At 41.2% G+C, this 72,089-nt stretch overlaps 2 protein-coding genes and 1 pseudogene across 3 annotated transcripts in view; 2 read left to right on the forward strand and 1 right to left on the reverse strand.

Annotated features, from left to right (window-relative positions):
- LOC118838154 (zinc finger protein 665-like) overlaps positions 1–2,873 on the forward strand; it is a 15,277-nt gene extending 12,404 nt beyond the window's left edge. For both annotated transcript variants that reach the window (XM_036745379.1, XM_036745380.1), the window contains exon 5: positions 164–2,873. In XM_036745379.1, the coding sequence (XP_036601274.1) occupies positions 164–2,682 (2,519 nt within the window). In that variant the 3' untranslated portion in view covers positions 2,683–2,873. The remainder of the gene's footprint in view (positions 1–163) is intronic.
- A 21,528-nt stretch (positions 2,874–24,401) lies between these two features.
- Positions 24,402–59,552, forward strand: LOC118836183 (zinc finger protein 2 homolog). The gene is made up of 5 exons (XM_036743544.1): positions 24,402–24,414; positions 29,801–30,015; positions 46,379–46,468; positions 53,067–53,193; positions 56,604–59,552. The coding sequence occupies exons 1-5, from the start codon at positions 24,402–24,404 to the stop codon at positions 58,361–58,363; spliced, it is 2,205 nt and encodes a 734-aa protein (XP_036599439.1). The 3' UTR covers positions 58,364–59,552.
- Positions 59,553–67,487: 7,935 nt separating this feature from the next.
- On the reverse strand, positions 67,488–68,032 carry LOC118836185 (annotated as a pseudogene).
- Positions 68,033–72,089: the final 4,057 nt, after the last annotated feature.

The raw sequence follows: 72,089 nt of genomic DNA on the forward strand, positions 1-72,089 counted from the left end.
TGAAGGCCAGTGTTTGCTTTGAGAGTATACAAAGGTTTATTGCATTTAGGTTGATGATGAAAAGGCCATGAGCCACATAAGTCTCAAGTAACTATTGCTATTGTATATACTTATGTGTGCATATCTTTTTGTGTATATATGTTTGATTGTTTGTTTTCTACAGATTTAGTTACCAGGATTGAAGTCAATGAGGTGACTAGGAATTATGGAATTTTTCTGGAAAAACATGACCTGCAAAGATTCATGAGTGATGGTCCCTGGAACTTCAAGTTGACAGAAATCCATGACTCTAATATCAAGGTTGATAAAAGTACAAAGAGTGACCTTGAACTTGATGAAACTGGAAAGAGATTCAGTAAGCCTTCTATCCTAAATCACTGTAAGAAAATGATCTCAGGGAATGACTCTGTTCAGGATAGTGAATATAGCAAATGCTTTCTTGAACATGTAGAGTTTTTTCCATCCCATGAGAAGCCTCCTGAAATGCCAGTGTATCCAGGTAATCAATGGGAAATGCCCTGGTCCTGGAGTTCAGACCGCATTAGATATCAGAAGAGTGACACTGGAGAAAGGCTTTGTGTAAGTAATGAAGGTGGGAAGGCCTTGAGTCATAACTCTAAGCTCATTACTCATCAGGAAATTCCCATTAGTAAGGAACCTGAGGAACATGATGAATGTGAAGCAGTCTCATCCCATCACTCATCTCTTCCTTGCCAGCCTAGAATTTACCCTGGAATGAAAAGTCATGCATGTCGTCAGTGTGGGAAGGCCTTTGGTTGGAACGCAGATCTTGAGAGATCTGATAAGATTCACACTGGACAGAAGTTCTGTGAATGTCATGAATGTAAAAAGACTGTCTGCTACAGATCTCTCTTTATTGGTGATCAGAGAATCCACACTGGAGAGAAATTATTTGAATGTAATCAGTGTGGAAAGGCTTTCACAAGGAGGCAGAGACTTGTTGCTCATCAGAGAATCCACACTGGAGAGAAACCTTTTGAATGTAATCTGTGTGGAAAGACTTTCAGACAGAAGGGCAATCTTGTTGCACATCAGAAAATCCATACTGGAGAGAAACCTTTTCAATGTAATCAATGTGGAAAGGCTTTCACAGAGAGTGGCAACCTTGTTGCACATCAGAGAATTCACACTGGAGAGAAGCCTTATGAATGTAATCAATGTGGAAAAGCTTTCACAGACAGTGGAAGTCTTTCTGTACATCAGAGAATCCACACTGGAGAAAAGCCTTATGAATGTAAGCAGTGTGGAAAGGCTTTCACAAGGAGGCAAAGACTTGTTGCCCATCAGAGAATCCACACTGGAGAAAAACCTTATGAATGTAATCTGTGTGGAAAGACTTTCAGACAGAAGGGCAATCTTGCTGCACATCAGAAAATCCATACTGGAGAGAAACCTTTTGAATGTAATCAGTGTGGAAAGACTTTCAGAAAGAGCTCCCATCTTGCTGTACATCAGAGAATCCACACTGGAGAGAAGCCTTATGAATGTAATCAGTGTGGAAAGGCTTTCACAAGGAGGCAGAGACTTGTTGACCATCAGAGAATCCACACTGGAGAAAAACATTTTGAATGTAATCAGTGTGGAAAGACTTTCAGAATGAGCTCACATCTTACTGCACATCAGAGAAGCCACACTGGAGAGAAACCTTGTGAATGTAATCTGTGTGGAAAGGCTTTTAGAGACAGGAGCAGTCTTGCTGTACATCAGAGAAGCCACACTGGAGAGAAACCTTTTGAATGTAATCAATGTGGAAAGGCTTACACAGACAGTGGCAGTCTTTCTGTACATCAGAGGATCCACACTGGAGAGAAGCTTTATGAATGTAATCAGTGTGGAAAGGCTTTCACAAGGAGGCAGAGACTTGTTGCCCATCAGAGAATCCACACTGGAGAGAAACCTTATGAATGTAATCAATGTGGAAAGGCTTTCACAGAGAGTGTCAGTCTTTCTGTACATCAGAGAATCCACACTGGAGAGAAGCCTTATGAATGTAATCATTGTGGGAAGGCATTTACACAGAGGAGCCATCTTGTTGCACATCAGAGAAGCCACACTGGAGAGAAGCCTTATGAATGTAATCAATGTGGAAAGGCTTTCACAGAGAGTGGCAGTCTTTCTGTACATCAGAGAATCCACACTGGAGAGAAGCCTTATGAATGTAATCAATGTGGAAAAGCTTTCACAATGATGCAGAGACTTGCTATCCATCAGAGAATCCACTCTGGAGAGAAACCTTTTGAATGTAATCAGTGTGGAAGGGGTTTCACAATGATGCAGAGACTTGCTGTCCATCAGAGAATCCACACTGGAGAGAAACCTTTTGAATGCAATCTGTGTGGAAAGGCTTTCAGACAGAAGAGCCATCTTGCTGCACATCAGAAAATTCATGCTGGAGAGAAACCTTATGAATGTAATCAGTGTGGAAATGCTTTTACAAGGCGGCAGAGACTTGTTGCCCATCAGAGAATCCACACTGGAGAAAAACATTTTGAATGTAATCAGTGTGGAAAGACTTTCAGTAAGAGCTTCCATCTTGTTGCCCATCAGAGAAGCCACACTGGAGAGAAACCTTATGAATGTAATCAATGTGGAAAGGCTTTCAGAGACAGGAACAGTCTTTCTGCTCATCAGAGAAGCCACAGTGGAAAGAAACCTTATTAATGTAATAAATGTGGACTTTCAGAAAGAGCTTCCATCTTGCTGCCCATCAGAGAATCCACACTGGATGGAAACTATATGAATGTAATCTGTGTGGAAAGGTTTTCCGAACCAGCTCCAAGTTCCAAAGGACTCATTATGGAAAATGCCATCCACATCCAGAGAAGAATTATGGAGTCTGAATGCAGAGTGAAGCAGACTATTTTGTTTTTGTTTTTTGTTTTGTTATATTTTTTTCTTTCTCATGGATTCTCCCATTTGTTATAATTCTTCTGTACAACATGACTAATGTAAAAATGTATTTAAGAGGAATCTATATGTAGTGCCTCTATCAGACTGCAGGATATCTTGGGGGGCGGGCAGAGAGGGTTGCAAATTTAAAACTTATAGAAGTGAATATTGAAAACTAAAAATAAATTTAGCTAATAAAAAAATACTTCTGGGTCTTACTGAGAAGGCCCTGCAATTTCAGATTTTCAGTGGTTGGAAGGGGAGCAGAGAGGGATATACAGTATCACTCACAGATGGGAGTGCTCAGAGGACAGTAGCCTCAAGTCAAGTCATACCAACAGACATTTCTTGAGCATTTCCAATATGCCAGGCGCTGTGCCCAAGTGCTGGGGAAATAGAGAAAGCAAGGAGCTCACATTCTGGTGGCATTCCTTCTCTATATGGAAATCTTAACATCTGTAGGAAATCCCTCCTCTATCTATACCTAGTGGAAGTCATCCATCATGACAGTGGGAAACATAGATTTTGTCAAATGTCCATCCACTTGTTTATGCCTTATAACATGAATGACTGGAGGACTGTTAGAAAGTCGTCTTTCTGATTGCATTTATTAGAGAATCTTGTATGATCCTAACATATGCATGAGGGTCTCCTTTTATTGGTGGTGGTAGGAGAAGAGTCTTTGAGACTGCATTTTCCCCTGTCCAGTTAAGTGTTTGTTTTTTTCTCTTTGAAATCTTGATATGATTTACTTTTAGGACAGACTCAATCCAATGAAATCTGGATTTATAATCCCCATCTTTTTGAGCCCATGAGATTCTCCTAAAATGTGAAAATTGTTAACATAATGATATCATGAATAAATATCCATCCCCCACATGATGATTGCAACACACCCTTCTACTGCATCTTCAGTGACAGCACTTTACTCTGTTATACTCAAATAATTCCATCCCAATAATTTATTACTGTAGTTTCCATTTGGTAAGTGGTGGAATTTGATACAATATTGTCCAACCAGTCATTTCTTCACCTGGAGCCCACAATTTTACATGCTTATCTCAAAAAGATCAAAACCCTCTTCAAACCTGGTTTTCCCACGCTCCAAACCCTTTACTTTCAAATTTTCCATTCACAGGGCAATTCTTTTCACTTTCTGTCCAGCCTCTTCTTCTCCCAACTTGCTTAAGTCTTCTCACTCTTTTTATCCTCAGGCGAACCTTGATTAAATCCCTGTAAGCTTCAGAATGGCCCCTTTCTTGTTCTGCTCTCATAGGCTTTACCTGTACTTTACTTCCATCTCATCCTTAGTTACAAATAGATCCTCATATAATACTCCACTGAAACTTTCCTGTATGAATTTTCTTATGTATTATTTTGAGTTACATAGTCATTTTTCAGTTTCTTTTAGCTGACTTTGTCTCTGCTTTACCTAGACAATTAAGATCAGTGGAATCATGCACTGAAGAAAATGCAATGATATGGCCAATCATAAGACCTAGAGGAGGCAAACTGAAATTTTTATTTATTTATTCATGTATAGCATTGTAGAAGTATTGAAATTACCTTCTACGAAAGCAAGGAATCTGTCATCTTTCAAGGGAAGGAAACTTCCCCTCCAAAAACTATCCAGGAAAATATTTCAGTATTTGCAAAAACATTCAAACCATAATTTAGAAATTTATAAGATAAGACATTATACCTAATTTATTCTCCATTCAATTTCCACTGCCCCAAATTCTTCCTTCTTGGCTGTTTGCCCACATTTCTGCACCTCTTCCTGTCCAGAGTTAAGACCTAGAAGAGATTATCTGGTTGTTTTTCTTTATATCCCACTGAAAGTCTGATCAAAGTGTCAGTGGAAGGAAGTCCCTGTATTTTGGGAAAGAGAACTGCATGCAGTGTGTCACAGAGATTTTAGAGAGCTATTCCAGTTGTGAACTTTTATTAACTTAAACACATGCAAGACTTTAAAAGTTATCATCTCCTATGATGCAAGCAACTTAGAGGAGGCTAATGTGAAATAAGTGGCATCACTGTGTTGTTCTGTCCTGTTAGACTCTTCATGACCCCATTTGGTGTTTTCTTAGCAGAGATGCTGGAGTGGCTTGGGATTTCCTTCTCCAGGTCATTTTACAGAGGAGGAAACCGGAGCTAATATGGGTAAGTGACTTGTCCAGGGTCACACAGCTAGGAAGTATCTGAGGCCATATTTGACCTCAAGGAGTGGAGTCTTCCTGGGGCTTTATCCACTCTGCCACCTACCTTCCCCAATGTCACCTTCTCTAGTATTCTAAGCTCTCTAAATGTGCTCCAATTTATGATTTCCCCCTGCCTTTCTTGAGAAGAACTAGGGGTCTGCATAGGACTGGGAACTGGGGCCAGGAGTTGCAGGGAGGGGTGGGGTCACTGCTGCCAAATAACAGAAAGCAACACAGAAATTTAAAAGGTAAAAACCTCAGTCTTATGAATATGCCCAAGCACAGGTTCAGGCCTCAGAGAAAACAGGAACCATCCAGAGGATTCCCGACAAGGCTTTTTAGAGGCAAAATTTCATCAGAGAGACAGAGAAATCCTTCATTTTAATAACCCAATCTCATGCATAATCTTATGCTTAGGTCATAACGTTTCAAGAGAAGATAGCGCTATAATTGCAAACTTCTTTCAGTGTTGTAAAGGTTGAACCCAGTTACACAGAGTCATAATCTCATACATTTCCTAAAGAAACAAACTACAGGTAAACTAAGTCAGGTTACAGATTATACTAAATTTAGTGGGTTCCCAAATAAGCTGAATGAGGAAGAGCATTTACATTGTAGGCAAGGTGTCAGGGATAGGTGAGATTGTTCTCTGATTTCTTTTTTTTTTTTGGAGGGGGTAAGGCCGGGCAATTTGGGTTAACTGACTTGCCCAAGGTCACACAGCTAGTAAGTGTATCAAGTGTCTGATTTGAACTCAGGTCCTCCTGATTCCAGGGCAAGTGCTCTACTAGCTGCTCCCTCTGATTTCTTTTCTAAGGGATGTTTAAGGTTCTCAGCAAATGTTCGCCTTCCTTGGGACAGGTTTTGGTCAGGTGAGGTTAACGTTAACCAAAAGTGGCCAGAGCAATAAAAGGATAGAAGCAATTCCCCTAACCATAATAACTAACATTTAAACAGCACCTACTGTGTTGTATGCACAGTGCTAATGATGGGGTTTAGACTGGGGGAGCCCCCTTGAACTCTCCTTGAATCTTCCCACTAGGTGAGGTTTTTGCCTGAGGCCATAAACCTTTCATTATGGCTAGGCCCAAATCTCTAGGCTAGGTTACTCTTAACCTAGCCTAGCCCTTCAGTGTCTGCCTAGTTTCCACCCTCCATCCTATCAAAGTGACTATGCCCAAATCTGTTACCCTTATACTAGCCTAGCCCTACAATGTCTGTTATCTCCAGGTAGCCTTCAACTCCTTCCCACCCTTAATCCCATTCTCTGGTTTCCTGGAGTCTGACCTCAGTCCAATCCCATCAAGCTCCTCCTTAGACTCCTCTTCATGACCCTCCCTAAACCTCTCCAGTCACCACAGGACCACCCTAGATCCCTCCCACAATCTTTCTGTATATGAGTTTCATCTTGCCTCCATGAAGGTTCTCTACCTCAGACTGAATCTGGTCCAATTGTGAAAATGAGCTTCACAAATTGTGAGAGTTCTTAAGACAACCCATTATAGTGAATCTGTAATAAACTTTGTCTTTCTTTGGCTGTGAAAATGCTTGAGTCAAATTCACTGGAGCAGGACCTGGCATGTTGGTATTTTGGGGTCTCAAGCTGTTTAAACAATCCGGCCAGCAGCTGTTGTGCAGGGGTGTAAAATCAACAACAACCAGCACACAGAACACTGCAAAAGCCCAGACTCTTTTGATCTGCTTTACTAAGGAAAGCAACGTTAAGGGGTTAACAAGCTTACTTTAATTCAGCATACAAATACCATTCACTTAGTTCGGGGAAAAAGCCAGCATCCTAAACTTCAGAGCAAATACAAACAAATTACAAACATCAACAGACAGGCCACATATAATTCATAGTTACCAACATCTAAGTTCAGCCTGGGAGCTCATAACAAGGGCTGGCCCAGAGTCACACTCGCCACCACTGCTGTGGGTCAGAGCTCCGGAAAAAGAGAAAGCCAACCCCTGGTTTTATATCTTTTTCAGGGTCAAGGGTGAGTCACACATGCGATTCACCCACATGACCTCAAATCGTCACAAAGATATGACTTTAAACCCATGTGGTCTAAAAGCGTCTGATGTCACAAATGTCACTCAAACCCATGTAAACTAGGCTTTCCCCGAGGCAAGGAGGTCATCAAGGACTCCTAATTTGATCAAGGAAATAAAGGCCAAACTCTTCAAGCGCGCTTGGTTGAACTAAATGCTAAGAGGCCATTTTGATTGCCAATACACAAGCACCCCTAAAAACATATGCTTCCCTGACCTCATCACTAAGAGCTTTACCATTATTATGTCCTTTGATGCTCACAACAAGCTCAAGAGGTGAGTGTCATTATCTGCATTTTACAAGCGAGGAAACTGAGGCAAGCATTTGCTCCCATTGCCAGAATTGACAGGATCCTTGCTCAGGACAGCCAGAGTAAAGCAGCCAGACAGGTGCATGGCAGTGCTTTTATCCACTGTCGGGTGTGACCCACATCCTCAGGAGGTGATGGACACTTGGGTCCTTCAGTTTCAGGGGTCACCTATATATGTATTTGTGTGTGTGAGATTCTTTCCTTCTGTGCTCCTGGACCTAGAAAGAGGACAGGACTTTTGGGTAATTGCCAGGTAGGGCCTTTAGGCAAGAAGAGGGAGAGAAAGGATGCATTTTTCTTTTAAAGAAGAAAAAAAAAGATGCTTCCACTGTTCCCAGGCCTTTCTCCCTGGGGTTTGCACCAGTGCCAAGATTTGGTCATTAGCCTTGGTCAAGCTGCTGCTCCTTGCCTGATTTGGTAGGGTGAAGGGAAGGGGATGAGGTCCTGAAACCCTTCCAAGCCCTCCTTTGTAAAATGGGAGTGGAGGAGGTTCCAAAGGAGACATTCAGGGCCCCTCCAAGAGGCACCTGGTTAGGAGTTCAAGAGTTTCCATGAGACAAAATGGTGTCAGGTTGGTTTTCCCCACAGTCCACTATGATGAACAGTCTTCACAAGCAAGGAGGGAGATGCGCTTATCTTTATTTTATAGTTGAGGAAACTCAGGCCAACAGAGGTGAAGTGACTTGCTCAGGGTCACCCATGTACTGAATATCTGAGGCCAGATTTGAACTCAGATCTTCCCTGTTCAGGCCCCTATTCTGTCCCTGAGCCACCAGACTCCTCTAACTAGGGAGAGGTTTTCCCTCCTTGGGGGGGTCCCCCTGCTCCCCGAAAAGAGAAGAGTCATTGGATGTGGGAAGGGCTTCCCCTAGAGTTCTTACTTGACTTTACTTTGGAGAAATCAAGCTGGAGATAAAAGTTATGGATCTAGTTTCCAAGGGAAGGTCTCCTGCTGCAGCACAGACTTCATAAGACCTCCCACTAAGAGACCTCATTAAACACTCCAAATTCCATCCTGTGCATAAAACCCTATACATACAATAATTTTTGTCTGAAATCCTAATGTTTATTGTCCCTCCTCAATATTTCATGGCATTCATATACTATCATTTCTTCTGCTATTTACCCATTAATTTCAACTCACTTTGCTTCCCGTTTGCTGGCAGAAAAAGGCCTTTTTAAGTGTTGTGGTAACTGTTGGACATTAATTTCTCTAATGCTTTTTTTGATCTTCTAGGTGTTGAAGTGGGTGGGCTTTGAACCACAAGGCCTGAATTCCAGTTTACTCTCTGGCACTTCCTAGCTGTATGTCCTTAGGCAAGTCTTGTTGATGACTTCATGGTGTACCCCAAGAATGTTGGGGTGCCACCTGAAGTGATGAGGAACAGATGTGCGGGTCCTATTGTCTTGAAAGAATTCACCCAGAAACATTCTCCAAGTTAAAGAAAGGCATTGCTCCCTCAGGTTGTTGTGTTGTTGTGTTTGTCCTTCCTTCTCCAAGAGGACCGTGGCATCAGGGAGATGATGACATAACTTGCAGTTGACTTTGATTTGAGTGAGGGAGGGCTGTGCAAGGTTGCCAGCCTCACTTTCTCCTCCAGAACCATTTGGGTCCAGTGGCCAGGTTGGGGAGAAAAGTGTAAGAAGACTGGAAAGATAGCAGAGGGCTAAATTGTTGTATCAACAATCCAGCTAGCAGCTTCTGTTGGGGTGTAAGATCCACCAACAACCAGCACCAAGAAAGCTGCCAACCCAGGTCCTTTTGATCAGTTTTACTTAAGGAAAACAACTTTAAGGAGTTAATCTTATTTTAATCCAGCATACAAATAACATCCACCTAGTTCAGGGAGAAAAGCCAGCACCCTGAATTACAGACCAAATACAATTTGTGGTTATCAACATCTGGGTGTACAGCTGGGGAGCTCATAGAACGGCTGGCCCAGAGTCACATGCCAGTTCTGCTGTGGCTCAGAGCGGAGGCTAACCTCTGCCCTTATATATTCTATTCAGGGCTGCGACCTCACCCAGGCTGGGTGTGGAGAAGTTCCCCACCCCCAATATCACATCAGATACAAATGGATGGCTCCCAGTTGTCTCAGTGCTGAGAAATACAAAAACATCCCACTTTATCTGCCCCATTCAAACAAAGGCCAGAATCATTAAAGGTCAACAGCAAAAAGTCCCACCCTAATTACTATTGCAATTGTACAGGGCTTTGGATGTCAAGCAGAGCATTTTGTATTTGCTCCTGGAAAGAATAGGGAGCCACTGGAGTTTACTGAGTGGGAGAGGGGGGTGACATTGATAGACCTGCACTTTAGGAAAATGACTTTGGGGCTAGACAGGCATGGTTTATGATCTCTATATCATAAGAAAGGAAGTTCTCAGTTGAGCAAGAGGATTGACAAGGTAGTGTTACTTGGAGATTACGATCACAAGATGCAAATGTCCCAAGTGTCAAACCTGAAAGTTTGGTTGAAGGAAACAACAGGCTAGGTGATAGAAAAATTAATGTTGCTTATTTATTTATTCATTCATTCCCTTTAAACTTAGTGGATACATGCATGCATGGGGGCCAGACTAAGTCTGACTCCCTGAACAAAGAAATGAGTAAGCTTAAATACATTTTTTTAGTCCCAACATAGCAGCCTTCATTACATCACTTTTACGACTCCCATGTATGTTAATTATGATACAAGACAAGGATTTTCCTTAATGGAATAGGTTGAAAATATAACAAATCAGATAGTTGACAAGGTGTCAATTGAAATTACAACCCAGGATCTCTGTGTTTAATTCGCTATTAACATTCCATAACATAGTATATGCCCATAAAATATTAAGATAAGGAAAAGTCACATAATTCAAGATAGTGTCTGGGGTCAAGGTTTTCACCCTGAATGGCCATGGACAGAGGAAAGGAGTGCTCTGAGTTTGGTTGACATATGATAGAGACATCTCTGAGCTTACTCAGAGAACAAAGAGACTGTTAGGATCAGGCTTTTCTTCTGGTTAATTAGTTCAGGCCCTGAGTCTTATTGAAATTACAAAAATGATGTAAAATGGTATAAAATGTTCCACATTTTCTCCTTTTGGTCAAAGGCAAACTGAAAGTTTCACCTGAAGACCAATTAAGGTATGGAAACACCTCTGTCTTCCTCAGGGGTGAAGTTCTAAAAATCCTTATCTAGGTGGTTTCAGGTTTTTTTTTTCTTTCTTGTGGTTGTTCATCCCCAGAGATAGGTAGTAATTGTAAACTAATTACAATTACTATTTGTAAATTACAATTACTAATTGTAAACTAATTGTAAATAAGCAGAGGGAGCAAGTTGCAAGGGGGATCAGGGAAGGGAGCATAATGGGAAAAATAGAGCAGCTAAGTAAAATAAGCTAAAGACACCAAAGTTACAGGCACTCAGAAAGGGAGCTGTCCTTCATTCATATTCTGGTCTGGACTCTTGGGAGGGCTGCCTGCGTCTGATGCCATCAATTCAGGACCAGGGGCAGTCTTCAGATGTGACAGAAGGATCAAGGAGTCCATATCCGCAAGTTGGCAGCTATAGGAGTAGTCAGACCTAACAGGAGCTCCCAGAACACATATGATTTGATAATTGAGAGAAAAACAGCACAACATAGGTCCCAGCCATGCAGGGCTAAGTTCAACCAGTGCAATAAATGGTTTGGTATCCCAGCCACACAGGACTGAGTTTAAACAAATACAATAAAGTTTTTCTCACAATTCACAAAATTGTACAATTACAGTAAGTCAGGTACAAACCAAACCACTTAGATGGCTCACAATACACTGGTATCGAGCAGGGGAAATTTGCATGTCACATGTTTTACATTTACACGTTAGATAACCAAGAAAACTTAAACATGAACCATACAAAGTAATGCAATCATTATTAACAATGTTGACTAACATTAAATTCCTTGTATCCCAGTAATACGGTATATATAACATCATAAACTTTTGGTCATGCCATGTCTCTTTGATGACATTTACAAAATAAACCACAAGCCATTCTTAACAAAGCTTTAGACAGGCATGGTATTAACAAAATAATATTCTCACAAGCCCTTGACCTAATTGTTTTCATACCATTACCAAGAATTAAAGACCCTAACTTATTCAGGAACTAGTGTTCCAGTCCTGTAGTAGTCTAAGATGTTCCATAATCAATTATTTTAATAGATTTGTTACTGTACTTACAAAACCTTCTGATTATAGAAATTTGCCACTAAGAGATTAGGGACTTAGAGTGAAGGGACAATATTTTCCCCAGTTTCCTGTCGACTCCATGCAGAAGTCATGTCAAATTGCAAGCTGCAGTGAGCCAGGCTGCCCGGTTTAAATCATACCTGCAGTTCATGCCTGCCTTCTCTGCAAAGGGTTGCTGGCATCTTGGGTCAGCCATCCTTGATATTCACACCTGGAGTTAGACTCAGAAAAAAAAATAGTTAACAGTTCCATTAAGTCTTTGAATGTGACTATAATCTCACATTGCTTAAGGAACATCCTTAAGACTAGTTTTAAATAGCTTGCATGATGTTTTAAAAATTGGACCATATAAATATGATAGGTAAAATATTTCTGATTTAATTCCAGCAATTAATTGCACAATTTTTATACAAAGTAACTTTAAATCCCAGTTACATATTCCCAATGTCCATTTAAAGCAGCACCTTTTTTTTTTTAAATCCCAGATGCCTGATTGTAGTTATCTGGTCCCTAGATAGTAAAAGAGAGTTCTGCTTCTCTGGCTCAGATCTAGAAATTCTCAGATAATTCTTACTTAATACAACTTAGTACAATCACTTAAATTCGGTCTTCCATTTTTTGAAACTTCAGAGTATTTCAGTTTATATATCTGCTACTTCTATCCTTACCTAAATCTTGTACCTGGTATAAGAAACCTTTAAAATATGAAGGTCCAACCATAAATTGAACTCATCTTCCTTTTTAAAATTATCAGACAGATACTTTAATAAAGGAAATATAATTTCACTTGTAACAGTATCTTACACAGTTTTCTTGTGCAAAAATCCAAATTTAAGATCTTATTACCAAAATACACTTATTAGCTCGAATTTCCATGATTGATAAATTTTGGAGCCAATCATATACATCTATATATAATTCTTAGAGGAATCGATCTGATCCTATTGCCTTTCTCAAAATTTGCTATCCCCCTGCTTTTTTTAATTAGACATCTATCACATTACACCTTTGTCTTATTACTTTGTCTAATCATTTCCTCCTTTTGGAGGATTTCATCTGTGTATTATTTTAATCCTTATTTGACCATGAACATAGACCAAAATTGTAATCTATTCATTCCTGCATCCTATTATAATTACTCAGAGATACTCCAATATCCATCTATCGCCTAATAGATTTAGCATTGTGCTTACAAAACTTATTGATAATGTAAATTTGCTATAAAAGAAAAGAGGGACAATGTCATATATCTTAACAGAAGGAAATAACTTCCTTAACTCTGTTTGATTCCAGGCATGAGTCATATCTGATAGCCAATCATATAGTCACTAGGTGCTGAAAGCAGGGCTAAGGAGTAATCAGGTGGGGGATTTTCCCTTTTCAGAAAGGAAATAGCAGAATTGGGAAATAGAGTCAGGAAGATCCTACGTAGGCCATGTCCAAGGTTGTCTTCAAAACCTTTTCCCAGGCACAGACATCCCTTTAGAAGTTCTCAGCCTGTAATGCCTGCCATTCTACTACTGCCTTCATGTGACCTAATCCCTGTAATCAGAGCTTAAAACAATATTAAATTTTAGTCCCATAAAATCTTAAATAGCAAATAAATATCCTTCAGATAGGACAGTCCCAAATTTCATTGAGCTAATACATAACTTTTCTGCCTTCTAAAATACTTTCTTACACTCTCAACTTACTTAAGCCATCTGAAACTAATATTCTTTTGGGACAGGAGAGGCTTAGCTAACTCCCATTTGTCCCCAAACTTTCTTATCTGCCTTTCATATTTCCAATCAAACCTTTATTTATCTTTCCAAATATTTCAAACCCATTATTCAGATTTCCTTTCCTTTTCAACCATAAGACAGGACAGCTCATAAGTTAATACTTTTTACTGACATAACTGTCTGTGCCAGAATCCATTCCAGCTTCAACAAAGCAAGACGTTAATGACCAACCTCACAGGTTGATGGATTTATGTCCCCTGTTTACTCATTCTGGAGGAAAGGGACACTTTCGGAATTAAATATTATACACATTGATAAGCTCTAACTCTTGCTTAAAATCACAAAAATATTTTGAAAACATTTCTAGAATTATTTCCCTTCTTTAAAAACAGTTTAAAATTTATCCTGATGTTAAAAGGAATACTCACTAAACTTTTCTGAAGAAAATTATTTGGAAGGTTTTAAAATGATAGACATCTCTTTCTTTCTCCTTAAAGCAAATTAACCCTTAAACACTGGAATTCATTAACTAAATTGTTGGAAAATGTCCTCATTCTCAAAAATTATACAGAATTACTAGATATTACTAAGTTCCTTAGTCAAAAAGGTGTTGTAATGTGGAGGACACTTAGTTTCTTATAAGTTTACCCAATTAATTAGCCTTATCACAATAACAAATTTTACCAGGGCTTTAAAAACTTTCTCCATAGGAATTCCTCTACACAGAAAACTTTACACAAGATGGGTAAGAATTCATGGCTAGATGGTTTCAAAAGTCCTTGTTTCAGTTAACAACCTCAATTTCTTAATTCAGTACAATTCTTAATCTAACAACATCTAGATTATAAGAGGAATTGTTTATATAACAGCATAGGTAATGCAATGTTAACCAATTTGCATAATATAACAAATTTAGAAATACAGGTACAGCACAAGCAATTATCATGTATTTAAAACGAAACAGAATCTATTAATTAACAATCAGGTGACTATAACTTAGTTGGATGAGCAAATCAAATCTGAATTCATAGTCACTAGTGGTAACATTTTAATTTCTAAGGCCCAATACTCTTAGCACTGTAAAAGATTATTATTTATAAAATCACATTTTTTCTTTCAATATTGCTGATACATCTGTTTGCCAAATTACACAATTTAGAAATGTAACAATGCCCTAAACATAATTAAGCATTTTAAAACTTGAAACAACTCATTTATCAATTTAGATGAATGCATTTCTAAATCTCCTTGCACAGAGAATCTTTCATCTCATCATTTGAAACTATAACTTTAAACCACCACATATATTCTCATAATAGAAAAGTTTTTCACATAGAAAATCTGTTCTCATAAGTAAATATCAGTATTATTTACTTGTTATAAGTTCCAAATCATCAATTTTTATCACATTCCTTTAAAAACCTGATTCACATATATCAAAATCAAATCTTCTCAAATTTCACAGTCCAAGAGAATGTTAGAAATACAATGCAATTTTAGAAATACAGAAACAATAAATTTCAGGTGACATCAATTGCATTTCCAGATTATCACATATAGAAAAAATTTCAACTTATTACTTTTGGTATTCAAAAGTAACTTCAAAAGTTAATAATTACATTAAATCAGAGAGAGAGATAATAATAATGTTGTGTCTAACATATACCAGATGTTATGTTAAACATTTTACAATCATTACCATTTTGATCCCATAACAACCACCATTATTTTTTTCCCTTTGCAAATCAGGAAACAGGTCAAACAGAGATAAAAATACAGTTTTGCAATTGAAACAGAGAAGTATGAAGTTACCTAGAGCAGAAGCTGGTATCCCAGTGGTGACAGTTCTGGGAGGCAGAGTTTAGGAAATGCTAACCACGGTCCAAATTCATCTACCTTTCCCTTCCCCCACAACTGCAGAAGTTACTGAGCCTAGGGCAGTTTTGCAGCTGCTGGGGACAGAGTGGGCAAAATGCACAGGACCTGGATGACATTTCCAAACTTTACCAAAAAGAATGGGCTACAAAGGTACCCAGGGGCACAGGACTGTCAGAATACTGTCAGTCTGTGAATTTCTGTCCTTCTCCTTTTGCCAGGTGGGGAAGGGTGATTTAAGTTTTCCCTACAGTTCTCCTGCATCCTCTTCTTGGAATCTGATATGGGATGAGAGGAATTTAACTGGTCTGACTTTTACTGTAGCCCTGGCTCAGTCAGAGACAGAACAACAGGGTGAAAGATCTCAATGACTGTAACTCAAGTAAACTTCACCTTTTGCTTACTCCTTAAAAACCTTTTGCACTTAAACCTAACGGAAAAGGTTCCCTCTTAACTCTGGGGAGGGAGTGGGGAATGATAAGTGATCAGCATTGGGAGGAGGTTTCAGCAAGAGTGAGCTCCTGGAGTCATTTTACAGTCTCAGGAGTTCTCTCTCAAAAATCCAACTAATCAATTTCCAAACTTTTAATGTTTACTCCCAGAATTTGCTAAAATGTTTCAGCTCTGTTTTTTTTTTTGCATCCAGTTGGCCAGACCACACATTAGGAGAAGGGGAAGGGGAAGGGGAAGAGGAAGGAGAAGGGGAACGGTCTTTGTTTCCCTACTTGCAGCCTTAGAGATCTCTGGCTGCCTGAGTATCAGATTTTACAGAGTATAGACATTTCACAGCACAGGCACTCACACACATAACAGACAATCAACAAAACAAATACAGACTGAGCTCAGAGTTGAAACAACAGAGAGAGGGCATTAGAAGCTTTCATCAATTGGCTATTAGCACCCCTATGGTCTTTGGGGAAGCCTTGGCATCCCTGATGTTTCTGACTCTCCGTAATCTACATCCAGAGTGTAGCTGTCCTAAAAAAAAAAAGCCCTTGGGAAGGGGGAGGGGAAGGAGGGAAAGAAAGGAGGCAACAGCAGCAGTGGCGGTACAAAGTTATCGTCCTTAGGTAGGTAAGGGAAAAGGCAAGAAGTGAGGACGTTTATCCTCCCCTCAATCAGAGCCTTTAAGGGAACGAGAGGCAGGAATAGGACAGAAGGAAAAAACAGAGGCCTTAAGGGAAGGAGGAAAGGGGAGGAGTAGGGAGAGAGAGAAGGCAACAGTAGCAGAACAAAGTTACCTCCCTCTGGGTTAGAGGAGGTAATAGGGCGGAGAGAGTAGAACAGCTAGAACTGGAGCTGTTGGAAAAGGAGGAGAGCGAAGTTGAGGGAATCACAGCTTTGCGAGCCTTAAGGGAAAAGGCTTTTACCTTTTGTTCTGGCTCAGCCATCTCAGCAAGCCCAAGGTGAAAAACATTCGCAACTCCTTTTCAAAGGTCAGTCTACAGAGGGAACGGAATTAATCCAAAGCGATTTAATGCAAATTGGTCCCTGACCCCAGAGCTAGCTTAAAGGGAATTTTGGACTTCAGCCAAATTTGTGGGAGTCCTTTTTGGAAGCTGGGGATAGGGACAACTTAATCTCACCTTGTCAAGGCCAAAATTCCAGTGTTGGCAAGGTTGGGCTGCAGTTCTTTGTCCTGGTCTACCATTTCCATCCGAAGTTCACGGCACCATAACTGTTATACCTGAAAATTGGTTGAAGGAAACAACAGGCTAGGTGATAGAAAAATTCATATTGCTTATTTATTTATTCATTCATTCCCTTTAAACTTAGCAGATACATGCATGCATGGGGGCCAGACTAAGTCTGACTCCCTGAACAAAGAAATGAGTAAGCTTAAATACATTTTTTTAGTCCCAACACAGCAACCTGCATTACCTCACTTTTATGACCCCCATGTGTTGGGGGTCCTTGACCAGCAAGGACCCCAATCTCAGGATGCAATGGATGAGGTGGGAGTCAAGGTGGAAGCAACTCCGATTTATTGGGAGAAATCATCCATTTTTATAGGGTTTGCACTACATGAGCAGAAGCAAGTGGCCAATGGGTAAGAGGATGACAGCATGGGAAGGAACAGAAGTGTTGCAGAGGGACAGGATAGAGATGTTGCAGTACGGGTATATTGTTGCACTTTGATCAGGTGTGGGTATCGGTATAGGTATGGGAAGGATCTGGATTGTTGCAATGTATGGTATCTGCAAGGAAAGATTAGGACTGTTGCAAGATGGTCTCTGTAGGGGTATGGGAACGAGGGGGGATGTTGCCCTACAGTATCTACGAGGGTATGGGAATGCTCAGGCATGTTGCAAGATGGTATCAGAGCTGTATGAGCTACATGAGACACGAGGCAGGATGTCCCCGTAAAGTATCAAAAATGTTCCAGTAAGTAAAGTAACAAAGCATTGTGTCAGGCATTGTGTTAGGCACTGGTTCAAGAGCATTAGGCAATGGCCAGCTGGATCCCTCCTTCTGGGCTTGTGAGTCCCTTGTGGACAGACTCTGCCTGCATGTGTAGGACGACTGCAGGGGCTGCTAAGGGCAGAGGCCCTCCCTCTGGGCGCCTGCCGTTCCAACTCCTACTAAGCCTGTCTGGTTCTACCCAGGAAACAGGCCAAGTGCTAGGGTCCTAACAGCCCCAGAGTTGGCACCAACCCCCTACACCCATGTATGTTAATTATGATACAAGACAAGGATTTTCCTTAATGGAATAGATTGTAAATACAACAAATCAGATAGTTGACAAGGTGTCAATTGAAATTATAACCCAAGATCTCTGTGTTTAATTTGCCATTAACATTCCATAACATAGTATATTCCCATAAAATATTAAGATAAGGAAAAGTCACATAATTCAAGATAGTGTCTGGGGTCAGGGTTTTCACCCTGAATGGCCATGGACAGAGAAAAGGAATGCTCTATCTGAGGTTGTTGACATAAGATAGAGACATCTCTGAGCTTACTCAGAGAACAAAGAGACTGTTAGGATCAGGCTTTTCTTCTGGTTAATTAGTTCAGGCCCTGAGTCTTATTGAAATTTCAAAAATGATATAAAATGGTATAAAATGTTCCACACAAGACTATCAAGATAAAAGAAATCTCACTGTTCTGGCTGCAGACATCCTGTCACCACAGACAAGGTATCATTTGTTGAGCTTATCTAGCTTTTGAAGTTGCTAAGGCAGGAAAGGGCATATTTAGACCAAAGCAACTGGGATGCTTTGAATATTATTGGGGTTCGAATAATCTGAAATGATTGTCATTACGTAGAAGATGCTGGGGTTTTTTTGTTTGTTTGTTTTGTTTTTAAAAGGTTTCAGTTGTGTCTGATTCTTTTGGACTCATTTTGAGGTTTTCTTGGAAAAAAATGCTAGATTAATTTACCATCTCCTCCAGCCCATTTTACAAACAAGAAAAATGAGGCAAATAGGGTTAAGTGACTTACCCAAGATCACACAACTAGTGTCTGAGGTTGGATTTGAACTTAGGCCTTCCAGACTCCAGACCAGTCACTCTGTCCAGTGCACTACCTGGTAGGTGCTTAATTAATTGATTAGCCTGTTCAGCCTTATTGGCTGAGGGGGGCATGGAAGTGAAGGATCTCAGAGGTTCCTCCTTAATCTTAATCTAATTTAAATGCATCCTGGGCCATCTGCAATAGTCCTGATGAATATCTGGCCACTGGAGCCAGATGGCTCTGGAGGAGAAAATGAGGCTGTGACCTTGCACAGCTCTCCCTCCCTCAAATCAAAGTCAACTTCAAGTCATGTCATCATCTCCCTAATGTCACAGTCCTCTTGGAGAATGAAGGACAAACACAACAACCTTAATCTAAGAACAGAGGATCCTTGGTGCTGTGACCCCTTTCTGCCCCAGCTCGGCTTTACTTCTAAGTGCCCAGTGGGCAGGGACTGGGGTCCTCAGAGCCAGGGAATCTACCAAATGACTGGGGACCTGGAACTGGGTTCTCAATTCCTCTTACATCTCCCAGTGAATTAATGAATGAACATCATTTATTCAGCTCTTCATTACTTCATGCCAGGATTTGCAGTAAGTGCTATAGACTCTAGAACCAGAGGGCAGATCTGCCCCCATTAGCCCACATGATTACGGATGCTGGCCTTCAGAAACCCTTTCTGGAAATCTAAGTCCTTTTGATTGCTAATCTCCAGACTGCAGATGGAATTGGGAGTGTGGAGGTTGGGCAATCGCCACTTCTCCCATCTCTGACCCTTTCTCCACTCCATTGGATTAGCGTTTGTTTTTGCTTCATTTCCTTCCTCACACCTCCCCCTCCCCCCATCCTGGATTCTGGAATTCTGTTTTCCCCTCCCTCATTTTTCTGTGCTCTCCTTCCTCCATCCTCTCACCCATTCCCTTCCCTCTTCCCCCTTCTCTTAATCTAGGAAGGACCAGGAGGGGATGGGGCTACTCCTGGCCACTGAGACTCCCCCCAGGTCCTTGGGCTGCCCCCCAGCCTTCGCCCAAATTCTTCCCAGTCCAGTATGCTCACATCCCCTCTGGTATTTTTGTTTTCTTTGGTAAGAAGCAAATGATCCCACCCTTTTGCCTTCTAGCTTTGTTGAGGGATCTGTTGGGATAATGACTTTCAAAAACTTAAGAAATCCTAATGGTTCCCCCCAGAATTTATCCCATCCCAGTCCTACATCCTCCCTCCTCCCACTCCCAGCTCTGAGTTTCCTTTGGTGTGGGGTTAATAGCCCAGGGGATCCATTTCTGAGTGCATAGTACCAGTCTCTGCCTGTTGCTGAACATAACAAAAATACCCCTTGCCCCCTGGGAGTTTACTCTCTAATGGACTAATGGGGGGTTGCCACATAATTTATGAATGTGGGGAGATCTCTGGGAGTGGAGTGCCCTGTCTGCTGGGAGATGGTCCCAGATCGCTGAATGTCTGAGCTAGCCTGGATCTTGGAAAAGTTCCAGGCCATTAATCTCTTCTCAGTGACTTGCTGAAAGTGTCTCTGCCAGCCTGGTCTGAGGCAGGCCTTGGACCCTGGTCTTCTTGACTTTGATTATGATGGTCCATTCATAACAAGTAAAGAATTCCTTAGATGAAGCCTGTAGAGGAGGAGATATGTGAAGGTAATCTCTGAGAGGAAGGCACTAGTTACTGAAGATGGAGGGAGAAAACCAGGGCAGGCCTGCAGAAGGGAGGATTTTGTTGAGGGTGAAAAAGCCCAGGGATTCAGGAATCCCAAACTAAAGTTCCCAGGGCAAGGTCGTCTGGAATGAATTCACAGACCCAAGCAATGTTTAAGTCAAGTTGGCAAAAGTTTATTGTTATGCTTTACAGTGGGCAAGAGTTCTTAGGGAACCTGCTATCTAAAGGGGACATAATTATATCTTATATAGGGCATTTTGGGAGGAAACATGTCACTTGATTAGTTGTTTTGGGGTGGGATTAGAGAATGGTTAAGGTGTGGTTAAGGAGTGGCTAGTTCTTAAAGGAACATGCACATGTATCTACTATGCAGGGGTATTACCCAGAGTTCACTGGGAAATAGACCAAGGTGGGGGGAGCTAGGAGGAGGTGTGGTTTTGACCATGAAATGTCACTAAGTCAATTAACAGGGGTGACTGGAGATATCCAGGTTGCTTCTATCAAATGTCTTGTTAGTCAAGATTAATGTAAAGGAGTATACATTTGACTATGTCTAGGATACATATCAGTAAATTTAGTAGGCAGTAAATTTTGTTATGTCCCAGTGCACAGCCAATTATCAATACATAGGGAGTCGGACCAATAAATTCAATAGGTAGGCACAGCTGTCTACTGTGAAAGGAGTAGAGATAAGTATTCTGCTAGGTCATGCTGCCCTTGAATTAGAGAGACTGTCAGAGACAGTATTCTGAAGCTAGGGCGAGATGTGATTTTAGAGCTGGATGTGGTTTTGGAATTGGGGTTCAGGCACAGGCACCCAAGCACCCCGTCATTCCCCCTTTAAAGAGATGGGACCCAAAATAATTTGGGGTAAGTGATGAAGATCTCTGCTTCTGAAGCTGCTTCATGCTGAGGGTGGATGTAGAGCTGTCCCTGCCTCATAGGGTCCCCCTATTCAAGGGGATGGGCCAGTGTCTGGAACTTGGCCCATGCCAGGTCCAGGGTATGATGGGTTATGGTCTCACACAGGGGTTGGTATCCTGGTTGAGCTGTCATCTGCAGGTACAGTGCATTGAGCCCAGAAGAGACAAATCTGGCAAGAAGGTTAAGTATACAAGGGCCAAAAAGAAGCAAAATAATTATGATCAGGAGGGGGACAAGAAAAGGAGTTAACACAGAACGAACACAGGATCCCCAAGTGGAGGAGGGTCCTGGTACACTAAGGTTTTCGTGAATTCCTTGCATCCGATCAGCTTTTTCCAGTAAACTTTCAGTGTGAAGTTCTACCTGTCTGGAGTTATTAATGTACATGCAACAGGAGGTGTTAGCCAGGGCACAGACACCTCCACTGGAGGCAAGCAGGTAATCTAAGGCTATGGGATTGTCTAGAACCACATTTGCTAGGGAATCCAGGGACTCCTGGATTTCCCAGATACTATAAGCTGTCTCAGTTGCCAAGTGGTGAATGGTTCTCTCTCAGGTTTGAGAGAATGCCTTCATGTTGTAAATGTCCATACCAAGGCTCGAGGTACTCTGTTCCCTTCTGAAGGTACCAGAGAATATTGTTCCAGAAACCATGCTTCATTCGTGTCAAGGAAGGAGTACTTTGTTTAGTAGTATTGAAAATGGTCATGAGCAGGGGGAGGGGGAGGGGGGGTGACTGCTAAAAATCCAAAGGAGCACACACCAAAATCCTTACAAGGTGTTAGGTATTGGGTGGTCAGAACAACAGGCCTTGGGTCCTGTCAAGAGGCATTTGGCTTTACCTCTCCCCCAATATTCTTACCACCTGGCTCACCCATCCCACAAAGGAAGGAATATCCCTGGTGGGCATAGATGGGGCCTGTTCGCAAAAGGTTCTGAGCCTGAATGCCCCATGGATCAGCAAGGTTACAGGTCAGTACTCCAGGTAAAAGAGATACTTGCAGAAGGTCAAAAAGAGTGTTATAGCTAGAGGAGGACTTGGCATTTTGTACTGGCTGAGGAATGAAAGCCAGATAAGGAGAACTTACAAGGAGAGTGGTAGGAGGAAAACAGTCTTAGGTGCAAGTAGAGAATGTTCCCTCAGTACAACAGGTACAGCTGGCAGGAGGGAAGGTACAAGAGCATTCATCACTATAAACATCTTCACAGGTGGAGCAAGTTAAAAGACCAGGAAAGACATTTACAAGTCCTCCCTTAACGGGGGTCTTTACAGGTCTGGTGGCTCTAGAGCTTATCTTCCGAGTCTGAGAGTAATTCTCCGTTGGAAAACAGGGTGTGGAGGTGGATAAATTTGCCTATAGTGAAGTAGCTAGTACTACAGGGGTGGCAATAACCTCTGAGGAGGTCACATTGTGGAGAGGGGCTTTTGCAAAAATTGCCTCTGGGTGAAGGTGAGTTTTGCCCTGTGGATGGGGGTGACATACCCAAGCAGTCTTGGCTGCCCCATCTGTCTACAGAATTTCCCAGTTTATCTAAGTAGTTGTCTTCCCGCTTGCAAATGTCTGGGGCAGACTGACCAATAAAATGTATGGTTGCTCCCTCAGGGGAATTGGGATCCAGTGAATCCTTTTAAGGTTTCGACTAACCTGCCCAGGAAAAGGGCTGGGTTTTCAACAGCTCCTTGAGTGATTTCCGTGAGGCGATCATAATTCACAGCCTGTTTAACTCCTCTCTATTAGGCATCACAACATATGATCTCTCTTCTCCCTGTCTGCATCCCTTTGATAATTCCACCCAGGATCAGCACTTGGGACAGTGACAGCTCCCTAGGGGTACCTGGTGGGCGACGACACAGCCACATCATCCCCAAACTTTTGGGCTAAATCCCAGATCCTCTTTTTTCACTCAATGGTGTAGCAGGAGGACAGGATGATATTAATGTCTGCCCAGGACAGTTCAAACTGGAGGGGGATCACTTTAAAACCCTCTACAAACTGGGTGGAATTTTCTGAATAAAATGGCCAAGTTTTTCCTTAACCTGACCAAGATCAGAGATTGAAAAAGGGACATAGGGGCAGACAGGTGGCGCAGTGAGTAGAGCACCGGCCGTGGAGTCAGGAGGACCTGGGTTCAAATCTGACTTCAGACACTTGACACACTTCCTAGCTGTGTGACCTTGGGCAAGTCACTTAACCCCAACTGCCCTGCCTTCCCCCCTCCAAAAAAAAAATCCATTCATTCCTCCCTCCCTTAAAAAAAAAAAAGGGACATGTACCCCAATTATTCCTCCTTTGCAATCTGCTACTTCCTGCAAAGGGAGTAGATTAGAGGGAACGGACGAATCAGGAGCTTGGGATGGAGGGAGACAGGGAGTTCTGCCTCTTTTAAGGGAAGGACTAGGGAGCAGGGGATTCTAGGGAGCAGGGGATTCTGGGAAACCGAGTCCGGCTGCGGAGGTCTAGGAAGACCAATGAGCAGGCGGAGCAGGTAGGTTCAATGGCTGCTGGGAAATGGAGTCCGGAAGTGGGTTTAGGGGTCCAATGGGCGGGCAGTGCCAGCGGGTAAGGAGGTGGGACATCGTTTAGAAGCCTTTTAGCTTCCTGCAAATGTCCATGCCTTGCCGAAGGGGCTGATAGAGGAGCGGTTGAGACCGGTGCCTGCGTAGGGGCTCCCGGAGCCGAAGGTCGTGGGTCTGAAAGAAGGGGGTCATCAGGTAGGTCAGGTTCGTTCTGTTTCCCCTTTGCTGGAGTCAGTTTAAGTAGGGGCTCCCTACACTGCTCCCGCAGTTCTGGGTCCTGGGAAAGGCACCTGAAAGCCTGGACGTAGGGAACTTGTGTAAACTTCCCTTCCCAGCGGCAGAAGAGATCCGGCTGTAGGATGGTGGTGCAGTGCAGAGCTCCGCGCAGGCCTCTTAAATGGCCGGCTCCTCCAGAGGTGCGGGGGCCGGGCAGTGTTGCAAAAGAGCACAAGACGCTTCTTTTTGAGGTCCTGAAGACCGAATTTTTTAAGAGACATTCTAGGGGCGAATCTCGGGGGATGAAAGGAGGTTGACCCATGCCTATTGCCCGTAAGCCTTAAAAACAAAAAGGGTCCCTTTAGCCCCCGTAGCCGTAGCTCACCACGATCAGCTTCCAGAAAGGGAAGCGAGATACAGTGTGTTCCCCAAAACACGGCGTCCCTCCTCAGATGGGCAGGACGAAGGCCGACCCCAAGCCTGTTGAAGGCTCAAACCAACCGTCCCTTCAAGCAGTGCCTAGGGTGCTTGAGGGGAGAAAACCCATCTACAGGGCGAGGAAAGGGGAGGCTTACCTTGAGTCAGAGAAGGCTGAGACCTCAGACTGTTCCAGCCACGTTGGGCACCAGAAATGTTGAGGGTGAAAAAACTCAGTGATTCAGGAATCCCAAACTAAAGTCCGCAGGGCAAGGTCGTCTGGAATGGATTCACCGACGCAAGCAATCTTTAAGTCAAGTTGGCAAAAGTTTATTGTTATGCTTTACAGCGGGCAAGAGCTCTTGGGGAACCTGCAACCTTACAGGGATGCAGGTAAAGGTTTTATAATAGATTTGGGGGGTGAAACATATCAATTAGGTGTTTTGGGGTGGGATTAGGGAGAGAAACTGCCAAAGAGAGTATTTTGAAGCTAGGGAGAGATGTGATTTTAGAGCTGGATGTGGTTTTGGAGTTGGGATTCAGGCACAGGCACCCAAGCAGAAGCTATTAGAATTAGGGTCCAACCACAAGCAGCTAAGCACCCCATCAGATGTGAGTGCCATCTCGAAGGACACTAAGTCCCACTGGAGAAGGGAAGAGCCCTCCAGGCTGGAGGGAGCAGAGCTTGGGCATTGTTATCTGTTTGTCGTAGGGTGAAGATGGGGCAGAAAGACCAGTGAGTGGAGCCTGTGCCTGAAAGGGGGCATAATCTAAGAAGAATTGTGAGGTCTACAGCACCCTTGTATTTGATCTTATCACCTCACTTTCCAATTTGTAGCATTAGGGGGTCAGATTAGGTGCCATAATATCCCATTTATATTGGTCATATGGTTTTTAAAAGGTTTGGCTTCTGTGAAAAAGGCCAAATTATTACACAGGAGTGTCTAGGAACTTTTCCGAAATGGATGTAACAATGTCTTGGTAGAACTTGAACTCAGGTCTTTTATTCAGGAGGGCAGCTAGGAGATGTGAAAAATTATGATTAATAACCAATATCTTGTTGCTTCAGAGTCCTCCACTACCCTCCCCCCAGTTTTTCCAAAGTCCTGACTGTAAGTTCAGTTTTTCTTTGGAAGTATGTTACTGATAAAGAGATTGTTATTCTAGGCAGCTGGGGGGGGGTTCTTTCCCACCCACCCCCCACCTACTCCCCCCACCAGGCTTGTAAATAATTTAATCTAATGTAGGGAAGCCCCTTGTGTTCTACCCAGGCTTTGGTGGAGACAGATTCTTCTGGAAAGCCAAAGGCTGAGAGTGGTTGTGTTGGCAATCAAAATGGGCTCTTAGCACTTAGTTCAACCAAGTGCCCTTGAAGAGTTTGGCCTTTATTTCCTCCTTGCCTCAAGGGAAAGCCTAGTTTACATGGGTTTGAGTGACATGTTTGTGACATCAGAGGCATTTAGACCACGTGGGTTTAAGTCACCTCTTTGTGACGATTTTAGGTCACGTGGGTGAGTCGCATGTGTGACTCACCCTTAACCCTGAAAAAGATATAAAACCAGGGGTTGGCTTTCTCTTTTTCCAGGGCTCTGACCCACAGCAGTGGTGGGCCTGCCCTTGTTATGAGCTCCCCCACTGAACTTAGATGTTGGTAACTATGGTAACTATGAATTGTATTTGGTCTGTCTGTGGATGTTTGTAATTTGTTTGTATTTACTCTGAGGTTCAGGGTGCTGGCTTTTCCCCCTGAACTAAGTGAATGGTATTTGTATGCTGGATTAAAGTGAGATTGTCAACCCCTTAACGTTGCTTTCCTTAGTAAAGCAGATCAAAAGAATCTAGGCTTTTGCAGCATTCTTGTGAGCTGGTTGTTGTTGATTTCACACCCCCCACAGCAGCTGCTGGCCAGATTGTTGAAACAGTGGTCTGGTGTAGACATTTTTTTTTTCCTGTCCTGTTGTGAAATGATGATGGAGTGGCATGAGCTCCTGTTAAAAGGCTACATAAACTGTGCACCCAGACCCCAGAGGGAGCTCAGTTCCACTCAGGCTCCTGTGTGAACATGACTTAGAAAGGCTAACCACAAAGAAGTTAGAGGAACTTTGAGGAAAACACATTCATGGGCATTGGAAGAGCTGATGTCCACACTCAGGATGCAAAGGATCACAAAGAATTTAGGTGAGCAATTTTTGTCCCATCAAAAAACCACAATGCATAATGTGTTTCCCTTACAAAGTCCTCATGTCCAACATCTATGAAGGACAGATACTGGGTTTATACAAGCATATAAAGAATGACTACAATAGATGTGGTCCAAAACTCTGAATAACCAATTTTCAAAGGAAGAAATGCTAATGATCAATGATTATAAGAAAAAACTCCTCATCTATAATCACTGATCCAATTTACTAATAATTAGAAAGCTTTTCTGATGGGTAAAGATGGTAAGAAAACAAGCAAAAGAAATATTGGAATTGGAATTGTTTTCCTTAATTATGTACTTGTTACAAGAGTTTTGTATTTTTTTTTCTTTTTTTCCTGTCAAGAGGTGAGATCATTAGAGGAGGAAATAAATGCAATTAAAAAAAAAGCCAAAGCCAAAATGGTCCAAATTAATAATTAGCTAATGCAAATTAAATTAACTCTCAGGTTCCACTTAACCCCCATCCAAATGAAAATGTGAAAAGCAAAGATACTAAAAACGGAAGAGAAAACAGATAACATCAATTTCCTGTTGAAGCTGTGAAGTTCTCCCCCAAATCACAAAATCTTTGACTCAGTGATACCACTAGAGGGCATATACCTTTCAAGACAGGAAAGGATCCGAAGTGTACAAACATATTGATATCGGCTCCTTTTGGTATGTCCAAGCTCTAGAAAGCAAGATGTGATGTCAAACAATTAATGAGGCAAAGACTGAACAAATTCTGGTATATGAATGTTATGGAACAATAACGTGGCATGAAACCCAGGCAATTTCACTGAAACCTGGAACAGCTGGGTGGGCTAACTGAGACTACAGGGAGTATTTGCTGACATAATACATATGAAGGCCAACAACTTGGCAAGAAGTCCCACCTCTTACCATTGTAATGGTTGACCAGCATGTCAGAGATATATCAAGATCTGTGCAACCTGTCTCCTTACCAAGAGGTGATAGATAGAAGATATGGAATAAAAAGCAAATTAGAAATGGACAGTGTGGCAGTTTGCATTCCTTGACTATGTGCTTCCATTATATATTTTTTGGATTGGTTTTTTTTTTCAATTTTGGGTAGAAAGGATGGCAGTGGGAGGAATACTAGCAATAGGATTGTCCTTCTCCTGATCCTCCACACCCCAAAATACTAAGGAAAGAAATTGATGTAATAACACATGCAAAAGAACAGAAGGAATGCTCTGAAAGTATTATTTTGAATTCTTTATTACTAAAAAAAGAAATCCAAGCTAACCACATTTGTCTCATTCATCCTCTTTTTCTAGTTTATGGTGTATATAAAAATGTTCATTTTATTTCGTGTTTGTGATTTTCAAAATTAGAAAAAATCGAGTAGTGATGGTTTCCTGTTTGTCATTTTCTCCAGTTTTGGAGGAATGACAAGAAATGATAAAATTATTTTCCTATGACTTTCACTTTTAATCAGTGCTTTGGAGCATGTTTTCGTGTGTCATTTCTGGCTGTCAGGACTTTGGAAAACTTCTTGTTCCTTTCAGCATTCATATATTGCCATTGGCTCCTTGGTACGCATGGATGTCAGTTCTCTCCCTATCATGGATAGAAATGATTTTTGGTGTCACTTATAATGTAATATTTCATATATCCCGCATACTACATTTTCTCTTTTAATTTGGTCTGCGTTTATTTTATTAAAACATTTAAGTTTTATGTGGTTAGAATTTTATATACTTTTTTTACATAGATGTTACATCAAGAATTCTGCTAGCCAGAGTTGTGAAATTACCTGAGTGCTTACTTCTATTTTTAAATAATATTTTTTTTCATCAGGGAAAATTTCATATGCCTCACCTACCCACCTCACATTGAGAAAGAAAACAAAACTCCCATTGCAAATATGTATAAGGAAGGGCAACATTCCTCTATTCTCTGTCCCCAAAATATATTTGTAGAAGTTCTACATGGTGTTGAGAAAGATGTATATTGAGCAGTTCCCATTCAGAAGACACCTTAACTCTTTCTGCTTTGGTCTCTCTGGCATCCTGCTCAGGGCTTCTTTGTTTTTCTTATCGTTAGGTGAGACTAAATCCAGGATCGATAGGACTATTAAAGTATTGTCACTTTTATGGTACCGGGTCCTCTTATTCCTTCAGTTCCTGCTTTCTTCATAAATGGAAATGTTAAGGCATTTGGAGCCTAGCATTTTAGTGTTGCTATTGCTTGGCTATCTGTGGGTCCTTCAGAATGACGTCCTTCCCTTGCTTATCTCTTTCCACGTTTTTAGTGACTGTTTTTGCTGAGTCTGATAGCCAGATTGGAATCCTGCTTTTGTGGTGTCACCTAAGAAGCAGTACACTTTTGATCAGACCGTTATTTTTATTCTGTGTCTTTTTAAATTATTTTAAACGTGTTTCATGTAAACAAGAGACATAGGGTTTGGTTTTCTTATATGTCACACATTGGTGGGTTTTTTTTAACTTTCACTTAACGTTATGAGTTAGGTTTATATCTCCCATCCTCTCACGTTAAACAGTTTTTGCTTATTCATCCCTTCTAATGTTTCACTCTTATCTACGTCTTTAACTCTTCCTCTTCCTCTTGCCCTCAGTTATCGTTTTCCCCTTCAAATTTTCTTCGAATTTCCTTTCCTGCGCCTTTCCCTTGAAAATACTTTCCCTGTTTCTCCCCTTTCTTTTGTCTTTCTGACGATTCAGCCCTTTTCTTTTTGCATTCATGACCGGTACATTGAGCTAGTCCTTCCTCATTTTCTGTATTTCTTAAGGCATGAATACTTTTCGGGGGTCTACTTTGGCTTCTCTCTTCTAAAGAGATTCTGCCGTGGCGTGGGAGGTCATTTTCCGCAGAGGATTCTGGGAAGATGGCGGAGTAGCTCTGAAAATTTCTAGCTCTGAAGACTTTCTTCCACCAAAGGGATAAAATAGCACCTTAGGGCGAACATTAGAAGCCCAGGGTGCCCTTGGGACAATCGGAGCAGACCTGCGGAAGAATCCCAGGTGAGGTTTCCTCCCGGTGAAGAGTAAACACCTCCGGGCTTGGGTCCCCCCTGAGTACTAGCGGCAAGGCCTGGGCCCCAGCCACGGGAACTTTTACCCCGGGGAGAGTGAGGGGAGTCGGTGTGCGAGCCGGGGAAGATCGAGGGAACCTCTGCTGACGAGGAACGCCAGAGCCGGCGGTGCTGCGGGGGCGGCGGGCGCGGCGGGGGACCCGGCGGTGCTGCTGCGGCGGCGGGGGGGAGCGGCGGGGCCGGACCAGACCAGACCCGACCCGGCGGGAGCGGCGGGGCCACACCTAGCTGCGCTGCGGCCACCAGCACGTACCGGGTGAGTGCAGAAGTCACTTTGGGGAACAGCTTGTACAGGGGACCTTTAGTCACCCAAGGAATAAAAGAAAAGCGCAAAATGGATTCCTGCTTCTAGAGCCCAAGCTGCCCAGAGAGAGAAAACCTTGTTGCGAAAGTATGAAGCAACTAAAAACTGAGTCACATTTAATGTGTGTGCGTGTGTGTGTGTGTGCGCGCGTGTGTGTGTGCGTGTAAAATAAAGCGTAAGCACATTGATAATATTGGGTCCTGAAATTTGAAATATTAGCAGCTAACGGCCCTGGTGCGAGTTGAGATTTTTAAATCATCACCATTAGTAACTACACATCTGTATTTCATTGAGGGGAATTCACAGTTCAGTGAGTGTAAATGGGGAATCTGTTCATTTAAATTCAGTTTTGATCCCACTTAAAACAGTTGGGAATTTTTTGAGAAATGCCTGAAGGCACGCTGATAAGGTTAAATCTGAAAAATAAATAGATTTGATTTGAGTCTTTGGGTGACCCAAAGTAGTAAGGACATAGTGTGGATGCTGGGAGCATCAGCAAGAATTTTTTTGAAAATGGGCCCCCTGACAGCATGAGACGCACGTGAAAAAAGTTTAGGTATTGCCACCTGTTGTTAAAAATCAAACGTTGATTTGATAGAAAGTTGTGTTTAGAAGCTACATTGTAATGCTAGAATATTAGAGAATTTGACCAGCCTTGGAATGTACAGGGGGATAGCAATGATGGTGATGATAGCACCTATATCCCAGGGTTGTTGGAGGAATTAAATAAGTCTAAAGTGCTTAACATAGTGAGCACAGTACAAACGTTGACTGTTGTTACTGGACTTTGGAGTAAATGCTGTATCTAAGGTCATGTGAATGATTTTCTAAGGATGACAAGATTTTATCTAATAGATGAAATTTGACTTGAGAAGTTTCCGAATCGTGTTTAAAAACAAACAGACACTATATTCTTTAGACGAGTGGTTTTCTGGTGGAATTTGGGAAGAACATTAGACATATGCTTAGAAACATGACGCCTTTTCATTGGAAGAAGATGCTTTTAAAAACATAGTGTTATGTGAAATTTTTTTAGATGCTGCAAAATGGTACAGGGGCCAATTCCCTATTGAGTTTTTTAAATGAATGTGATAAAATCTTTAAAAAACTGTAATAATGAAGTGTCTTTTGCCTTAAATTCTTCTATGTTAATAAAAGGAGTTGTGATTTATATTTTATAACCCTGCTTGGGTAAAATTACTTTGGAATGGACTAAATTGTCATTTGGCAAAAGTAAGGTTAATATCTTATGGAATGGACTGCTAAAGATAGCATGATTGCTCTTTTATGTTTCTTTTTATTAATTCGTTAATTTTTTTTACTTTAGAACATTCAGTTCCATAAGTTTTTGAGTTCCAAATTTTCTCCCACTCCTTCTCCTCCCCCCTCACTGCCCAAGACAGCCATGTGATCTGGTATAGGTTCTACATATACCTTGACATTAAAATTCTTTTCCCAATAATCAAATTGTAGAGAGGAATTATAACCAATGACATGAACCATGAGAAAGATGTAACAAAACCAAAAATAAAATAAAATTTAAAAAAAGAGAGCAAATAGTTTGCTTCAATCTGCATTCAAATTCTGTAATTCTTTCTCTGGATGTGGATAGCCTTTTCCATCATGAGTCTTTTGGAGTTGTCTTAGAACATTGTTGAGAAGAGCCAAGGCTATCAGAGTTAGTCCTCATAGAAGCAATGTGTCTTTGGTTGTATGCAGTGTTCTGGTTCTGCCCCCTTCACTTGTCATCAGATCATATAAGACTCTCCAGGTTCTTATGAAGTCCATCTGCTCCTCATTTCTTATAGCGCAATAGTATTCCATTACCTTCATATATCACAATTTGTTTAGCCATTCTCCAATTGAGGGGCATCTCCTTGATTTCCAATTCTTTGCCACCGCAAAAAGGATTGCTACAAATATTTTTGTACATACAGGTCCTTCAGACTTCAGGCTTGCTATTTATAACTACCCTATGATGTAAGTTAGCAAGTGGTTCAAGGAATGACTGAGAAATCAAAAAGGAAACATTCTAAAGTACTCCAGAAAGCAGCTCTCTGGAATTCTTTTTCTTTAACTTTCTTTAAAGTACCTGCTTTTATTTGACCTAGTCTTTGAACAGAGCACAAGTAAATCTTCTCCCCTCTCCTAAGTACCTGTCACCGACCTCATAATACTCTGGAGGAGATGGTAAAGTCTTCCTTTCCACCTGTGTGTTGAGGGCAGGGAGGGAATATAGGGGACCATTTCACTTACCCTCTGACAATTAAAAAGAAAAAGAACAAGCATTAAGGCAGAAGATACAAAGTTGTTTTTTTCCCCCAAGGTTTACAGGTAAAGCATGTACTAGCACCTCCCCCACCCCATCCTCCTCTCCCTGCTGTGGATTTATCTTAAATAGCTCCTTTCTGTAAATCAGGACAGCCTTCCTAGAGGCAAGTAGCTCTCCCTAACAATGCATTATACAGTGTTTGGAATGATCATTGTCAAAATGTACAATCAGAGTCCTTAAGACCACATTAGAACTTTGAGGATGATTACCTCCCATGTACCTGGAGGACTCATCACCTTCACCTTTCCAGTTTTTGAATCCTGAGTCAAGTGCCCTCTTCTCCAGAAAGCATGCCTATCTCATTTTTTATCTGAATAAAAAATTTAATTTTTTCATTCATGTCATACTCCTTGACTAGAGCAAAAAAATTTTTAAAAACACACAGTCCATTCAGAAACATTTGGTGGACAAGGGAGGGCCCAGATTCATCATACCTCTTGCCTGCTGATCCACATCTGTTGGAAGGTGGAGAGAGGCCAGGATGGAGACTCCAAAGTGGACAGGATATTTGCGCTCAGGTGGGGCAAAGATCTTCATTTTCATTCTGCTGGGGGACTAAGATTGTAATCTCTTTCTGCATTCTGTCAGCATTGCCTAGGTCCATGGTGGTATCACCAGACAATACTGTAATGGCATACAAATCCTTACATATGTCAACTTAAAACTTCATGATTGAGTTGGTGGTGGTTTCGTGGATTTCATAGGATTCCAAACCTGAGAATGATCATTGGAAGAGAACTTCTGGGCACCAGAATCACTTCACAATTCCACCAACAATGAATTAGTGTCCCAATTTTTCCACATCCCCTCCATTTGTCACTTTTCCTTTTTAATCATTTTAGCCAACCTGATAGGTGTTAAAATGATATCTCAAGATTGCTTTAATTTGCATTTCTCTACTCAATAAAGATTTAGAAAATTTTTTCATTTGACTATAAATTGTTTGGATTTCTCCATTGGAAAACTACCTGTCCATATCCTTTGACCATTCATCAATTGGGGAATGACTCATATTCTTATAAATTTTAGAAAGATCTTTGTCTATTTTTTATATTTGAGATATGATAACTTTATCTGAGAAACTGCATATAAATCCCCCCCACCAATTTTCTGCTTTCTCTCTTATCTTCATTACATTGCTTTTATTTGTACCAACCCTTTTTAATTTAACCTAACCAAAATTATCTATTTCACACCTCATTCTCTTCCTTATCTCTTGTTTATCCATAAATTGTTCTCCTGTCTATAAGTCTAATAAGTAACATGTTCCATGATCTTCAAATTTTCTTGTAATATCTCTCTTTAGGTATAGCTCATGTATCCATTTTGACCTTATCTTGAGAGATAATGCAAAATGTTGGTCTAGTACAATTTCCACCATATTTCTGGTTTTCCCAATAATTTTTACCGGATAATGAATTCCTATCCCCAAATCTTAAGTCTTTATACTTGTCAAATAGAAGTTTACTTTCTCTATTTGCTGCTGTAAATTGTATATCTACTATGTGCCATTGATTTACCTTTCTAGTTCTTAGCCTGTACCAGTTTTAAGATCAGGTTCTGCTAAACCTTTTTCCTTTACATTCCTTTTTTATTAGTTCCTTTCATATTCTTGACCTTTTATTATTCCAAATGAATTTTATTACTTTTTCTAACTCAGTAAAATAAGGTTTTGATAATTTAATTGGGATAGTATTGAAGATATAAATTAACTCATGTAAAATTGCCATTGTTACTGTATTTGCCATGCCAACCCACGAAGACTTAATATCACTCTTAATTATTTATATCTGATTTATTTGTATTTTTTTTTAATCTTTATATCCATGGGTTTGTTCTGGCAGGTATACCCACAGGATATGTCTAGAGTTATTTTAAGTGGGGTATCTCTTACTATCTCTTCTTGCAAGGTTTTGTTGGTGATCTGTGGGAATGCTGATGATGTATATGAGTTTACATTATATTCTGTTACTTGTTTCAGCTAACTTTGTAGTTGAGTCTTTGGGATTTTCCATGGATATCACCATATTCTGTACAAAAAGAGATATTTTTATTACCTCCTTCCTGTATTAGCAAGGCAATAAACACAACATTGATGATAATTGTGAATGTGCCTATGTAATTCTGTATCACAAAATATGAGAGACTGTCCATATAGAAGGTAGAAGAAGTAAAATATTTATTCAAACACCAGAGGACCAGATCCCCTAACCAGTAAGTCCAGCCCATCCAAGCAGCAACCAACTCCCCCAATCAGTAAGCCCACTTTATCATAACAGCAAAGAACTTGAAACACAGTATCACAGCATGGAATCTCACCATGCCGTAAGCCTTCTGCCCCCTTGCTGAGACCTTCCCACTAACATACTCACAGCATAGCTAGCTCACCTGTTTCTTCTCTCTCCCTCAGTTCTAACTGCTCTCTCTCTATTTCCTGTGACACACTTTCCTTTTCCTCCCAGCAAGTACCTCCCACCACATGTGACTTAGGCTCCCTGTGGCATAAGCAGTTCACATGGTCTATTAATAGGTGGGAAAGGTCTTCAAATCTAAATTGTCATTACATTCAGCCCCAAGATCTTTCTTATCCATTACATAGCTCAATGGGGCGAGCAATAGGAGTTTTGGGATAACTGGTGTCAACAGAACTTTATAACAATATAACGGGGATACTACAAAATAAGTATATAAAACAATGTCATCTATTCTCCCTTCAATAAATGGGGCTCAATCTTGGGGTAAGGAGTGAAGGTCTCTTCCTCCATAGCTTCTTCCTGCTGAAATTGGATGCAGAGCTGTTCCTGTCCCAAGAGGTCAAGAGTCCTATTCGAGAAGTCAGTTCTCTAGCAAGCTGGCCTCTGGAACTTGGTTGACACTGGGTCCAGGGATGAAACATCACAGTCATGGACAGGTCTAGTAGTGGTGACACATCACAGTTGTGGACAGCTTCAGAGGTGACATCCAAACACATCAGTGGGTGACATCTGGCTTAACTGATTAGGCATCTGCAGGAGGATGGTACTAAGCTTGAAGGAAATAAATCTCACAAATTTAACACACAAAAGCCAAAAAGAAACAAGGACATGCTCAGCCTCATTCTCAATAGAGTACATGAGTCAAAGATACAATGTGAGAATCATTTTCTCCTGGATAAACAAGTAACAGTATTATCCTTCCCATGTGGTTTAATTTCTTCAGCCTTTGAAATATCACCCAACTTCCATTTTACCCATACTTTTACTTACCCATACTTTAGCTTCCAATTTTATTCTATCAGTAGAACCAAACCCTTCCTTTCCTCTGATACTTATTTTGGAAGGAGGGTCGGTTTTCACAAGAGGTATCGTTTCACAAGGAATAATAATCAATTGAGCTATTCTATCATTTTTATAAAACTGTATGAGTTCTTTACTCCAATTTTGGAGTTTCACAGTAATTTCTCCTTGATAATTGGAATCTGTCACTCCAGTCAATACAAGTATTCGCTGACCTGCTAATCCTGATTTAGGGATTATCCGTCCAAAATGATTCTTAGGGATTCTCATACATATCCCAGTAGAGATTTTTCTCATCTCTTTTCTATCCAACCAGAGGTCCTATAAACAGTATAAATCATGTCCTGCCAAACCAGGTATTCCTGGATACAGTGGTGGAACATCTTTCCTCACAATCTAATACTCAGTATTTGAGATCTAATGTGTTTGCTATTTTCTAATTTGCAGATTTGGGTCAACATTTTGGCTAGTGGTGTACTTCCTCCTAATGATCTATTATTCAAATTACATAAAGCAGTGAAAAAATTGTCTTTCCAATGTTGATACAAATTATTAGAATTTAATTTTCTTAACTATTCTTTCAAAAATCCATTCATTCTTTCAGTTAACCCAGATGCTTGTGGATAATATGGAATATGATATATCCACTCTATATTGTTTAATACACGTATCTCTTCACCTCATTACCTTTGAAATGTGACCCATTGGCACTTTGAATCTGCCTTGCAGTTCCCTAATATAGACTTATGATATCTAGAGTTTTAGAAGTGTTTTTCTGAATTGCATTCTTATAAGGACAAGCCACCAGTACACCTGAATAGGTGTCAACACAAATACATATTAATTTACATCCTTTATCTTGGGGTAGGGGACCAATATAATCTGCTCAATTTGGGCTGGGACTTTTCCCCTTCCTCTCTCCAGTTACTGCCCAAGGAACAGTTTGTTCGTTTTCCAGTTGACATATATGACATTCCTCTGCTACTTGCTTTAACAATGAATGGGAGATACTAATATCTCGATCTTGTGCTCACCGGTGTGTAGCCTGGACCCCCAAATGGCTGGCTGTTTGGTGCACCCATTCTGCTAGTACTGGATCATCAGTTAGTGTCAAGAGTAGGGACAATATATTCAGTAGCAATCTTTGCTAGTGGATCAGCATGTGCATTGTACTCACATTCTGGCATAGTGAGGGCCATGTGAGCATCTGCATGAAAAACTGACAAATTAATAACCAAAGACATATCCCATATATCTTCCCATAATTCTTTGCCCCAAACTTCTTTACCATGAATTTCCCAAGTTTGATTTTTCCACACGGGTATCCATGTACCTAACCTTAGCTACCGCCCATGAATCAGTGAATACATGACACTGTCCTCCTTGTTCTGTTTTGATAGCTTGATGTGTTGCCATAAGTTCAGCATATTGACTACTTCCACCTATCCCAGTACTTTCCAAAGTTCTCTTAGTATGTGGGTTATAGGCTACTGCTTTCCAATGTGTTTTATGGCCCAAATATTTTGTTGTTCTGTCAGTAAACCATGCATGTTTCTTCTGTTCTTCAGTTAATCCATCATATCCCTCATTCCATTTTACCAAAAACTGTACCAATTGTTTCTTTGGTTCAGGGGGTTTATTATTTTCTTTAGTATCTATGCTTGCTATAAATTTGTGTACAGCAGAAACTCCACTTTTGCCTGTTTTAGATCTATTCTGAATGTACCATTTCCATTTAATTAAGGTAGCCTCTTGCACATGTCCAACTCTGTGGGAAGCTGGGATACTCATTACCCAAGTCATAATCAGGATTCCAGGGCTTAATATCACCTCTACCAAAGCCCAATATGCAACTAACAACTGCTTTTCAAAAGGTGTATATTGGATTCCAGATGAAGGACATTTCCTTGACCAAAATCTGAAGTTACATTTCAGCTTTGTTGTTTTTGCTATAAACTCCAGTTCGCATATTCATCTTGTACAGTCACTTGTAAATCCACTGGTCCATTTTGCATAGGCCTTAAGTCCAGAGCCAATTGTATAGCTGCCTTTGCTTCTTCAAAAGCTTTACTCTGTTCAAGTCCCCAGTCAAATTCATACTTTTTCCTAGTTACTTTATAAAAGGGTTTCAAAATCTGTCCCAAATGCAGAATGTGGTATATCCAATATCCAAACAGTCCTACAAACTTTTGGGCCCCTTTCTTGTTGTTGGCGACAGGAAAATCTTGAATCTTTTGTCATGCTTGTGGGAGAATTTGTCACAGTTCTTTATTCCACTGTATCCCCCAAAATTTTAAGGTTTGAGCTTGTCTTTGAATCTTTGCAGGGTTAATTTCCCATCATTTGCTTTTCATATGCTCAATTAGTAGTGTCAAACTCTTTTCCACTTCTTTTACATTTTCTCCCTGTATCATGATGTCATCTATATAGTGGATAAACTGTATATCACATAACTTTAATTCATCCAAATGTTCAGCCACAGTCCTGTGACAAATAGTTGGACTGTGCAGATATCCTTGTGGCAAGTGAGTAAGCTGTGAGTATACTGTCGGCCTTGCCAAGTGAAAGCAAATTGTTCCCATTGTTTAGAGTCTAGTGAGATCATAAAAAAAGCATTGGCTAAATCAAGAACTGTGTACCAATCCCATCAAATTTCTGGATCTTTTCTAATAAGGTAATAGTATCTGGAACAGCAACATACAAGGGTCTATAACCCACTGTTATTCTCCACATTCCATCTGACTTTCATACTGGCCATATAGGATTATTCCATTGAGTGGTTGTAGGGACTAACACTCTTGCTTCAACATATTCCTATATAGTATTGACAATTTCATCTTTCCCACCTAGTACATAATACTTCTTCAAAGTAACCACTTCAGAAGGTTCAGGTAAAGTGATTGAGTCCATTTTTACTTTTCCCACTAAAACTGTACTAATTCCTATTTTCTTTACTGCATATTGATACCTCCCCTCAGGTAAATTCAGAGTCATACCTCTCAATATATCTGTTCCAATGATGTATTCAGGAATAGGTATGATAACTATGACATATTCTTTTTTAGGCAACTGTCCAATTTTCATCATTAGTTGGACTTGTCTGGCTGATATTTCAGCCATTCCTGAGTTCTATGCCTGAACTTGTTAGGATTGCCATAAATCAAGGTGGCCTCCTCCCCAGTGTTGATCAGTGCCCTAGTCATAGTATTTTATCTGTTTTTCCAATATGTAGTCAGATTAATGTGGGATCTGTAATCCTGTTTTTGTGGTTTTTTTTTTTAATTTAAATTTATTTATTTAACATATTTAGTTTTCAGCATTGATTTTCACAAGAGTTTGAATTACAAATTGTCTCCCCATTTCTACCCTTCCCCCCTGTTTTTGTGTTTTTTAATCCGAGCTGGGGCTCAGCCTATTTCCAAGTGTCCCTGAAGGTGTGACTCAATTGGATACAAGAGTTCAAAATCTGTAGGATTTGTAGGGGCAGTTTTTCTCTATTTCATCTGCTATTAAGCCCCTTATCTCAGTACATTTTATATGGCTCATTAGGTTGGAATACCATCTATCATTCCAAAATCTACCCCTGCTCTCAGTAGAGCAGTAAACATTGTTTTTCTTGTCACTCTGTTCTGACTTTGCATCTGCTGGTTATTTACACTTCTCTCTCAAGGAAATTTATCATTTCCCCAGTTCCCTAAGTCACCGAATGTGAAATCTTATCTAGCACCCCCAAAAGAGGGTGCCCTACTTCCCCAATTATCAGAGTCAGAATTAGGTGTTTATAAGCAGGAGGAGCTGTCTTAACTATCAAATTTTTATGAGAGACTCCCAAGGGAGTGTCATAGTATGCATCTTTGTTTCCCATCATAATAGCAGTCTTCATTAACTCCTCCTTTAACTTTCTCATACAATTCCTAAGTGAATACCAGGGTCTATCTGCACTGGCCCACATCGAGTACTTTGGATACTCTGCTGCTAAAGCTAAGTGTCTTGTTACCCCCTTGCAGATGATAATCCCTAAAAACTTGGCATTACAAAAGGATTCTGACTAATGCTTATGAATTTCATACAGGCCACACTATCCGCAGATACTCCTATGGCCCCTTCATCATTGATTCTAACAATCCAAGATATTAACAATTCTCCCATTCCTTGGGTAAACCTCAAGATATCTGAGATTTCCTGTTGTCTAGAATCCTCCAAAACCTCTTTGCACATCATATTATTATCTTGGGTTTCTTGCCACCTTTACAGTATGGGGTGCACTTCTGTCTGAGGAGCCTGGCCTGATATTGTATCATTCTCTGGCTCCAGAGCATCATATCACGAAGTAGCATTTCATGCCTCCAGCTAATACATGTATTCCTTGAGCTGCTAATCCTGGTTTAGGTAATACCTGTCCAAATTATTTTTAGGGATTCTCATACATATCCCTGTAGAGATTCTTCTTGTGTCTGTTCTATCCAACCAAAAGTTCTCTAAACAGTGTAAATCATATCCTGCTGAACCAGGTATTCCTGGATACATGGTGGTGGAACATCTTCCCTCACAGTCCAATATTCAGTATTTTGGATCCTATGTGTTTGCTGTCTTCTAATTTGCAGATTTGGCGTCATCATTCTGGCTAGATGTGTACTTCCTCCTAATGGTCTATTATTTAAATTATGTAAGGCAGTGAACAAATTTATCCTTCCAGTGTTGATATGAATTATCAGAACTTAAATTACTTAACTGTTCTTTCAACAATCCATGCAATCTTTCTATCAATCCAGATGCTTGTGGATAATGTGGAATATGATATATCCACTCTACATTGGGGTTGGGGAGGGTGGAGTAGGGACTTCATGCTTCCTGTGCCGTCTTTGGCTCTATGTAGCTCAGTTAAGGGAATACTATATTGCTGCGCCAATGTGTACCCAGAATTCTGGCCCGGGTGACCAGCCATCTTACAAAGCTAACTGTCTGAAAGAGAAGCATTAAGGAGGACCACAACTGGTCCCTCAAGAGTTTACAATTGTATTCATTTTTTCCCCTCTAGCATGGGTCACTAACATGTGTCCAACTTAAATGGGAAACAGAGTTAGCATTTTTCTTCCCTTGTGACTCCCCAGCAGGTTCTCCCCCAAGTCTCTTGTCCCAAGAAGAGCCCTAAGCCTGTGTCCATTAGGAGGATCCAGTGCTTGGATGCAAGGTGATGACCATCCATTTCCAGTTGTATACACGTAATGGGAAATCTCTGTGAACCAGTCAGTTCTTCTTAAAATATCTAAGCATGATAAGGGACTCATTGGTCACTAAAAGGTAGGGCACAAGCAGTGAGAACCAGAGAAGTAGAAGGGATGGCCAAATACAAATAAAAAGGGCTCTATTGGGCATTTCAGGTTCCTTCATTACCTCCCTACTCCTTTTTCCAGCGTTCTTACACCTTACTCCCCCTTACCTTGCATACTCTTCTCATGGCTCCAGGCATTCTCTCTGGCTGTCCCCCCATGCCTGGAGCCCTCTCCTTCCTCTGCTCTTAATGTTGTCTTCTCTGGCTGCCTTCATGTTACAGCTCAAATCCTGTTTTCTGCAGGAAGCCTTTCCTGCTCGTCTTCATTCTACTAACTTCCCTCTGTCCATTCTTTCCTATTTATCCTGTATCCAGATGGACAGTGAAATGATGGGGTAAGGAAGGGAAGGGAGGCAGTGTGGTGCAGTAAGAATAGCACAGCTCTGGAGTCAGATGACCTGGTTTACTTTATAATTCTGACATGTAATTCCTGTATGATACTGGATCACTTATCCACCCTGGGCCTCATGGTAAGGAGTAAAATGCCCTCTGCAGTCCTTTCTGGTTCAGGATTGGATCCTTGGAAAGAAACTCAGTTGACAACAAGGCTCAGTAACAAGTAACAGCTGTCCTTTGAATGGTGTGCAGTGCTCAGATGGAAGAGGCAGGGAGGCCCAGCTCTGAAAGTCTGGGGATGATACTGAATCACTCCATCCCCAAACACTTCCAGAGAACATTTGCCCAAGACTTTCATATGGCATTTTGGTTTGATCATCTTTCAGATGTCCCCTGGGATGTGGAAACATCTGCTTACCCAGGACTATCTTCCTCAATGACTAGGGTTCCAGGGGATCAGTAATTACAGTCATAAATACATATGATATATGTGATGATAGTATGAGTTTGATCATGTCTCCATTTCCAGTTTTAAGAAGGAAAACGTCCCACTTATATAAAAAATGTCAAAGACATTTTTCAAAGCTCAAATGCAATTCCAGTGGCAAGTTAGGAAAAGGAAAATGTGTGTAGTTCACTCAGACTCTTTGCAGTGACAGAAGAGGCATATGCTCACTTATACTTGTAGCTTTCTATGGGATTGTTACTTATATCCAATGATGCAGTTACTCTTCTTTGAGGATTTTTTTTAATAAAATACCACTTCCAAAATTTATACCTATGGGCAAAACACCAAAGAAAAATGAGAAATGTTCTCAAACCCAGAAAGAACTCATGGAACAGCTCAAAAGGGAACTTAAAAATCATATGAGAGGTAGAAGAAGAAAAAGTGGGAAGAGAGAGTGATGCAAGAGAATAATGAAAAAAAAGTCAATAGCTTGGATGTTTTCTATGATTTCACATGTATAATTGACATTTGTTAACAGTCAATCAGGAAAAGGTAGAAGGGGAAGAGAGAATTCAGGATTCAGAATTCTGTTTTCTTTTAGTTTCCTATTTTGATTTATTTTTTTCATTTAAATAATATTTTACTTTTGCCCAATTACATTTCTTTTTTTCAAAGTTTTTATTATCTCAATTGTCAAGTAACAAGTATTTTTAAAATCAGACTGTTTTTTTCACTATTCCCTATTCCATTGATCAAATGAAATATTTTAAAACAAAAAAACAACTCAAAACCAATTCTCTACAAAACCTCATAGTCTAGCAGACAATATTCCCACATTAGCCATAACTGAAAATGCTCTTCTCTTTTTGCATTTTAAATTCATTACCTTTCTTTGAAGAGGTGAGTGGAATGTTTTTCTTTCTTTTGGACTCATGGTTTATCAAAGTATTGATCACAGTTCTAAAGTCTTTCAAATGCTGTCCCCATTTTGACCTTATCTTGATATAAAATATAAGATGTCGGTCTATGCCTAGTTTCTGCCGTGCTGTTTTCTAGTTTTTCCAGCAGTTTTTGTGAAACAGTGAGTTCTTATCCCAGCAGCTGGGGTCTTTTGGTTTATCAAACAGTAGATTCCTATAGTCACTGACTACTGTGTGTTGTATACCTAACCTATTCCATTGATCTATCCCTCTGTTTCTTAGCCAGTACCATGTAGTTTTGATGATTGCTGCTCTATGAAACAGTTTACGATCTGTTACAGTTAGGCCAACTTCCCTTGCATTTCTTTTTCTTAATTCCCTTGATCTTCTGGACCTTTTGTTCTTCCAGATGAATTTTGTTATGATTTTTTCTACGGCTATAAAGTCGTTTTTGGTAGTTTGATTGGCATGGTCCTGAATAAGCAAATTAATTTAGGTAGAATTGACATTGTTATTATATTAGCTCAGCCTACCCATGAGCTACTGATATGACTGTTTATACAGTTGCTGGGTTTGTCTTGGCCGATAAACTCCCAAATATTTTATAATTGTATTGTCTACAGTTACTTTAACTGTGTTTTCCCTAAGAACTTCTATTCCCGAAGAATTTTCTTTCTATCTCTTGCTACTGAGTTTTGTTAGTAATATGTAGAAATGATTATGTTGAGGAGGTTTAGAGGCCCAGAGAAGGGTAACTGAGGGAGGGAGAGAGGTGGGAGAGCAGTGGCGGGGGGAGCTCTCTGAGATGATCACCCTCGTGGGTGGCAGCCCTTATGGAATTCTCTCCCTGTGATGTTTTGGAAACCTGGGAGGACTGGGGAGGAAAGCAATTACTCTAGAAGATAGACAGCAGGGTTGGGCAGGAGTCTTGGGATTAGGAAGACCTAGCCAGAGCAGGTTGACTGGGAACAGATAGGCGCTAAGGTCTCTCTGCCTTCTTCCTTTGGAGCTAAGGTCTCTCTGCCTTCTTCTGTGGGATCTGATGGGGTTTAGACTGTGGGAGCCCCCTTGAACTCTCCTTGAATGTTCCCACTAGATGAGGTACTTGCCTGAGGCCATAAGACTTTCATTATTGCTAAACCCAAATTTCTGGGCTAGGTTAATGTTGACCTAGCCTAGCCCTTCATTGTCTGGCTAGTTTCTACCCTTGATCCTATCAAAGTGTCTATGCCCAAATCTGTTACCCTTAAACTAGCCTAGCCCTACAATGTCTGTTATTTCCAGGTAGCCTGCCACTACTTCCCACCCTTAATCCCTTTCTTTTGGTTCCTAGAGTCTGACCTCACCCCAGTCTACCCTCCCCAAACCCCTCCTCCCATCATGCCAGGACCACCCTAGATCCCTCCCACAATCTTTGCGTATATAAGTTTCATCTTGCCTACATGTAGGTGCTCGGATTCCATCTACATCAGATGGAATCTGGCCCGCTTGTGAAAAGGAGCATCGCAAATGGTGAGATTTCTTAAGACAACCCAATATGGTGAATCTGTAATAAACTTTGTTTTTTCATTAGCTGTGAGAAGGCTTGAGTCAAATTCATTCAATCATGACCTGGCTTGTTGGTATTTTGGGCATTAGCAGTGTTTCCTGGTCAGGGAACCTATGTTTTTAGGGGTGCTAGGCTAGTTTGAGAGTAACAGATTTGGGCATAGACACTTTGATAGGATCAAGGGTGGAAACTAGCCAGACAGTGGTGGGCTAGGCTAAGAGTAACCTAGCCTAGAGATTTGGGTTTAGCAATAATGAAAGGCTTATGGCCTCAGGCAAGTGCCTCATCTAGTGGGAAGATTCAAGGAGAGTTCAAGGGGGCTCCCACAGTCTAAGCCCCATGAGATCTAAGGTCTTTTTGCCTTCTTGCTTTGGAACTAAGGTCTCTCTGCATTTTTCCCTCAGAAGAAAGTTTACTTTGTGTTCCCTGAAGCTGAGATCTCTTTGTCTTTTTCCTTTGGAATCTGAGATCTCCCCACCTTCTTCCCTCAGAGCAGAAATCCTCAGCATTCTTCTCTCAGAACAGAGATCTCTCTGCCTTATTTGGATCTAAGGTCTCTGCTTTCCTTCTACATTTGGAGCTCAAGTCAGTCACTCTGCCTTTCACCTTTGAAAGCTGATATCTCTCTGCCCTCTTCCCTTGATGGTGAGATCTCTGTTCCTTTTTACTTTGGAACCTGAGATCTCTCTGATTTTTTTCCCTTGGAGTTGAGATCTCTCTGTCCTCTTCCCTTGGTGGTGAAGTCTTTCTGTCTTCCCTCAGAGCAGAGATCTCTCTGCATTCTTCTGTTGGAGCTGAGATCTCTCTGACTTCTTCCCTTGGAGTTCAGATCTCTCTGCCTTTTCCCTTGTTGGTGACATATCTTTGCCTTCTTCCCTAAGAGCAGAGATCTCTCTGACTTCTGGGAGCCACCTCTGCACATGCAGGTGCCAGAAAGGTCTGAACAAGGGCCCCTCCCCACACCCCACTTCTTTTGGCTGTCCTTTTCTTTGGGCCTCATCTTCCACCTCTGACCTCTTGGTGAGTCCAGGCTTGCCAGGACTGGGTCTTCCTCCAAGCCCTGGTTCTGGGGATTGTCCTGCTTCTTGTCCTGGCTCCCTGTCACATCCCAAAGGTCCTAGGGTGTTTAAAGGGGTTTATGATTCTCATATTAATCGATATGATATGTGTAATGAATGTACTAACTACCTAGGTTTATCAGAACTATGATTTTCCCAGGGGATTCTGGCTTGGGAGTCAGACTCACAGCAGCTCAAAGTGATAGATCAACTTTTGACAACTTGGACATTCCTGTACTTCTCTAAGTTCAGTGTAGTGAATCAGAGACTGTGAAACCTGTTTTTCCCACAGAACACCGGCTCTGTGCCCCACAAAGTAACCATGACCTTCAAGACTTGAGACAATCAACTTAAGAACTGTTTCCCACAGGACCCAGGAGTGCCCTGCATAAGTCTGCCCTGGAAATGGCAACTCAAGACCTAAAAATGATTGTCCTGATCCAGCCCAATTGTGATTTGCATGGGTGTAAACTTTGCCTATCCCACAGCAGGGGAAGCCCTCCCCAAAAGAGGACTTCAGGTTTGCAAACCTCCCCCCGCCTCTGAAATGAATTAAATAAACCCCTCCTTGATTGCTGCACAACTGCCTCTGACCTGCTGAGTTTTGCCTCTGGCCATGCCCAGGTTAGAGACTTGTACAGTACAATCCTGTTGGCAGGTGCCATCTCCAGTTTTACCATTGGATCACAGTTGACTGACCCACATATCTCACCCACAGTATCAGATGGAGGCAGAGTTCTGGGTCTGGAGCCATTGAGGGTCTGACTGGTCTCATCCCATCTGGGATCCCAACCCCCTTCTGCCTCTTGGTTACCTGTAGGTAGGATAGGGGAGGGGCATGAGGCCAAGCAGAAAGAGTTCTGGAGGGTGGCAAGTTCTGTTCCTGTTTAGAAGAAGTTTACTTCCTAAGGTGACCCTCCCTGCTTCCTTCCTCCTGTAGTAGAGTCTCTCTAAGGGCAGGGCAGGGCCTTCCTAGGGCTCACCTTCTGTCACTCCAGCATCCACCCTAGGAAGAGAAGGCAAAGTCAGTGTCTGTCTCACCCTGAGATTCTTCTCTCTCCCCAGGCCCTGCTTGCTGAGGACCAAAGCCTATTCCTAGGAGAGAGCCTAGAACCAAGGAGAATGGCCCTTGGGAGCCAGAGACCCTCATTCCAGGTGAGTGCAGTCCATCCATAGACCTGACCAGCATCAGCAAAGGTGGAATCCAAGAGAGTCAAAGAAGCTTTATCCCCTTTTACAGAAGGGGAAACTGAGGCAGGCAGAGGTGACATGACTTGACCAGGGTCACACAGCCAGTCAGTGTCTGAGGTCCGATTGGACCTCAGGTCTTCCTGATTCCATCCATATTTCCCTTCCAGGGATTCAGATGAAGGCCCTGTGATCTTGAACCCAGTCCTGCTGGGGCCCCAGGGGCTGGCCCACAGTGAATGTGAATGAAGCCTTAGTGAAGGAATGTTAAATTAGCAAAACTGGTCACATGCTTGAGGTCCTAGAAGGACCTTCCTGCCACCCCAGCTGAGGCCCAGGCAATGACAGTGACTTGATTCCAGCGACAGCAGCAATAAGTGGCAGGGACCAGATCTAAACCCAGGACTCAGCAGTCTAAGGCCAGTGGACAGTGGGTTTGCTTCCTGTTGCTCCATGCTGTCTCCCACCCATACATGTGTGTACTTGGACATGCGTGTGCATGCTGAGGTAAAGCACAAACCATCTGTACAGGTAGAGAAATAAAGCCTCTTCCTTGAAGGACATCCATTTTCAGGTGGGGTGGAGAGCAGGTGGGCAGAGGGGTCCTAGCAGAAGGTAGAGGTGTTGGCAGGATTTTACTGAGCCAGTCTCTACCCTGAGAACAACAGAACAGCTGGCCAGAAACAAAGTGCCATTAATCTAGTAGCCGACAAATTAATTTCATCATGAGGCACAGATTGGCAGATCATAATTCCCTTCTGAAAGGGCAGGGCAGAGGATGGCAGGACCCTAGGGATTGAAAAGACTCACCCAGGGTTGATTGGCAGGAAGCAGGAACCCTTGGAGCTGAAATCTCTCTGCCTTCTTCCTTTGGAGGCAAGATCTCTCTGCCATGTTCTCTCGAAGCAGAGATCTCTCTGCCTTCTGGGAGCTAGCTCTGCACATGCAGCTTCCAGGCAGGTCTGCACAAGGGCTCCGCGACATACTCTACTTCTGCTGGCTGACCATTCCATTGGGCCTCATCTTGCCCCTCTGACCTGTTGGTGACTGTCCCCCAGGCTTGCCCGGAATGGGCCTGGCTCTGGGGGTTGCATCAGCTACTTGTCTGGGCTGCCTGTCATGTCCCAAAAGTACTAGGTGAGTGCAGTCCATCCACAGACCTGACCAGCATCAGCAAAGGTGGAATCACAGAGAGCCAAGGAAACTTTATCCTGCTAGACTTAGCTTGTCCTTTGCAGTGCTGTCAGCAGAGCAGAAATTGTCCTCCTGGTTCTGCTCATGTCCTTCTGCCTCAGGCCACACAAGCCTTCCCAGGTCTCTCTGAATCCCTCTCATTTTCCATTTTTTAGGTCAAGTCAATAAGCATTTAGAAAGTGGCTCCTCTGTGCCTAGCACTGTGCTAAAATATTGGTTGTGCAAAGAAAGTTTAAAAAAATAACAATCTCTGTTCTCCTTGAGCTCACAGTCTAATTAGGAGAAAACATGTCAGCATCTGTGTGCAAACAAGCTCTGTACATTATGGATGGGAGGCGCTATGAGAGGGAAGGGACCAGAAACATCTTGTTTTCAAAAGGTGAGATTTTAGCTGACATGTGAAGGAAGCCAGACTCAGGTGAGGGGGAGGACATTCTAAGCATGAGAGACAGCCATTGGGAAGTCACAGGGTCAGTGGATGGAGGGTCTTGGTTAAGGTTCAGCCAGGAGGCCAGTGTCCTGGGTCAGAGAGGAGAAGAGGACCAGGGCATAAGAAGACTGGAAGGTGTTGAGGGGCTGGTTACATGGTGTCTGCTAGGTGCTAGGAGCCACATAAATATTATCTCCTTTGATCCTGTTATAAGAATTGTCAGAGTCCTTGCCAGGGACAGGCTGAGTAAGGGAGCACAGATTACACACAGACAGTGTATTATGCTTTATTTATCCACTCAAGTGTGTGACACACTCCCTGATGGATATGTGTGTGTCTCAGTTCCACTGAGGAGATAGAGACAGGCTCTCATCCTGAGCTACGTGACCCATCCTTTGGGTAGGATCCCTGAGGTCTTCTGGGCAGGCTTACAAAGCAGTTTTGGGTAAGATCAGGTTAGAGGACAGAGAGAGGGAAAAGGAAATAAAATGTGACTTTAGAGTTAGAAAGGTCTGTTACAAAGGTCCTCAGCACAACTGCTTACACCCGTCCAGAGGAATGGGTAGCTGATTGATTACAGACAGGTAGTTAATCAACATTTGCCAAGCGCTTTGTGCCTTCTTAGACAATAACAGGACAGGAAGTGAGTCCCATGAGTTTTCTCGAAGAGTGGGCGAGGGAGGTACTGAAGGGGACACTGAGGACATTGACCTCAGGACATCCAGTATAGCATCAACAGGAGTCAGTCCCATTTTCTCAAAAATTCACTTTTAAAAACCATCACCTACTTGCTGTGTGAAAGAACGGTGGTCAGATTTGGGGATACGAGTGCCAAAGTTGTGATTGTGCTTCCCAGAGTTAAAGGAGGAAAGAGATTGGGAGAGAATGGCATCAAAATGGCCAGAAAGTAGCAGTAGGGAAAGAAGGGTTGGGCCAATTGAGAAGTCTCCCCATGAAGGAGAGCACAGCCTTTGGGGGGCTCTAGAGGGCTGAGTGAACCAGGAATCATGGCATGATGGTGGCATCAAAGACCACTTCTTGGTCTTTGAAGGCTAGTCAGTCAGAGTACATGTAGGCCATCTGACCTCTTTGACCTCCTGACTCAGACCTATCTGGATACAGCAAGCCCAGCGCTGGATTTTTAGGAGACATCTTTATCTCAAGGAAAAGGGCTGCTTCTTCCAGCCAGGGAGTCTGCCAGGATGAGGAGTCCAAGGCAGAAGTTGCCTAGAAATGCGGTCCCTATGGAAAGCAGAAGGCCCTTTTGGCCTCAGTGACCCAAGGCCTTTCTGAGAGGGTCCACCAGTCTATTTCTGCCTCGGTCCTGAGGCCCCAGGATCATCCTCTTCCTCTATTCACACTCATGGCTAGAAACTCAGATCCCTGTCTTCCTCTCTACTCCCATTTCTGGTCTCTATCAGCTGCAATGCCATGGCCATGGGAATGACTCCTCCTCTACCTTAACCCTGTTCTAGTGCACCCAAGTCCACTCCTAGACTCACATTCTACCTGGACCAAAATGCAAAACACTGGTTCCCCCTGAGAGCTCTTCTTCCCTCATCTGTCCATCAACTCCCATTTTCCCTACTTCATCCTTTTTGGGGACTGAGTCCCTTCTTCTGAGTGGAAAGACTTGCCACAATAAAACTGGCAGTAGACTAATCCAAGGGATTGAGCCCTATATTTTGAGGTCCTGGCAGCAAATGGAACTGAGTTAGTCCTGAAGTAAATTATGATGTGGTCTCCTATAAAGTCACATAGATACTTGTGATGTTTTACCCTCTATCAGTGGGTCATACCTTCCTGAAAAAAATACTCTTAAAATTTGGCATTGAGGCAGTATGTCAAGAAATTATAAAGTTAAGAACGAAGAACATCTTTGCCTCAAAATGACTATCCTGATATCTGAATGCAGTCATTCTAGGTCAGGAGTGGAGAACCTGTGACCTTCTGGATCCATAAGCACTGCCTTTTGACTGAATCCAAATTTTACAGAACAGGTTTGTCAGATTTGGCAATTAAAGCATCAATGCCAAGTTTTCTGAGAGCCTTTTCAGCAAAGGAAGGAAGAACGCTAAGTTGTGTAAAGGATTAAAGAGTGAGTCGAGGGCATGAAGCTGGCCCAGTTGGATAGAGCACTGGGCTTGGAATCAGAAATCATGTGCATGAGTTCAAATCTGGTCTCGGACACTTACAGGCTGTGTGATCCTGAGTCACTTAAGTCACTTAACTCTTGTTTGCCTTTGAGCCTGAGCAGGAAATGGAAAACTATTCCAGTATCTTTCCTCAGAGAAATCTCAAATGGGATCTAGAAGAGTCAGACACAATTGAAACAACTGAATAACAGCTAAGGAGTGAGTGAGAGAGGAAAGCAGGAAGTTTAGCCAGATGTTTCAAGGAGTTTGACTGAGGAAAGGAGGTGAGACAGAATGATTGTTCAAAAGGTGGTGAGGGTTTAGGGAAGGCTTCCTTAAAGAGGGGTGAGATGGGTATGTTTGAAGTCAGGAAAGGGGTCAGGTGACAGAGAAAGGTTGCAAATGTGAGGGAACTGGGTATGGGCAATGAGTGAGTGTGCTAACTGGTAGGGAGGGTGAGATGGGGACAGGGATCTAAGGACCTTGGAAGTGGTCGGGCTTTGCAAGGACAAGGTTCCCACTTTCTAGGAGAATGGAGGAAAGAAGGCGCTGGAAGATCATGTGAAGAGGTTCTGAGAAGGAGAGAATGCAGGCAGGTATTCACTCTACACTTATTAAGTGCCTACTATGTGCCAGGCACTGTGCTCAGTAGGAATGGTGCAAAAAGACAAACAGCAGTGTCTGCCTTCAGGGCCCTCAGAGTTTAATGGGGAGACAACAAGCACAGAGTTATGTACAAACGTCAATGGGAAATAATTAATAGAATGAAGCCTCTAGAATAAAGGGGTGCTTGGAAAGGCTCCCTCTAGTAGGTGGGATTTTACCTGAGAATTGAAGGACCCCAGGAGGCCTAAAGGAGGAGGCAGAGAATTCCAGTGGAACATTCTGGAGAGCCAGAGAAAATGACCAGAGCCTACAGATGGAGTGTGTTCTTCCTGGCATGTCAAGGAGGCCAGTAGCATTGGATCAAAGAGAAAGTGGCTGGAAGTAAGGTAAAAGAAGATTGAAAAAGTAGGTATTTTCTAAATCATGGTGGGCTGTTAAAGCAAAAGTAAAAGCAAGAGGCTCAGATGAGAGTGTTTGCATAGTCACTAGTCAATGAGCATTTATTAAGCACCATCTGTTTACCATACACTGTGTTAAGGCCTGTGGATTTGAAAAGAAAAGAAGAAAGACCGTCCTGTCCCCATAGAGATTACACTTTCAAGGGGAAGACAGCACACCAAACAGAAGAGATTTTGGGCAAAAGACACTTGGGACATGGTGGCAAAGTTAGTCAGAAGTTCCAAAGTAAGTCAGCCAGGTGCAAATGTGATGTGTGAGCTAACCCTCTCTTTACATGGAGGTTTGGAGTACATGAGCTCACCCACTGGTAGGGAAGAGAGAATGTGGGAAGATGGAGAAAGAAAGAGATATGGAAGTACTTCCTATAAGGACAAGTTAGGAATTCAATAGCTGTATTATCAATGAAGAAGAGCATGGCCTTCATATAGTGCTTGTTCACATTGTAAATGAATAGAATGCAATGAGGAGTCATGACTCAGAACACCTAGTGAAAAGAAAAAAAATTGTCAATTCTTGGGAATCTAAAAAAAAATCAGGGAAAAAAACTAAAAAATTCATTGGTTGCTCAGAAGTTCAATAATAGAAATAAAGGAAGCTAAAGGTGAAATATACATTACAAATACAAGATAAATCACATATTTTTAATAAAATCAGAATGGCAAAAAAAAAAGATTTTCATCTACGAGAAAGAGAACTGCTTCACAATAATGCACCTTCTTAAACAGTGAGTCACACCATTCCACTACAAATGGATGAGCATCAAATGCTAAGTGTCTTGGCCAAACATGTTTTTCATGTAGTATATTAGAACAATAGATGATTCCTCTGAATCCTCTAAGGATTTTAAGAAGTGGCCCCTTTTTTGTATGATATCCATCAGTCTGCCTTTTGACTCTAACCATAACCCCGAATTTTGGAGTTCTATCAGCATGTTGAAATTATTTTTCATAAAGTGTCAACGTCTTTCTATTCATTAGCTCAATTTCTAATACCACATGATAAAATTTTACATTTTTAGTGAGGGAATCCTCCTTTCCCCACATAGTTACTCTTATTTCTCTATAATTAAATATTAAAATAAATGAATGTATTCCATGAACAATAGAAAGAATCAAAAAGCAAAGACAGAAGATGTTTTGACCATGACCCATCATACCTAGGGTCTTCTCAGCCCCTCAGTATGAGAAACAGTCTCATTCCATTCAGTTAAGGCCAGATTGTGAGAAATCTCTCTTTAGAATTCTTTTCATACTTTTCTCTACTTCATACTTTATTACAGACTTTTAGCAAACTGACTTGATAATTTCTTGGTTCTCTCCTCAGGTACATAGTACTTATGAACTTCTCACAATCTCTTCATGGAACATTATTAATATGTCACTTAGGCCACAGTAGGGCACCCATGATCTCCCTTTTTCCTCCACAGATTTTCATGCATCACTAATAGAGCACATATCTTCTCCCTAATTCCGCTGGGAGAAGAATTGTGTAGTAAGACATTTTTCTAGCTTTTATTATTCCATCTTGATTTTCACTTCAAATGTGAAAGTTTTCTCCATTTTCCATTGGGTTCTTAGCAACTGGTTTCAAGTTTTGGATGTGACACTCATAAAGGTTATATGAGTTTTAGCAAATCCCTTCTGTTTGCTTCAATTTTCTCCTCCCAGTTGAACAGGTTTGGACTAATCGAATTCTGGAGTCTCTCTTTCAGCTCTAAATCATGTGACTTTGGATGATTTAGGAGTTGGTGACATTGAAGGATGTGGTCGTGGACTTCACTAAGGAGGATTGGGACATCTTGGACCATTCTCAGAAAGAGCTGTACAAGGAGGTCATGCTGGAGAATGTCCAGAACCTGCTGTCTCTGTGTAAGGACCGTTTCCTTTTCTTTCTTGGTGTTAATTGTCAGGCAAAATTAGCACAAACGGCAGAGAATGGACCCATATTCTGGTGCATCTCAGCCTCAGAAGCTGCATTGAGTGCACAGTCTTCTGCATATACCAACTCTCAATCTACTTTGGACTTCCCTTATCACCTTTTCAAATTAAATTATTTACCACCAATCTGACCTTGATGCCATATTCATCTTCCCTGAAGCTGTCTGACAACCTCACTGAAAATGTCATGCTAAAAAGAATGGGAGGGGATTCTGGCAAGGTGTCAGAATAGGACAAAATACTTGGCTCTCCAAGAATTTCCTAAAAGGAAGAAAACAAAATTGCCTCAAACTCTAGACAGTATAAAATACCTTGGAGTGCATCTACCAAAACAAAAACAGGAAAAATGTAAAGCAAATTTAAAAAGCCTTTATATACAAATAAAATAATGTTTAAATAATTTAATTGTTCATGGCTAGGGAGGGCTAATATAATAAAAATTACAACTTTATCCAAACTGATTTATATATTCAATACCATTCTGCTTAAATTACCAAAATAATTTTTTACTGAATTAGAAAAAATAATAAAGAAATTCATTTGGGAAAACAAAAAGTCAAGAATATCAAAAGAAATAATGAAAAAAATGCAGTGGAAGGAAGTTCAGCACTATCAGATCTTATGCTGTATTATAAGGTAGTCATTATCAAAACTCTGTGTTACTGGGTAAGAAATAGAAAGACAGATCAGTGGAACAGTGTATAGATACATCAGCCAATAAACATAATTACCTTGTATTTGACAAGTGTAAAGAAAGAAATGTACAAGATAATTTTATCATAAATATGAAAGGAAGAGGAAGTTGTCCATAGTAGATCTGCAGTTTCATGTACAATCATCTTTTTATTGTACTATATTATGGAAATGTCTTGTGTTAGTATTGGAAATACTAACTAACAATAAGAGAAGAAATAGAAGTAATCACAACAGGGAATGAGGTAATAAAACTAACGTTTTTTGGAAGATGATATGATGATAACCTTGGAAACTCCCAAAGCCTCAATCAAAAAGTTTATTAGAACATTTAATAATTTTAACAAATAACAGGGTATAATTTGAACCCACATGAATCATAAGCATTCCCATATATCACCAACAAAATGATGCAGGAATAGATAGTAAGAGATACCCCATTTAAAATAACTCTGTATGGTATAAAATTCGTGGCAGTACAGCTATGGAAACAAACCCAGGAACTATGTGAACATAAATGTAAGAAACATTTCATAGAAATGAAATCAGATTTAAATAATTGGAGAGATATTCATTGTTCCTGCATAGGTGGGGCCAATGTAATAAGAATGACAGTTTTACCTAAACTAATTAATATCATCAGTGCCAACCCAATTAAATTACCAAAAACTTATTTTATCAAGTTAGAAATAAGCAATAACAAACTGATCTGGAAGAACAAATGGTCAAGAATATGAAAGGAACTAATGAGAAATAATGAAAAGGAAAGAGGTTTAGTGAAACAATATCTTAAACTCTTTTATAAGGCTCATATTTTCAAAACTATGTGGTCCTGGCTAACAAATAAAAATGTAGGTCAGTGGAACAGAGAAGACATGCAATTTACAGCAGCAGAAAAATACAGAAACTTCCTTTTTGACAATTGGAAAGATTTAAGATTTTGGGGTAAGAATACATTACTCAGTAAAAATTGTTCAGAAAACTAGAAGGAAGTATGGCAGGAATTGCGTAAAGACCAACATCTTAGACCGTTTATCAAGACCAGGTCAAAATGGATGCATGACCTAGACCTGAAGAGAGATACTACAAGAAAACTGAAGAACAGGGGACACATTACTTTTCTTACTTATCTATAAGTGAACAATTTCTGAATAAACGAGATACAGAGGAAAGTGAGGTATGAAATGAACAATTTTGATGACATCAATTAAAAAAGGTTTTGTGCAAATAAAACAACATAGGCTTGATCAGACAGCAGAAATTTGGGGGAAAATCCATAAATGTTCTCAGATAAAGGTCTCATAGATCAAATTTACAAAGATCTTTGCAAAATCTATAAGAACGTGAGCCATTCCCCAATTGGTAAGTGTTCAAAGGACATGAACACTAGTTTTCAGTCAAGAATTCCAAATAGGGAAATCCAATAGAGAAATTCACATTCAAACAACCTTGGGGTATTATTTTAAACCCATCATACTGGCTAAAGTAATTTAAAGAAGAAATGACAAATGTTGGAGGTGATATGGAAAAATGTAGACACTAATTCATTGTTGGTTGAATCATGAATTGGTCCAACTATTTTGGAGAGCACTCTGGAATTATGCCTAAATTATGACCCAGGATTACCACTCCAAAGATGATTAGGGGAAAAGGAAATGAACTTACATGTTTTAAAATATTTCTAGCCTCTCTCTTTTTAGTGACAAAGAACTGGAAACTACAGGGATGCCCATCAGTGGGGGATGGCTAGAGAGGGATTGAGTACAACCTGAGGTAAATGGTCAGTGACTTCAGCAGTGGTTGAGGACAGTCTGTTGTGAATCCTATGGGAGTATTCAACCCATTTCTACAGGTTTCATGATTTTCACCAGTCAGTGTGGCTCTATCAAGCACTGAGTAGTTGAGGTGCGCCATGGGCCTTTGGCCCATAATTAGAATTAAGGGCGTCATACAAGTTCTTTGGATTGTGTCTGTCAGCATAAAACTGAATTTCATCATTGCATCTCTTGATGCTTTGTGGGTACATAACTTCTAGCGGAGTTAAAGGCTGTCTTCTTAGATATGGGTGAACTAACGTACTGATAGGCTCTTTAGAGTTTTCATTACTTATTTATTAGGTTTTGCATTTCCCCATCATTTTCACCGAACTCATTTGGATGTTTACAAGTATGAGTAAATGTGATGTTGTATAACAAATCTCTGAAAGCCCCTCCCTTTTTTCTGCTGGAATACTGCAAACCCTGTGTTGGCTCAGTTTTCTCTCCAAGTTAGTAACAAACTGTTCTCCCATGGAGAATCACTCTAATCTGATGGCATTAGGTCTGGTAGCCCTTTTGCCTTGTGGCTGCTGCTTTTATTGAATGTGAAAGTTTATCTTGGAGTGATTGAGTCTCTGATGGGTCCAGCACTCAGTGGTGTATACCTCCTTTGTCCCTCTCACAGCCTGTCTCTTCTCTTTACACTGATAGAGTCTATTTGATGCCAGTATTTGCTCTGAGAGTATCCAAAGTTTTGTTGCATTTAGCTTGGTGATGAGGTCATCAACCCCATAAGTTTCAATAACCAGTGCTATTGCATATACTTATGTGTGCATATCTTTTGGTGCATATATATATATATATATACATATGTTTGATTGTTTTCCTCAGATGTAGAGACCAGGTTTGAAGTAAACGAGGTGACTAGAAATCTTGGAATTTTTTTGGAAAAGCATGATCTGCAAAGATTCCTGAGTGATGATCCATTGGACTTCAAGTTGAGAGAATTGCATGACTCGGATATCAAGGTAGAAAGAAATCCAAAGAGTGACTGTGAATTTGATGAAATTGGAAAGAGATTCAGACAATCTTCAATACTAAATCACTATAAGAAGATGACCTCAGAGAATGACTATCTTCCAGATATTGAATATAGCAAATGCTTTACTGAAGAGATAGATCTTTTTCATTCCAATGAGAAGCCTCTTGAAATGCCAATGTATCCAGGTAGTCAATGGGAAATGGCCTTGAGCTGGAGTTCAGACCTCATTAGACATCAGAAAAATGATACTGGAGAAATGCTTTGTGTAGGTAATCAAGGTGGGAAGGCCTTGAGTCAGAACTATAGGCTCATCACTTATCAGCAAATTCCCATTAGAGAGGAGCCTGATGAATATAATGAATATGAAACAGCCTCAACCCATCATTCATCTCTTCCTTGCCAGCCTGGATTTCACCCTGTAGTGAAAACATATGCCTGTCCTCAGTGTGGGAAGGCGTTGGGTTGGGACTCAGATCTTGATAGATCTCATGAGATCCATACTGAGGAGAAGTTTTATGAATGTCGTGAATGTGGGAAGGCATTCTGCTACAAATCACTCCTTATTGGCTTTCAGAGAATCCACAATGAAGAGAAACCTTATGAATATAATCAGTGTGGTAAGACTTTCACACAGAGGCACAATGTTGCTTCACGTCAGAGAATCCCCAGTGTAGAGAAACCTTTTGAATGTGATCAATGTGGAAAGGCTTTCACATACAACTCCAATCTTACTGCACATCAGAGAATCCATACTGGAGAAAGGCCTTATGAATGTAATCAATGTGGAAAAACTTTCACACAGAGCTCCAATCTTACTGCCCATCAGAGAGTCCACACTGGAGAGAAGCCTTATGACTGTAATCAATGTGGAAAGGCTTTCAAAAACAGAGGCAGTCTTGCTGCACATCAAAGAGTGCACACTGGAGAGAAGCCTTATAAATGTAATCATTGTGGAAAGCCTTTCACAGACAGGGGCAATCTTGCTGCACATCAGAGAATCCACACTGGAAAGAAGCCTTATGAATGTAATCAGTGTGGAAAGGCTTTCACACAGAGCTCCAGTCTTGCTGCCCATCAGAGAATCCACACTGGAGAGAAGCCTTATGAGTGTAATCAGTGTGGAAAGGCTTTCACAAACAGGACCAATCTTGCTGCACATCATAGAATCCACACTGGAGAGAAGCCTTATGAATGTAATCGATGTGGAAAGGCTTTCACAAACAGGGGTGGTCTTGCTACACATCAGGGTATGCACACTGGAGAGAAGCCTTACGAATGTAATCAGTGTGGAAAGGCTTTGAGAAAGAGCTCCAGTCTTGCTACCCATCGGAGAATCCACAGTGGGGAGAAACCTTTTGAATGTAATCATTGTGGAAAGGGTTTCACACAGAGGACTACTTTTGATGCACATCAGAGAATCCACAGTGGAGAGAAACCATTTGAATGTAACCACTGTGGAAAGGCTTTCATAATGAGGCAGTATCTTGCTGCCCATGAGAGAATCCACACTGGCGAGAAGCCTTTTGAATGTGATCACTGTGGAAAGGCTTTCAGACAGAGGTGCCGACTTATTTTACATCATAGAGTTCACAGTGAGGAGAAACACTAGGAATGTGGTTTATGTGGAAAGGCTTTCACACAGGGCTCCAGTATTGTTAGACATCAAAAAATTGATACTGAAGAGAAGTCTTATGAATAATCAACATGGAATGATTTCACACTGAGCTCAGATTTTGCAGAGAATCCATACTGGAGACAAACCTCGTGAGTGTGATCAACATGACAGTTTTTTTTTAATTACCACTCTTAGCATATTTAATAGACGAGGTCCCACACTTAGGAGAAACCTTATGAGGCAACAATCATCTCCTATTTAGCATCTCAGAAGTCATGTGAGATAGAAATCTGATCATTGTCAGGAAGAAAGAAAGGCATTCAGATGGAGCTGACAGCTTCTTCAGGATTAGAGAAACCATTCTGAGGAGCAGTTCTCTCTGGACTCCATGTGGGAAGGCTTTCAGCTAGAGATCATCTCTTACTTTCTATCAGAGGATTCACTGGAGAGAAGCCTCACAAAATGGGCTCATGGGGGCTGTGCTTTTCTTTGGAGGAGGCTGATTGGGAGACAACTTGTTCCTACTGGAATGAAGGTGTATTAAGACAATGGGATGTGGGAAGGGCTTCCCCTACAGCTCCTCCTTGACTGTACTTTGGAGAAATCATGGTGGAGACAAAGCTTTGGGATCTAATTACCAACGGAAGGCCTCCTGCTGCAGCACAGACTTCATTTGTCCTCCCAACAAGAGACTTCATTAACCATCCCTATATTTCATCCTGTACATAAAACACCATATATGTAAGGATTTTTCAGTGAAATCCCAATGTTTCTCATCCATCCTCAACATTTCATGGCTTTCATCAACTTCAGTTCTTCAGCCATTCCCCCATTATATGGTACTCACTTTTGTTTCCTGTTGTTTGCTGGCAGAAAAATTCCTTCCTTCAATGTTTTGGTACCTGTTGGACATTAATTTCTGCAATGCTTTCTTTAAGGGGCTAGGTGACATGGTGCATGAAGTATTATCCTTGGAACCACAAGACCTGAATTCCAGTTCAGTCTCTGGCACTTCCTACTTGTATGTCCCTGGGGCAAGTCATGTCACCTAATCCTGCCTGAGTTTTCCTATCTATAGAATGGGGATAATAAGGGCATCTACCTCCCAGAATGATGTGAGGATTTATTTAAACAACATTTGTTAAATGCTTTGCAAACATTAAATCACTATGGAAAGACTGGTTATTTTTATGACTATCATTCCTTGGATCATTAGTCTCATAGTGAAGTCAGTTGGCTGAAACACATGGATAGCTCAACTGAGAAAGGAAGAGAGAGACAGAAGTAGAAATGGACGCAGTCAGAGAGACAGAGTCCCCCAGATCTCACCCAAGGCAAATTTGCTTGCATTTCTTAATACCACAGAGGAAACCCATTTCCTTTAAACAATTGCAGTGTATGTCAAGAAACATGCTGCTTCATTTGAGATATATTGTTACTTTTTTAAGGAAGTGGGTCTCTTTAAGAAGGAAATGGGGAAATGATCAAAGATAAATGATTATCATATGAAGGTAACTACTGAACCCCCAGTCAGTGGAGGGGGTGGCCCTGTTTAATCAGATATTTCCATATATCAGAGGACGTCAGCAAGGTCATCAAACCAAGATACCAAAGGAAGCTTCTGGCAAATGTTCCTTGGAAGTGTCAGACTGGAGTCAACTCCAGAGCAATCACCATGTGCCAGACACTGTGCTAAATACTGGAGATACAATAAGTGACAAACAATGGTCTCTGCCCTCAGGGTACTTACTATCTAAGAGGAAACAACTTAAGCATATGTGCATAGCAACCTATAGACAGGATGAATAGGACATGATTAGCAGAGTAAAGACACTGGAATTAAGCAGGTTTGGAGAAGATTTGCTGCCAAAGGAAGGATTTTAGCTGGGACTTAAAGGAAGGTCAGTGGTCAGAGCAAAGGATGGACAGTATTCCAAGTGTCGGGGACAGCCAGAGAAAATTCTGGGAGCTGAGACATGGAGAGTCTTGTGAGTTAAGCTTCCAGGAGGCCAATGTCATTGGATCAAAGAGAATGTGGGGGAGAAAGGTGTAAGAAGACTGGAAAGGTGGGAGAAGGCCAAGTTATGCAGGGCTTTGAATGCCAAGTGGGGCATTTTGCATTTCCACCTGGAAACATTAGGCAGCCACTGGAGTATATTGAGTGAAGGAGGGAGGTAACATGGTCAGACATGCATTTTAGTAAAATGACTTTGGAGCTGGAACAGAATGGGGAGAGACTTGAGGCAGGCATACCCCTCCCTAGCAGCTATTGTAATAGTCCAGGTGTGAAGTGATGGTGTTTTGTTAAAAGCTGATTGAGAACCTAATGTGGAGTATAAGTGTGAAACATTTGAATTCATTATTTTTTGGGCAGAAAGGAACCTGGGTAAGTGGGGAGAGTATTGGATTGCTCATCATCTTGGGGAGGGGGAAAAGGGGAAACAGAGAATATGGAACTCAAAACCTTATAGTGTTATTGCTCAGCAAAATCTATGAAATAAATTTAAGTTGAAGTCTTGTAGATGATAGTAAGCATGAGATCTGGCTAGAGTAGGAAAAATACTTACAGAAAGCCCCATAGTAAGTTTTCAGAGTTTAAGATAGAATACAATTTTATATTTTATAATTACACAGAGGAATGAAATGATTGATTTGAGGTTTTGGAGGCCACAACTTATCTAGGTCATTATTATAAGCCTTTCGTGCATAAATTTAAAAGAATATTATGAGTAGTAGATTAGAAATTTGCAGAGCTTCACAACAAACTTTTTGTCGTTCTTTTAAGAACTTCTGAGAACAAAATATTTGGGGAACCAGCACTCTGGATTCATGGTTGTTCATTGCATTGGTCCATGTTGCTACAGACTCTAAACTATTCTCCTGGTTCTGCTAACTTCTCTATATTATTTCAATCAACTTTTCCCAGGCTTCTCTGACACTGTGCCTGTTGTTACTTCTTATGGCTCAATTATCTTCCATTACATTTTCAGACCATCATTTATTCAATCACTTCCCAATATATGGGCACCATCTTTGATGTCAGATGTTTGCAACAACAACAAACCACTATCTTTTTGTGTTTTGTATTTGGGTCTTTATCCTTTTCTTGTGAGCTATTAAGTTTAGAGGTCTTGTGGTTATCACTGTATCAGAGGACTTGTAGTTGAGTGAGTTTGGGGGCATAGTTCCAAATTGTATTATAAACTGCCATCCTTTCATTTTAATTCTGTGTACATTTTCGTGTAAAGGGTGTTTCTTATACACTAGGAAGCAGTATATTCTGCCATCCTCCCCTTTTTATGGGTGAATTCATCCCAAGCATATTCTGTTAGGATAATTGTGTTTTCTCCATCATTCTCTTTCCTCTTTGTCTGGCCTTGATCCTTAGAAAGAAAAAAGGAGGTGGGGAGGGGAATGGGATCAACACTAGTCATCTATACTTCAAATGGCCTGATCGCCACTCCTCCCTCCACCTTGTCTTCCCTCCATACCAATCCCAGATGCCTCGCTGTAACATTATCTTAGGAATCTCTTACCTCTCTGTCTCCCCTTTTGGAAGTTTCCTGTATAGTAGAGAGTAATATTCCATCCTGAGGCAGGTAGGTGGCACAGTGAACAGAGTACTGGGTTTGTGGTCAGGAGGACTTCAGTTCAAATCCAGACTCAGAAACTTTCTTCTGCATAATGCCAGACAACTCACAATACCTCTGTAGGTGCTTAATAGATGTTTATTGACTGATTTATTCTTTACCTGAGTTACCTTCCTCGCTTTTTTCCCATTATACTTCCCTCTCATCTCTGAGAAACCGTTGTGCTTCCTTCTTTGTAAAGCTTCCCCTTGTGCTCAGCAATTCCCCGCACACCTCCATTCTCCCTCCCTTGAAGGACACTTCCCAGGATTATTTCCTATTAGTCTCACTGGTGTGTTACATCCTCATTCCTTTTCTTCCGCCTGCCAGGATCCCTAGTCTGCCCTGTACTTACAATGAATAGGTGAAATCCTTCTGTCTCCTCTCAACTTCTTCCAGTTTTGTCCTGCCTTTACTTGCTGGCATCCTCCAGTGAAGCTCTTGTCCTTTTCTCCTCATCCTTTGTTCCCATTCTGTTGTCTTAAGTACCATGGTCTGGTTTCTACCCCTACTACCCTATAGAGAATACTCTTGGAAGATAAGTTATTCTACCTAAATTCCCTTCAGAGCAGGAAGACAGTGGCTCAGTGAATAAAGTGCTGGGGAAAATCCTGGGAGTGTGGTGACCAGTTTAAGAGGCAGCAGGGAGGCCAGTAAAGAAATTTCAGCAAGTATCAATTGTCTGCAAGAAAACTGATGAACCAAGAAGTCACGAATGCAACAACTTAGAGAAGTTTCTGTGTAGACCCAATTCTTATGACCCAACAGAGTGCCAGAAAGTCTCCCTTTCTTCAACTTTGCTCTGAACAACATTCTGACCTAATTCAACTTGATAGGATCACCTCAGGGAAAAGGCCTGGGCAATGTGATGAATGCTGTATTCCCTTAACTTTCCCTTCAGACCTTGTTCAGTGTCATAGAATACTTAATGGAGAGAAACCCTATGCATATTATGAATTTTGGGGAAACTTTTGACCAGAGAGACCTTGTACAAGATCATTTTGGCAAGAACCTCCTCATACATAACCAGTGTGGGAAAGCCTTCAGTGATGACTTGACTCTTAACTCTACATCAGAGACATTATACTGGAGAGAAGCTGTGTGATTGCGATGTATGTAGGAAAGCCTTGAGTGACAACTCATCTCTTCCTCCACAGCAGAGAATTCACATTGGAGAGAAATATTATAAATGTCCTGAGTGTGAGAAATCATTCCGTCAGTACACAAACCTTATTAGACATAAGAGAATTGACACAGGAGAAAATCCTTATAAATGTAGGCAATGTGGATAAGTTGGAAGGCAGTGCTTAAATCTGGTCTCAAATCAGAGAGTTCATACTGGAGAAAAATTCTTTAGAAGTCGTGAATGAGGCAACACTTTCAGCAACAGTTCATCTTACAGTATATGCTAGAGAATTCATACTGGAGAGAAACCCTATGGATGTAGGGATTGTGGACAAGCCTTTAGTCATCAGGGAAGCTTTATCCAACATCAATGAATTCACACTGGAGAGAAGCCCTTTTAAATGTAAAAAATGTGGAAAAGCCTTCAGCCAAGACATATACCTTACTCAACATCAGAGACTTCATACTGGGGAGAAAATTTATAAATGCAACGAAAGCGGTAAAGCCTTTAGCAGTAGCTCCACACTTATTCTGCATTATAGGATTTATACTGAAAAGAAACCTTATGAATGTAACGAATGTGGCAAAACCTTCAGCCTGTATAAAACTTTTTTTTACATTTTTAAAAAAAATTATTTTGGACTCAATTGCCAGAAAACAAATACAGAATAGAGAAAAGATCCAAAAACATATCATAAACTTAATTACAAAGAAAGCAAGAAAAAAAGCACATCGTGTCCACAGCAGAACATAAGAGGATTTGAAAGATGTAACAATAAATTTTCATGTCAAGAAAGTCTGTATAAAAATGCATGTTATGTTGAGAATTGTCCATCTTTGCTTCCTTGTGAGTTTTCTTGTTCTGTGCTGTGCACTTTTTCCCCTCCCTTCCCCGCCCCGCCCAGAAGGCTACAATATAGTTTAGATATGTTTCTCTATAGCCATAGCTATATACATACACATGTATACTGGCTTCACTTTGCCCAATTCTGATTTTCAAAGTGTCATTTTCTTAAGATTCTGCATCTCCTTTTCTAATCGGTTGACTTTCATAACCTTGTTTTTCTTAGATTATTTTTTATTTTTTCCTCCATCTCTGTCATTTGATCTTTAAAATCTTTTTAAAGATCTACAAATTCTTTTGGGTCAGGTGACCATTTGACGTTACTGTTTGGGGGTTTCTTTACTTCAGTATCCTCTGAAGATGAACCCTGGTCATCTCTATTGCCCTTATATGGTTGGGTTCTTTCTCCTTTGCCTGTGCATTTTTTGTGATAAGAGCTTGCCTTTTGTAATCACCTCTAGCCCTGGGGTGTAGGAAATGGTGCCTCTTGCCCCAGATCTTCCCCTGTAGCCTGGAACCAAAGCCAAACCTCCAACCTCCTGTAAGTGCCAACAGGCAGGGGCTTTCTGGCCCACTGCGTCTGCACTCACCCAGCATGTGCTGGTTCCTTCTCACCCCACCACCCTTTGCATCACAGCTGAGTCTGGCGTTCCTCATTAGCTGAGGTTCCCTCAATCTTCCTGGGCTCAAACACCCAACCCCCCTCAATATCCCAGGTTGAAAAGTTCCTATGTCTGGGGCCAAGGCAGCCTCTCAAACCAAGTAAACCCAGGATTTGCTGCTTGTTTAAACAGCTTGCTGACTCTGGTTGAAATGGAACCTAGCCTGGAGGTTTTTACTCTTCGAAGGGACCAAATCTCATCTCTGGGATTTTTCCTCTGATCTCAAATTGTCCCAGCAAAACCCTGGTTGTGCCCCTATTCTTTCCCCCCACCCACACTTTGTTTGCCCTAAGGTGCTATTTTAACTCTAGTGGGGGAAAATCTTGAGCACTTAGAATTTTCCAACCTACCCTGCCATCTTCCCAGAATTTGCTCCCCTCAGTATAAAACTCTTATTCAACATCACGGAATTCAAACTGGAGAGAAATTCTATAAATTGAATGGGTGTGAAAAAACCTTCAGCCAGAGCACAAGCCTTTTTCATCATCAGAAAATTCATACTGGAGAGAAACTCTGCATATGCTATCAATGTGCACAAGCCTTCAGTCAGCAGGGAAGTCTTACTAAACATCAGAGGATTCATACTGGAGAGAGGTCCTGTAAATGTGATGAATGTGGAAAAGCCTTCGCCCAGAGTATGAACCTTACAGGACATCAAAGAATTTACACTGGGGAAAAAAAATTACATAACTAATGAATGTGGAAAAGCTTTCAGTAATGGCTCATCTCTTACTCAACATGAAAGAATTCATACTGGAGAGAAACTCTAAAATTATAATGAATGCAGGAAAGCCTTTACTCATAGTATGACTCTTAATCAACATCAGAGAACTCATACTGGCAAGAAACCATGTCACTGTAATGAGTATGGAAAATCAGCCAGAATATGAACCTTATGTGACATCAAAGTATCCATACTGACAAGAAACCCTACAAATGTAATCAGTGTGACAGAGCCTTCAACCAAAGCATGTCTCTTGTTTAGCATCAGAAAACACATAGGAAAGAAGCTGGGAAATGTAATAAATGTAACTGGGCTTTTACTAAAGCTGATAACTATCAAGAGATTTTTTTTTTTGGTGGAAAAAAAAACTTGTGGAAGTCATCAAAAAACTCATTGTCAGTGTGGGAAAAGCTTACCAGGCACCAGAGAGTTTATCTCATGAGAAGTCCTACAAATACAGTGAAAGTGAGAAGACATTCAGTTACAGTTTAATCCTCAACAGATGTCAGAACCTGAGAACAGAAAGTCCCTCTGGCTATGGGTAAATTCTCATTCTCACTTTTACTTTACTCCTTTTAGTAAACCTATGGTCTCACTGACAGAAGTATTCCTTCCATCCATCTGAATTGCTGCCCATTCACACCCTCTCATAGTTGGTAATTTTCATTTATGTCAACCCATAGAGTCGCCAGCCTGTCACACCCAGAGAATTGACCTTGTATATTTGGAGGCCTTCCTTTAATTTCTTACATTTTATAACTTCCTATGGAGTGTCCATCGGTTATCTTTCACTTTCACCACATGAGTTCCACCCCATCCCCAGTTTCGGGCCATATGTTTCCTCACTGATACCCCTTATACCACTGCTTGAGCCTAGCTCTTCACTGAAAGTGTATTACAACTTACTTGGACCCACTTTCCATTTCCTTTGGGTCATCTGCAGCTTTGTTTCTTTGGAGATGATGGTATTCCAATATGTGTAACACTATGTCATCCTTGCAAAAAGCATTTATGTTGACAATTTAGGAAACTGCCTGGTGTCGCTAATAATGCGAATTTTCCCATATTTGTCTATGTGCCCTGGCCTCTGTCTATTCAATTCTGAGCCCACATCATTATCAGCTACAGTTACTGTTCCAGCAATGGAGCAAATGGAGTAATTCAATATACTAACCATCTAGCTGTACATATCATAGTCTGGACAACAGAAAGTTTTTATCCATTTCTTTTTTCTAGTATCAATTGTTAATCCAAGCTCTTTTTTTAAAAAATAATTATGGGTTTTACTGAGAAGGCCCTGCAATTTTCATTTTTTTCATTGGTTGGAGGTAGGGCAGAGAAGGATGCAATCAGATTACACAATATCATCCACAGATGGGAGTGCCCAGAGGACAGTACCCTCAAATCAAACCAACAAACACGATTTTCCAATATGTCTTGCACTGTGAGAAAGCAAGAGGCTCACATTCTGGTAGAAATCCTTCTATAAGGAAATCTACTTACATCTATAGGGAATCCCTCCTCTATAACAGAGGCAAACATGCAGATTTTGGCAAATATCCATAAATCCAGGGCAGGGAGAGGAGGATGGGGCAGGAGAGTTGCCAGTATTGTTTTACATGTAAACCTCGGAAAAACAAAACTTTGTATCTTCTGCCTTCGTACTTTTTTTTTTATTGTCAGAACCTAAAGGAACAGTCCCCTAAATTCATTCCCTGCCCCAGTCCCAGTTATAAAGGAGAATTTTACAAGAGTATATTGAGTTTGGTGACAGTACTTGGGGGATGCATGGAGATTTCACTGTTTTATGACCAGGTCAAATACAAGGGGGGCACTTTAAAAAACCTTAAAGAAAAAGAATTTCAGAGACCTATTTCTGTGGCACTTTAGAATGTTTAGGTAGTCATAAATAGTAAGCCAGAAGTCTTTCCCTTCAGGAGGCTAGTTTAGAAGAAAATGCATTTCATTGAGTATTTTTATTTTTATTTTTTGGCTTGTGTAGGACTTTTTTTTTTTTTTAATACATGGGCCGTTGGAATGTCCAGGACACATCAAGAGTCCTGTGTGAGGCCAGTGGTAGGTGGAGGGGCCAGAGGCAGGTGGTTAATGGCATAAATGAGTTCCAGCAGGGCCCTTACCAGGTACTGGTGGATCCTAAATGTGCAGAGGTCCCCCCATGCAAGTGAGTCACCAGGCTGTCCATGGAAGCCTTGTGCCTCAGGAAGATGGGGTGGATCAGGCAATGGTACAGGATCTGGGAGCCATTGCAGACCACTGGAGGCATGTACCATAGCAAGAAGGCACACTTCCTTTCATAGTAGAAGGGGAACCAGAAAAGGAAGATGTCAGAGAAGAACTCAGCCAGGCCAAATATGCTGTATACCACCTAGTAGGTGAGCCAAATGGTATCATCTTTGTTGGGGCTTTCAATTACCTTGATGGAGGCATATGCTGGGTAGATGAATCCAGTGTGATTGCAGAGCAGGGAGGGACCATAGCCAAATATGAGAAAGAGGGCCAGGAAAGCAGTGGAACCTGTAGCCAGGTAGTAATTTTTGACACCAGAGACCTCTTCCAGCTTCCTCAGGACATGGGTGACAATGTTTGTCTGCTCCAGGAACTTCTGGAAGAACTGCCTCAAGCTACCCATGGCTCCAGGAACCAAGGAGGGAAGAGAAAGGATATAGGATAACTGCACCTGTGTCCAAGGGGCAACCTCCAGGGCAACCCTGCTCCTCTGCAGCAGTGTTGGTGGTGTCTCCCTTTCCAGGCTCCCAGGACCTCCACTCCTCTGGCCCTCTGGCCCTCCCCTTCCTTCCCTCCCACCTTCTGGTCCGGCAGTTGCTCTTAATGTTTGTAAAACAATCTTGCTATCTTTAGCAGTCCATTTCACAATTTTTTTTTCCTTTTTGTAACTATTTTCAGTTTTCAACGTTCACTTCCACAAGATTCTAAATTCCAATTTTTCTCCCCGTCTCTTCCCTGCCTCTCCCCCCCCACACCCCAGGACAGCATGAATTTTGATTACCCATTCCTCCAATCTGCCCTCCCTTCTATTACTCCTAACCCCTTTTTCTTATCCCCTTCCCTTCCATTTTCTTTTAGGGCCAGATAGATTTCTATACCCCATTTCCTGTAATTTCCCAGTTGCATATAAAAACAATTTTTAACATCCATTTTTAAAGCTTTGAATTCCATGTTCCTCCCTCCCCACCCACCCTCAATTGAGAAAGCAAGCATTTCGATATAGCGTGTACATGTGTAGTCATGCAAAAGACCTTGATAACAGTCATATTGTGAAAGACTAATTATGTTACCCTCTATCCTGTCTTGCCTTCCATTCTATTCTTTCACCTGTCCCTCTACAAAAGATTTTGCTTCTGATTGCCCCTTCCCCCAATCTGCCATCCCTTCTATTATCTCTCCTCTCTTCTCCCTTTCCCCCATGCTTTCTTGTAGGGTAAGGTAGATTTCTATACCCAATTGAGTGTATGTTATTGCTTCTTCAAGCCAAATCTGGTGAGAGTAAGGCTCACATTACCTCTTACCTCCTTCGTCTTCTCTTCCATTGTAAAAGCTTTTTGTTGCCTCTTTTATGTGAGATGATTTACCATGTTCTACCTCTCGAGCCTTTCTGTTTCTCCCAGTACATTCCTCTCAACACTTAATTTAATTTTTAAGTTATCATCCCTGCATATTCAGCTCACCCTATGCCCTCTGTCTACACACACACACACACACACACACACTGTAACAACAATGCTGCTTGCCACTACTGTGGCTGTGTAAGACCAACAACAAGAGCACACAGGAGGGCTGCTAGCTCAAGTCCTTTGATCTGCTTTTCGAAGGAAAGCAACTTTAAGGGGTTAACAATCTTACTTTAATTAAACAAACATATACCATTCACTTAGTTCAGGGGGGAAAGCCAGCACCTTGAACTTCAGAGCGAATGTAAACAGAAATTACAGAGACAACATAAACAGATCAACAGACAGATTTCTGTGTGACAAAAATCACAACATACATATTTACCAGAGAAGCACCAACATCTGGGTTTTCTAAAAATGGAGGTGCTGCTTCAATGGCTTTCCCAGAGTCTGGTCACCAGCACTCTTTCAATGAGTGTGCCCCCAAAGGCAAAATGCTAACCTATGAGTTTGTATACACTTCTTCTGGGTCAAAGAGCATCACAACCATGCTACTCTAACCCATGTGACTTGGGCCTTCCTTTGACTTAAGCATCTTAATTACCATTACACATATGTACACACACGTGTATGCACACATACACACACGTATACCCTCTGACTACCCTTATACTGAGAAAGATCTCCTGAGTTACAAATATCATCTTCCCATGTAGGAATGTAAACAGTAACAAGACCCAAGATCAATACCCACTCTGTTGTAGTACTGAATTTTGAGTAAAGATCTATGGCTTCTCTTTCCTGTTTACCTTTTCATGTTGCTCTTGATTCGTGTATTTAAAAGGCAAATTTCCTATTCAGCTCTTGTCTTTTCAACAAGAATGTTTGGAAGTCCTCTATTTCATTGAAATTCCATTTTTTCCCCATGAAATATTGCTAAGTGATCCTTGGTTTTAATCCTATCTCCTTTGACCTATGGAATATCATATTCAAAGCCCTCTGATCCCTTTGTGTGGAAGCTGCTAAATCTTGTGTTATCCTGATTGTGTTTCCACAATACTCAAATTGTTTCTTTCTGGCCTCTTGTAATATTTTCTCCTTGACCTGGGAACTCTGGAATTTGGTGACAATATCCCTAGGAGTTTTCCTTTTGTGATCTCTTTCCAGAGGTAGTCAGTGGATTCTTTGCATTTCTATTTTACCAACTGGTTCTAGAACATCAGGGCAGTTTTCCTTGATAATTTCTTGAAAGATGATGTCTAGGCACTTTTTTTGATCATGGTTTTCAGGTAGTCCAGTAATTTTTACATTATCTTTCCTGGATCTGTTTTGCAGGTCAGTTGTTTTTCCAGTGAGATATTTCACATTGTCATCCTTTTTTTTATTCTTTTGGTTTTGTTTTATAATTTCTTGATTTCTCATAAAGCCAGTAGCTTCCATTTGCTCCATTATAATTTTTAAAGAATTATTTTTTCGTCAGTGAGCTTTTGGACCTTCTTTTCCATTTGCCAATTCTGCTTTTCAAGGCATTCTTTTCCTTATTGGTTTTTGAACCTCTTTTGGCATTTGGGTTAGTCTGTTTTTAACGCTGTTATTTTCTTCAGCATTTTTGGGGGGTTTTCTTTAGCAAGCTGTTACCTCATTTTTCATGATATTCTTGCATCACTCTAATTTCTCTTCCCAGTTTTTCCTCCACTTCTCTTACTTGATTTTCAAAATCCTTTTTGAGCTCTTCCGTGGCCTGAGACCATTTCATATTTTTCTTGGAGGTTTGGATGTAGGAGCCTTGGCCTTCTTGTCTTCCTCTGGCTGCATGCCTTGATCTTCCTTGTCAGTGAGTGTGTAAAACATCTTTTCACCAACAAAGTAACCTTCTATAGTCATTCTTTTCCCCCTATTCATTTTTCCAGCCAATTATTTGACTTTTTAGCTATTTGTTAAGTGGAGAGTATACTGCCCCAAATTTCAGGGGGTTTGTGCAGCTGTTTTTAAGCGATATCTCTAGGGACCTATAAATTCTCAGTTCTTCAAAAGTGGTATGATTAAAAGAGAGGTGTCTACCTCTCTCCTGGCCTCCACTCTGGTCTATGAGCAACCACAAGCACTCTTTTCTGCCCTGTAACTGTGAGGAGGGTTCCCTTTCTGCAGCCACCATCCTTCCACCAAGCACAAAAGATCTCAAGTTCGGTCCTCCCCATATCACTTCCATTCAGTAAATTCCAGTGGCTCCCATAATATCTGTGAGCAATCATAGATGCCTCTGTCTTCTATTTAAATGCACTTCACAACCTGGACCCTGCTACCTCTCCAAGTTGATTACACACATTTCCTCTTCACACAGCACTGAGCTGCCAAACTGGCCTTTTGGCTTCTCCTCCTTTGTGATGTTCCATCCCAGGCTTTGTCCTTATACTGGTTGTTCCCATGCTTATGTTAAACCTGAAAATTTGGTTGAAGGAAACAACAGAGCTAGGTGATAGAAAAATCCATGTTGTTTATTATTTTCCCTTAAAGCATAGCGGAGCTAGCTTACTTGTACGTACAAGGAGTCAGAGTATAAACTCTGGCTGCCTGAACAAAGCAATGAGAAAACATATACATTATTTTAGCAGAGCTAGCAAGCCTGTATGACCTCATTTTTATGACCCCCATGTATGTTTAACCATGATACAAGAAGAGGATTTTCCTTAATGGAATAGATTGTAAATACAACAAATTAGATAGTTGTCAAAGTGTCAATTGGATTTGCAACCCCAGGATCTCTGTGTTTAATTGGCCATTAACATTCCACAACATAGTATATGCCCATAAAATATTAAGATAAGGAAAAGTCACATAATTCAAGATAGTGTCTGGGGTCAAGGTTTTCACCCTTAATGGCCATGGACAGAGCAAGAAATGCTCCATCTGGATTTGTTGATATAAGATAGAGATATCTCTGAGCTTACTCAGAGAACAAAGAGACTGTTAGGATCAGGCTTTTCTTCTGGTTAAGTAGTTCAGGCCCTGAGTCTTATTGAAATTACAAAAATGATATAAAATAGTATAATATTTTCCACACTTAGAATACCATCCCTGTCTTAGAA

This window comes from Trichosurus vulpecula, chromosome 2 (genome assembly GCF_011100635.1).
Source record: "Trichosurus vulpecula isolate mTriVul1 chromosome 2, mTriVul1.pri, whole genome shotgun sequence".
Lineage (NCBI taxonomy): Eukaryota > Metazoa > Chordata > Mammalia > Diprotodontia > Phalangeridae > Trichosurus > Trichosurus vulpecula.

What these genes read in the sequence shown, in the direction of transcription:
- LOC118836183 (XM_036743544.1), top strand. An exon ending in GCCAGAGACCCTCATTCCAG is followed by an intron (nt 46,469 to 53,066) that starts GTGAGTGCAGTC and finishes TGGATGATTTAG; the next exon opens with GAGTTGGTGACATTGAAGGA. An exon ending in CCAGAACCTGCTGTCTCTGT is followed by an intron (nt 53,194 to 56,603) that starts GTAAGGACCGTT and finishes TGTTTTCCTCAG; the next exon opens with ATGTAGAGACCAGGTTTGAA.